Source organism: Anopheles cruzii, chromosome 2 (assembly GCF_943734635.1).
Source record: "Anopheles cruzii chromosome 2, idAnoCruzAS_RS32_06, whole genome shotgun sequence".
NCBI classification, from domain to species: Eukaryota; Metazoa; Arthropoda; class Insecta; order Diptera; family Culicidae; genus Anopheles; species Anopheles cruzii.
Window position 1 is genome coordinate 7,680,051 of NC_069144.1, and position 67,025 is coordinate 7,747,075.

General features: G+C 49.4%; 2 protein-coding genes across 2 annotated transcripts; one reads left to right on the forward strand and one right to left on the reverse strand.

Moving 5' to 3' along the window:
- Window positions 1-31,544: 31,544 nt before the first annotated feature.
- On the forward strand, window positions 31,545-33,004 carry LOC128277363 (uncharacterized). Its single transcript, XM_053015813.1, has 5 exons — window positions 31,545-31,826; window positions 31,883-32,500; window positions 32,563-32,652; window positions 32,724-32,876; window positions 32,951-33,004. Exons 1-5 carry the CDS (start codon window positions 31,545-31,547, stop codon window positions 33,002-33,004), a joined length of 1,197 nt encoding a protein of 398 aa, XP_052871773.1.
- Window positions 33,005-36,439: 3,435 nt separating this feature from the next.
- Window positions 36,440-40,767, reverse strand: LOC128277745 (organic cation transporter protein). The gene is made up of 2 exons (XM_053016253.1): window positions 40,680-40,767; window positions 36,440-38,214 (listed from the first exon to the last, which is right to left on the reverse strand). The coding sequence occupies exons 1-2, from the start codon at window positions 40,720-40,722 to the stop codon at window positions 36,575-36,577; spliced, it is 1,683 nt and encodes a 560-aa protein (XP_052872213.1). The 5' UTR covers window positions 40,723-40,767; the 3' UTR covers window positions 36,440-36,574.
- Window positions 40,768-67,025: the final 26,258 nt, after the last annotated feature.

The following is a 67,025-nucleotide window of genomic DNA, read 5'->3' on the forward strand; positions in this document are numbered from 1 at the left end:
GTGGCCCGATGGCCACCGGTTGCGAAAAGAAACGTGGCACGAATCGGAATCGGGTCGAAGCGAGAAAAACGGGAAACAAACTCGGCCATCTGCCCGGGCTGGCCAGCTTTACGGTGTCGAGGGATAGAACCACTCCGTTCGCAGTCCGGCGCCGGGAGATCGAGCTGATGAACTGTGAACTTTTCTCCCGTTCAACACCTGGCACCCGACGAAAGCGAACGGAAACGCGGCCAACAACGTTTAGCGGGTTGATCCGGTGCAACCTTTGGCATTTGGCTGCCGGTGCTGAGGCTAATCGACGCACTTGTCAGCCACACTATCTGGGGCCGGGCAACTCATTTTTACGACACTGCCGTCGAATGACGGGTCTTGTCCTGGCAGACGATACGACAGGCGTTGGCGTCGGCGGTCGGCTTCTGATTTATTTATGAGCCCGTAACACCCGGCGGCTAATGTGTGCACTCTGACCATATCTGAATGGCTGATTTGTAATGTCCCTCTGTTGTTTATTAGGCAGCGTCCCAGAATGTAAAGGAGATTGGCGAGCCAATTACAGTTAATCGAATCGCATAACGTTTGTCTAATTTTTTTTTTCGGCTGGCGAATAAGTTATGAAATTAATTCCCCTCTTCAAAACGTCAACAACGGATCGTTCCGAGGATCATCGCTGAAAGGCCTGTGAAAAATTCCGCCGCAAACGTTTTGACGGAAGCCGAAACTCGAAACACTTCGTCGGCCCGTCGGCCACGGCTGTCACCAAATTGGCATTAGCGATTCCGGCGAGGACCCTTCGCTTTAATGGGATAAAAGCTGAGACCACCGGGCCCGTGCCGGGTTCCATGGCCGATCAAAAATAGCTTCCACCGGCCCGCGGAGCCGGTGGCCGGTTGTGGACCCCCGGATGATTGCAGATTGAATGTCGCGCCGTATCGTTTTAATTGCCGAACGGATAAAAATAAAGTTCCACAATTTTAATATCAAACCAACCGGCTGAAGGGCACGAGAAAGTGATCGCTTTCCGTTCGCTGCTCGGTGTGCTGCTTGAGATTCTTTCTCGAGCCCTGATTGGCCGCTTAATTTATGTGCTCCCATCCATTACAATCCGCCCGCCGTGTTCCGTAATTCGTAAAGCCACCCCAGGCCAGGCCAATGGAAACATATTTCAACTCGGCCCGGCTTTCCTTCTCTCTGGTGCCACGAATATTTAAAATGTCCCCAACCACGCTCGTAATGAAGAATTCCGCAATTCAACTTCGTTCGACTGGAAAAGCATAAGCCCAACTTTTCCCCGAGCAGCAGCATCGGCAGCAAAGTTGTGTCTCTCGGTCTCGATGTCGAACGGAAAGTAAACGTAAGCAGCCCCGATTCGATTTCTAGCTGACTCGGCGCAGGAGTTTTGGTCGCCTGTCACAGCTGCTTTCGGGACAGGGGTTTCAGGGACTTGAAATGGTGTGCAAGATTGAGCATTTAAAGCTCTCTTTCGCTCCATTCTTTGCCGCTCCCTTCAGGCTTAAAAATCCGAGTTGATTGGATTTCATTTTTAAGAAGTCAACGTCCGGAACGGGCAGCCCTTCGGGAAGCAAACTGTTGTTTCGGTGTTTTCCACGAAGAAGGAACTTCGAAGAGAGCATTTATTTGCTTTCGACTTCGACATTGAATCACAAGAACCACCAAATCCACAGCACGGGTTTCTGCAGCTACAGTGACAATCGATGTTATTGTTAAGGATGTTGTTTTCCAACATTAACCTACTTCCAATACACACACACAGATCGTGAGAGCGGACTAACGTTTGCCTGCCGTTTTACATGCACCGTGCGTCCTCGATAGGACTCCCTTCGCGTTGCAGTTCTGATCTTTGCTCCGGTTGAGGTGTTTGCTTACGTCCGCCTGTCCTGCTAAGCTAACAGAGCACCCAACCGTTGTGCACGCGACGGACTGACAGCCGAATGGCGTTACAATAACCGAAGCGCAAGGCAACAGCGGGAAACTGCATCCCAGAAGGAGCAACATTTACCCCGGTTGAACAACCCCGCCCAGGGTGGGGGCCAGCTACACGGGAAGCTACATGATGCCATCAAGATCGTGTCGTGTCATTGCTCCGTTTGTTGTGCACTTTACTGTGTGTGTGTGTGCGGTGCAAGACGGAGCGAGCGAACGAAGCCCACACACTTTGACTGCGAGTTTTGTTTGTGTGGTGCCCGAGATAGCAAAGGGGTCCTTCGAAAGGGTAGGGTTCGGTTTTAAATTGGATTGGACGGGAACTCCCTCCGGCGGTGTTATTGAGCAAGTTACGACGTGCATTACTAATTGAGAAATGGATGCAGTTAAAATGCATCGAAAGCCAATTCCAAGATTAGGATACTTACTCCTTGCGAGCTCTAGGTTCAGAATTAATCATTAAAAGGACACCAATTTCGAGTTGAATCGTTACGAAAGTGGAGGAAAATATTTCAGTTCACTTGACACGTATTACTATTATTAGGTACCCAGTGGAGGTTCCAATCGGCGCAACGCTGGTGTCCTCTTCCAATTCACTCCGTAATCCATGATCAACACCAGCTACGCTTTCTGTTGCAACTTCAACAAAACTACCCTAGCCTTCCGATGCCCGGGTTTTAACCGATCACCGATAAGAGGTTCTTTTTCGTTTTGCCTGAGAAGCCTGAGCTAGGTTCGTGGTGAGCAACAAACTAGCGAACGAAAAACGGTGTACGCCATCACCGAGCCATTATCTGATAGAGGTCCCGTCAAACGGTCGAACGCCACCACATCAGCTACTGCTCCTTGGGCCGAAACGGTAAAACGGAAGGGACCGGTAATGACCGCCAACATGCGACATGTTGCCCGACGGTGAGCGAGCGAGAGAGACAGAGAGAGAGAGACCATAAAAAGGGGAGAAAATGAACTCAAATCAGTTGGCGCGCGTTGTGGTCCGAACCGAACCCTCTCCGAAGGCGGGCGACCTCATTTTGAACTGCGCTGCCAAAGGAAATGGAAAATCACCCGCCATTGGTTGGAAAAAGTTTCGTTGCCAAATCTCCTGCAACAGATCGGCCACCGTTTGCGGCCACCGAAACAGCATATTGTCACGAAAGTCACATAAAGTGTGGGTTTCCTGTGGTGGCCTTTGGCTAACATTTCGTTTTTCGCTTTGTTTATTACCAAGGGACCCTGGTCCTGGCTCGCTCGCTGTTGTTCTAGTTCTCGACGGCTTCGTATGGGGTTTCAATTTTACTTCCATTTCCGCTTTTGCAGTGGGGCAAAACTCCGAGTGCCTGTCCTGGCTGCTTCGCGTTGTACCGGAAGTGATAACCCCGACCCGGGGTCCGATGAGTTCGCCATTCGTCATGATCAGGAATAAATTGGCGGCACGGCACAAAGGCGTGTAAAGGAATGCGGTACCGTGGGGCAGCAAAGCAATTTGAGCGCAATCGACCCCGCCATCGGTTCGGGGTGTGCGTGAATTATGAAATGAGCGGAATTTCTTCGCCCTCCAGCGAAGATGTCCGGGGACGGCTCTGGCTTTCTTTTCGATCCGGAGCGTACGGAATTTAAGGAAAAGTGCATTGTCACAAGGAGTGAACCGAAGGTGGAGCCGAGCCGAGGACGAATCGGAATGGTGGTTGGGGGTTATCGATCTCCATATTTCAAGCCCTTTGTCGACCCCGCAGAGAGCGCTGCGATAAAGATGATGATTTCATGTAAATTATTCATCTTCTCTGTGTAAGTGTGACGGAAACGGGTGACGAGTCCTTCGTCTTCATTCGTTAGGCCCCGGGCGGCTGGATCGATAGCCCGGAACGGACGTCCCGGGAACCTTCCCGGAGACGCCTTCCCGGTCGAGTGGCCTTCACTTTTTTGGGCTTTCATAAGTTATGAACCGCGACCCGGACCAGCCGCGGCGGCCCCAAAGAAGGTGGATAGATAGACACCGCCATAATGGGGCAATGTTTTCCGGTTTTGCAAACTGTTTAATGAGACTTTTCCCACAGTTTTCGTCACCAAACCCCTTTATGCATCTCAGGTTTCGGGTCCGGCGGGTTCGTTTGGGTTTGTTACTGGCCTTCGTAGGCGAAGCAACGTTCCAAGGGTTTTCCTTTTCAAAAATATTACGAAGAAAAGCGACTCGGAAAGTATCACGTTACTGAGAGAGTATACTTTGCAAAGAATAATTAGCTTTATTTACTTGAAACGCATCCACAAAACGTTCGATAATTGTCTTGCGAAAGCAGATACTTTTTAATAACTTGACGATAATAATAACAATTTTTTTTAATAAAGATTTCAGAGAAAAAATATGAACCACAGGCTGATAAAAACGATGTTTTTGCTTACCAAAATTGGTCTGGTGCTTTAGGTTGGTAGAAAGACATTCAAAATCTGAAACGAAAAGAAAAGAATCGTTACGAAAACTTCGTCATTCCGCCTCCATTTACATCGTGGCGCTCATCAAGCCCCACCCTGCAAGGACATGCACCGACAACACTCGGTACAACTTTATCATCTGTTAACGACGAACGACGCAAGAACGAATCAGCAGTGACAGAACATTCGGGGCTCGGGAGATTCGAGGCCTCTTTCTATTTATTTTGCAATTGCCAACCCAACCAAACCCCGGGGAGAATAGGAATGCTCGCCCGTCGCAAAAAAGTCGTCCGGCTCCGCGCTAATGAAAATCAAACATGCAACCAACACGCTCCGTGTGCTTCAATCACGGACAAAAGCGAGCCGAACGAAGAAAGGACGAGTCTGGAGGGCTGTCAGGAGGGGCAGACGAAAGCGACAAACTGACACCAAAAAACCCGAAAGACCTTGTCGCGCTAAACACGTCAGGCGCCAGCCGCCAGGTGAAACCAGGCCGAAAGAACCGACAGAATGGCCGCCTTTAAATGTGTGTGAATAAGTTATGCGGAAGCATCGTCTGCGAGGGCCATACCATCATAATCCAGACAAAGGCCGACTCAGCCCCGCCGGCCCCGGAGAGTGGCAATGAGTCTACCGAACAGCTTTTTCCATCTGCTTTTCCGCTCATCAAACGCGGGGAATGGAAAAGAATTGCGCCAGTGCCAGTGGCAACAGTGTGTGTTCTGGCGCGAGCGAAACGGCCCCACCGGAACGCTGACCCAAGCCGACGATCCTTAACGACGTAAAGCATGATTACTGCGAGCTCCGACTCCGAGTAAATGAAACAGCGGGAAGCGAACAAGCGAACTCAAGTACACTGCTTTTCCTAATGATAGAATCACCCGTTTTTTCAGACTGAGGCTAAGATAAAACGCTGAACCGATTTTTCGGAGATGAAGAATCGATTTATTTAGCAAAAGAAATAATATCCATTGTTTGGTTTTGCGAAAAAAAATTATTTTGACTTGGGGAGCCAAAAAACGATAAAACGGCTGTTTCAAAACGATAGACTCATTATGTATTATTCAAGAAAATAGGGCCACCCAGTAAAAATGAATAACAATTATGATGTTTTAATAATCAGTGGCCTCTCCACTACGATTTATTACTTGAAATATCCTTTTTGGCATACTTTCGGATAGGTTCTTTAGCACGTTCATCGACAGGGAACGCCAAGCATTTCTAATCGCCACTTTCTTTTCGTACTGCTTGCCATCCGCATAGATCTCTCGGATTAGAATTCCCCAAACATTCTCAATAGGGTTGAGGTCTGGAGAAACAGCCGGCCAGGTCATTAAATTGACTCCCAAATGTTCCAAGTAAGCTTTTGTTGCTCTACTTGCATGGACAGTTGCATTATCCTGCTGGAAAATTAGCGGGTGGTGGTTGAAACGATGCAGGTATGGCTTCAAATTACTCTCCAGAATGGCTATATAACCTTCACTGTTCATTCGTGAAGGAACTATTGCTAAATTACATTTAGCTTGCCTGCTAAACGCACCCCATATCATGATGGAACCTGCGCCATAATTTCGTCTTCTAAAAAAACGAGGTTCCCGTCTCAAATCTCGCCAGTAGTGGCAAAAACCATCAGGCCCATCGAGATTGAATTTCTTTTCGTCACTCCAAACGACCTGAATTAAAAAAAAAACTCAAATATTGGAAAGCTCAATGTATCGATAGCTTACATAATTCCATTCGTCTTTCCATGACATATGCTCGTTCGCAAATTGCAATCTTGCTGCTTTGTGGTGGGTCTTCATTGCTGGAATTTTTCTCATTGATTCTCTGGCAATGCTTACAGAGGAACTAAGAGTTCTCCAGATTGTAGCATAGCTAACATTCATGTGGAATTCATTCTTAATACGCCGACAACTTTTCGTAGTGTTAGACGCAGCTTTAACTACTCTTTGTTCATCGCGAGGGTTAAGTAATTTTGGCCGGCCAGATTGGCCAGATGACTTCCGAGTCCCATATTTCGATGGATCTTTCAAGTAATTATTGATAACCTTTGGAGATCGTTTCAGTAATGAGGCTATTTCATGATTTGACTTCCCAACACTACGGTACGCTTCAATTTTCCCTTTTCGCCTTCTCCTAATTGAGTTCCACGACCCATTTTTGATCAAAATGGCCAATAAACTACAGGAAATATGCGAGACTACTGAGATTAATAAACTCAGTTACTTGACAATTCAACTAGTGTTAGTAGGACTGGACTAGGACCGACTTTTACAAGTGAGTCTATCGTTTTGAAACAGCCGTTTTATCGTTTTTTGGCTCCCCAAGTCAAAATAATTTTTTTTTCGCAAAACCAAACAATGGATATTATTTCTTTTGCTAAATAAATCGATTCTTCATCTTCGAAAAATCGGTTCAGCGTTTTATCTTAGCCTCAGTCTGAAAAAACGGGTGATTCTATCATTAGGAAAAGCAGTGTACATCTCCCTTCTTAACCCCCGGGAAAATGATTGCCGAGAATAATTTTCGCTCCTCGCGCACTCAACGGACCGGCTCTAACGATGGAGCGGGTTCTCATGATGGCCAACGGAAAAAAAAACCACAAGTCAAACGAGAAAAGGAAAACCCCAAAACGACCCGCGTTTGCTCGGGGAAAGTTAATTCTTCAAAAGCAACGCAGCATAAAAATTTACAACCCGCCCAAATGTCAACCGGGCGTCGCGCGGGACTGGCGAATGATTTTTACGGCCCCAGACGCTGACGCTTTCATTGTGCCCACACCCCACACGGTGACGGTTCTGATAACATTGGATTACAAATTTGGCGCAAAAAGTTCTGGAGCAACGGCACGCCAAGAACAATATGTTGTCGTTAGTGAGTAAGCCACGGCACGAAGGTCAATGGCATACAGAAGGTTTGCCCATTTTTTCCCTTTTCCTTTGTGCCTATAAAGCCATCATCCTGTTGGCACCGAAGCATAATGGCTTCGTAACGGCAAGGACGGAGAGCTTTTCTTTTTATGACGGAAATTATCTTTGAAGCATCATCTGGATGGGCGCATATCAAAGGAGCGCCACGTTTGAATCGCCGTGGATCGTCGGAACCACTGCAGCAGTGTGATAAGGGTGACAGGGATCAGAATCACAGCTCTCAAGCATGCCGACCGCATCGATCATACCGTTTGACGGATGCTTCCTTTAGGAGTTCGCACCTCGAGGGCGCTCGCCCCGTGAATAGAAAATTCCTATCGATGTTTTCGCTTTTCCGATGCTTTCGTAGAATCTGTTCACAACAAATCGTTTATTTTGTTCGGGACATTTATGCTACGACGCGATTGCTGTGTCATTATTTGTTTAACATCGTCTCGGGCACTCGGTCTTAAGGAGGTCCCACTGCTTCACTGTAACATCTGTCCTAAGTAGCTTTTACCGGCGTTTATTTTATGATGCAGCCATTCATTTTCCATTTTGTTCCGATCGTCTCGGGTTGCCCCGGAAAGAAGGATGCCCCATAAATCGAACGGTTAATCATTGGAACCATCATTATCGACCACTTTTACGAGCGGATGAAAAATCGATACTCCAAGAGTCGGCCGCGTAGAGTCAACGATCCGCACGACGACGACGCGCCAACCGGAGCGAGTGAAAGTTTAAGCAAACTAATCCGATTTTAACTCTCTGCCAACCGACCTCGACCGACGGGGGTGGACGGCGGTCGGGATTAGGAAATAAATCACCGCAGCTTAGCGCGGTAAGTATGGTTAACCGTCAGGAATTCAATTTTATCGGCACCGACATTGCACCCAACGGATACCACTATTTGCGTACTTAGCGTTTAATGAGCCACCGATAAGCGGCGGCTTTGGAGTGCGTGGTGTCTTTGGTTTTGGGATCGTGCCAAGGCCGACACCACGAAATGCCACCACACAACTTGGCGCGCTGTTAACAACTATGTTCACGTGCTTGTCGAACCCATTAATTAATGTGATCTGAATTCATTATTAATTTAGTTAAAAACTGGCGCGAATTGCTAAAATGTAGGCGCTCTTCTCACTAGCCAAAGTTTATTTGACACTTAACTTTGCAGGTTCACCTTACCTGAGCAGGTTGTAAGAAAGTCCACATTGTCTGAGTAGAATGTCTACTCTAGTCAATCGTCCTTGACCAACTCTAAGCAATATTGTAGCTGCAAGAATGATATCTATAGGGTAATCCATTAATTGTTTGGATTTTAAAGTACCGATTTTTTTACTTTTAAAACGTCGAACTACATTCTGGGTACTGTAAATATTTAGTACAAACTTTTTCATGTTTACGAAATGGGACGCAGAAAATTGGGAAATATTTAAAACTCATTTCCAAAGTGGTGAGTCTTCAGCTCAAACTGTACGAAAACCTGATATGCTAATTTAAGCTTATTTCCACCTCAGTGCTTATGTTAATAAGCAGAATTATTTTATTTGGGGCTCGGAAAACCCGCATTTTGTATTTCTTATCTTTCTGGCGTGCACTTTTACCGGTACACTTCATCTAAACTATGTTAATAAATTACTCAAAGATGAACTAAAGATGAAAGAATAATGCAATAATAAAAGATGAACTAATGATAACTGCATGAAACCCTTTTTATATAAATATACCTTAAAGCTAACCAAAGCACTAACGGACTACCAGCCTGTACCTAAAGCTAAAAACCCTAATTTGCCCAGCGTCAGAGAAGAAAATTGAATCTTCTGCCGAATATTGCCAAAACTTGGCCCGTTCCCAGCGCGCTTTCCCACCCGACAGACAGGCTAATGTCTCTCGTGTCAGCTTTCCATAATTTGGTTGACAGTTTTTACCCACATCATGATTCCTGTTGATCCCCACCTCACCCGGACCGGAAACTGGCTGGTTGGCTGGCTGGCTGGCAGGTGAGGGCGAAATTTAAATTAGACAATCGATCCTTATCACGCCATGTTTGACACTTATGGCGTGAAGTTGAACATTTTTGGCTCTCGCCACGCCACGCCACGCCACGTTTACTTTCACACCACGACCGGTTGATGTGTGCGCTTGACGTCAGCAACGAGCGGCCGCCGGCAGGGATTGCGTTTAGGAGGCTAAAAGAGCCGGCTTCCGTTTAATTTTTTATCTCTCTTTCGTTGGCGCTGACACACAATTGGCATGTTGTTGTGAATCCGGCCAGCAACAGGCAACGGGTTTTTGGCCGGAGGCCAGATTTGGTCCGAAGCCCAGTGTTTTTTCGGTTAAAACCCAAGGAAACAAAGAAACGCCGGGGCCGGGTGTAAAATGTCAACATCAATTATTGATTCTTTCCATTTTGGCTCCGTGCTATCGTGTGCACAGCTAATGAATATTAAACTATTTAACAAAAACAAATGGCAGTTTTTTGGTCCTGTTGGTCCGCTGACGGCGTCGTCGGGTGGCAGCTCGTATCGTAAAACATCGATACCGTTGAAAATTTAATCTGACACGGGTTGCCGTCTTTAAGAGTGGACCATAAACTTTCTCCGGGCCGGCTGGGCTTCACTTTCGCTTCGTAAACCGAATCATAATAATGACCGACTATTTTTGGGGGGGAACAAGTCGAGTGAAGTCGTCTATCTGCACCCATTTGGTGCCCTCGATTCCGCCGGACTTTTTTCACTCGTTCTCTTCTCGTTCAATAAACACCAAATGAGCTGCTAAAGCAAGCTCAATCGCTCTCAGACCAATCGACCAATTGGGGTGAAGAAAGTGTTTGTAACCCGATGCCGTGCGCCGCTGAACGCCACGATGGTCACCGCGTCTGTTTACTCGCACGTCCCTCGTCACCCGTGGGTCGTAAAGACGTAATTTTGGGTGCACTTCCCAGCCGGCCTGGCCTGGCGTATGGTGCCCCGCCCCGGCGAAAGGGCATTTCCACGCGGCCCAGACATCGATCGTGGCGAGCGCTCGGTCGATCATACGCACTAAAACGCGCGTCGTAAAGTTCAAGGTTGGTCGAACTCACCTCAACCCCGAGTCTATGTCTAGCCCGGCCCGCTGTGTGTGTGTGTTAGTGAGTGGGTGGCTGTTGGGGTCTATTTTTCAAACATCCAATTACGATTTTCCTTATGATAGTGATACTTCTTCATGTGGCTGGCGCACGCACACCTCGGTTTCTTCGGATTTCTTGGTTCTCTTGTTCATTTTTTAAATAGCCACTGGTCCACTTCCAGCTACGCCGAAGTCGGCCACGATCGTTACTATTCCGGTTCCGTGTCTGGGCGAAGCGGAGCGACCAGACCAAAAGCGAACAACAACCCGAGCGATCCGAGCGAAGAAACGGGGTCCGCATCCGAGTTCCCGCTCGCCAACCGAATCGTCGGTTGCTTATTAATAGAAATATCATCGAAGCTATTGGTGAGCTTCCTTCTTTCTTAGGCCTAGACACACAGCTGATGAGCCAGATCAAACGAAACCCGGGATGACCGGGAACAGACGCAGACGCACGACACGGCACACCGGCAACGATTATCCCTGGAGCCTGGTGAGTGCTGTCTGGCTCCGTTCGGCGTGGCGTGGAATCGTTTCGGGGAAAAATATTGGCCAATTGGCATTGGCACGATTGGCGGCTTCCGTGAAACATCAGACAGGAATGTTTCAATTATGCACCATATTTATGAGCTGCTTTTGGGTTGGTTTTACACACACACCCGAAATTCGCCAACGGCGTACGCTGTAAGCCGTAATTTATTTGTTGCTTCTCAAAAGGTTGCCATTTTATGAATAATAAAACCCACAATGTTCGGTCCCGTGCTTCGGTCGGGGGTCAATATCGCACACATTAATCATCGGATTGGGCAAGTGGGATGAGGCGTTATGGTTGAGGCGGCCGGTTCCTGGTCGCACCCTCATCAGGGGGGGCTTTCGGTGGGCCGGGTTTGGATATCTTTACGGCGCCCAACCGGGAGCAAACGGTCCACTCTCTGGACGTGGGAACGAAGCCACTTGAAGAGTGGTGGCCTGCACCGAATGGTGGCGCCGTCACCGAATCGATGAAAAAAGGTCAAAGGTACCTCCGACAAATTATGCTCCACATCCTGTCCACGTTTTTCTGTCGCCCTGTGCCATTTCAGGACATACGAACGATTGTGCCGCTCATCGATGGTGGGGCATTGGCGAGCCCTTAGCTTGACCGCGGCGATAATGCGAAGTTGGCTTCCGCTTTCTCGTCGGGGACTCGTCGATGCCGAATTGTGTGGTGGTGGAATAATTTTTCGATTTAATTACACGACCGACTCGGCCGCTCGCCCGCCATCCAATTAGGGCAAAACAAAACAGTTTCGGAACGGCCGACCGACCGACCGATGGATGGATGGACGGGGAAAACCCACGTCCTGAAGGTCTCTGGAGGGCCGAGAAACATGAGAGTTTAATTATGAAGCCAGCCAGCGAAGTAGCTCGGAGTGAGCGGTCTGCTCCTGAGGCCGGACTGCTCCCGAGTGTTCGATATTATGTCACACGACGGAAAAAGTGTGATTAGTGGAAACATATTAATTGGTTTGTGGTCGCTGCCAACAGCAGAGAGAAGCTCAAATGAGGAAGCTATTCTGGTTGATTCGTAGCTTTATCATAATATTGTAACCATATTATAGTATTATTAAATGATTATCATTTTAATATTGATCCTTAAACTCGAGACTTACCTTATACTAGTATCAAAAATCCTACGAACTACGCACTTTATGTGACACTTCCGTATGGTTCCCTAGTATCCTCCAGCCCCGTCCGATACAGGCGGTTCAGCACCGACGGCTTCAAACATTCAGCAGGCGATCGGTCGAGACGGAGGGCCAAACACAAACCCACCACTGACACTTCCCTACTTCTGGACCCGCGTGCAGTAATAAACCCGGTGAAAAACGGAAACAAACAAACCGTTTCCCCGCTGACGGAGTTGCCGTAAATCACCTTCGCCGTGTTCTCGGTCCCTCTCCTACTGCACACCCACGATCATCGGTTACCACCCACCGGGAGGCCGTCCGCACGCTGTGATCCTTGCTGTTTCGTTCCCGCGCTATGGCCGACACGCTCCTCGCCGGATTGGCGTGTGTGCGTGGGTTTTGTGGCGTACCGTAAAATTCGCTCAATCCGAGGCGTATAAATCCGGAAGAATGTGCGGAGCGGCACCGGAAGTTACGCGATTCACTGTGCGATTAATCCGTTGGACGGCCGGAGGAAAGGATGTGCAACAAATTGAGCCCGCCTCTCGCGAATGTATCACTCGAATTTTAATGTGTTAATCGCACTGTGAAGGATACGGGAACGGGCATTCCATTTGTTTAGTTATTGATGATATCGAGGATCTGCGGTCCATGCAGCATAATATTCAGCTTTGCTTGGTGTGTGTGTGTGTATGCGTGTGATTTGATCACTAAAGCACTTAGCAGCGACCCCTCTCTCTCTCTCTACACTAAATCAACAGATGGGCACCACCCCACGACACGGCACCCGGGCACACTTCCGCGGACCTTCCTTCCAGCAAGGTGCTACACATTAAAATACACACACACAGTGAAACCTGAAATGGGACCAGTTCTCGCACATTAAGAAGCACCCGGGAGGTGGTCCCGCCGTTCCACGGCCGGTCGAACACAACAATGTTACCGAACTACGGGTGCTACTTTGACTGTGAAATACGGTCTGGCCCACCGGGGAGAATCCAGCCGGTCGGCCTCGGGAGTCGGTTTTCAATTATTAACTTTGTAATGCCGTATTAAAAATGTAATTTTCCACCTCAGCTCCGCTGCGAGCTGGTTCACTGGCTTCGCGGGTATTTTCACCTCATTCTTCTTTATATCACGAGGCCCTACTACTGTTTCGGTGGGTCTCTGGATTCGCTACGGCCTACGTTTTCTTACTCCGAATCGGATTACGTTTGTTTGCACACAAAAACAGCGAACCGGCACTGCATGCCGAGTGCACTCGGTGCACTCCGAAAAGAAATTTCATTACACCCTCGGCATAGTGGTCGAGGTTTCAATCGGTGCTCCTGGTTACGGACCGTCGGTTGGTTCAAAGCAACCGGCATGACCGGGCTAGGTGCTAAAATATTCAGATTGACCAATATCCTGCTGCTGCTGCTGCCGTAGGCAACACCACAAGCCTTTCATTATCCGTCCGTTTGTCCCGTCCCGAGCGGATTGAAAGGTGGACCGTACCGAACGCGGTACTTCCGAGCCTACCCGAGGGCACGAAGGACGAAATTGTGAATAAGGACCCTTCGCTCGTAGTGAAGTGAGTAGGTCAACCGAGTCGGCACAGTCGGCACCCTAGCATCGAGTCACACACATTCGTGGTTTCGAACGCGGCTCGGTCGGAGTCGCAATTAGTCGCACGTTCCACACTCACTCGCCACTGCATTGAGCACTGCTCGAAACCATTGCCCACCGAGCAACTGCAATCCGAGTTGCTTGGCCCGATAATTACGCCCAAGCGAAGGGGGGAGTCCTGCCAACTAAACACTGACACCACGTCACGCCAGAAAGCGCAAACCTGTGAGGAGCAACTGCGGCACGCACACGCGGATCTATGTCAACGCTGGTCGGGCACTGAAAATAAACTGACCGAACGGACGGACACGTTCGCTCCCTCGAAGTGCCGGCCGCCTCAGCCGGCTGACGGCCGGGTCGCTCATTTTCCGCGCTCACTCTCTTCTCATCGCGAGGAGTAACTCAGCGCTCATTGGCGCTCACCAGCGTAGGAAAGCCACTTACCTTTAGGCGAACGCATTAATCAAACTCACCACTCACCGTTGGAGCTCACCTTTGCTCAAAGGACGCTCACGAACAAGACACGCTAATGGACTGTGGATTCTAATCATTCTTTGCATGCGCCCTCCACCGCTTGGGGAGTATAAATGAGGCGTACATTTCTCACCTTGCGGATGATGATGTTTCGGCGCGATCCGGCACACGCCAGACGAACGTCGGAAGCCATCGAACGGGAACTAAAACGCGGTGTCGGTGGTGCTTTCGTTCCGAAGCATCGCCCGCGGATCGCGGTGTTAAAATGTTAATAATGTTTTTAATTAAAACAATCTTGGGAAAATATTAGCGACCATTATCCGCGGGGCGGACGGGCGGGCGTAGATTGGCCCTTTGACTTGTAAATCCGTGAAAACGCTAATTCGTAGAATCAAAACATAGTCGGATTTACGCTGCTTCCAGTGCAATGTTTTAGCATAATTTTAAGCGAGTGTAGGCGCATTTATTAATTCGAATCAAATCGGCAAAGTTCGTGTTGCCCGTGGGGTTCAATGGGTGCTTTGGAAAACAGCAAACTATTAAATCGTCTGATGAGATAAATATCGAGCGCCCGGAATGGAGACGCCCGGTACCACCCAAGCTGCGTGTCAATGGAGGCGCCCAGCACTTTGTAGTTTATCTTCCCGCTTTTTGCTCCATTTCGGCGAGACTTTCCTTTTTATTCACAGCATATCAAAAGTAGTGCATCATGACCGGCACGCACGATGCTGAAAGCATCAAACCTTTTGCCACCCGTTGAAAAAGGATATCTCTGGAGGGACACCGAAAGATGGCTAATGGGGGTCTGAACTGTTTGCATCTCTCCGTGGCGCCATCCCCGGATTGCTTCAACCCTTCGGTGGGTTCAGGGTATCACCTTCCCAACGATCCGCTACCCCGGGCACGCTTTGTGTGGTGGATTTTATTTGCCTTCGCCACGGTATCTTTCACACTAAATTTTACGGTCGGCAAACGGCATCCTTGCGGCCCACGGCGACTTGGTGATTATTTGATGAAGTGACATTTCGACCATGTCAACAACGGGCACGCACCGCCTGTGACCTCCCCGGGCGCTGTTATTTCTAGTCATCTGCAAAAGCAATATTGAGAGGTCGAGCCCGAGCTCCGGACTCCGCACGGAATATTGTCCTCTGGGGAATTAGTGTTCCGAGTTCCGGCGGTCGAGCCTGCCGCCTCGTGCTCGGCCGGAACAAATCGGAGATATTCGTATACAATTGGTTTCCCGGTCCGGTTTGTACGAAAGCACGTCGTGCTAAATCCGTCCACAAGGGAAGGATATTTTGTGATAATAAAATTCGTCCCTAAGAATGCGCGCGGGCGATTAACAATTTTCGGTTCATCCGAAATCGTTTCCGGTGTTTGTAATGTCCACTCGCCGACCCGACCCGACAAGCAATTCAACTGCGAACTACGATTGCAATCCCGCTTTGAGTGACGCGCTGTTCCGGCCAGCCAAAGGATGGAGCTCGATTCCAGACGGCGGTTCTCACTGGAGCGTGTAATTGTGAAGCAATTGTGCTGACAAGGCAATAGGGCTCCGTGTAACGACGGGAGGCACGTATTGAATTGCCAGAAAACGGCACACCGAGGGCACAAAGGGCGCACACTTTGCATTTCTTTCGGGTGGACAGAGATCCACCCGAAAGGGCTCATACCGAGGCACGCTTCGCCGAGAAGGATAACAAACGAATGCGTACCGCAAACGAGAGAACGGCCGGTCGCAAGGTACACTTGCCAGCCTGGTTACCTGCGACCTCATGTGGTTTGTTGGTCACGCAACGGTGAGTCCGAAAATCGATATGCTCCACCGTCGTACGCCGAACTCGGGCCATGCTCGTTGTCGTGCTGTTGTTGGACGCAGCAGCACGAGACGTTAAAGTGATATGGTCCGGAATTGAATTAGTAGCCCTATTTTAGTATTCAAGTGCAATGAATTATAGAGCACCCGGTGCCCCGACGGCAGAACAGTTGTGATTGGGCAGCCGGGCCCACCGGCTGAGAACGCAAGCACGAATGGTGACCCCACAACATCATACTAATCATATTTACACCGTTGACATTTACTACGGACGACTGCGGTGCGGACTCCGTAACCACCGTGGGTCATTTATTATTATTCTGTAAATCTCGTCAGCGAAGAAAATGGAAACACCCAGCCGAACCGAACCATATACGCTCGCCATTCAAGGAGACCCGCTATTGACCTATTTATTGATTCAGAGCGGCTGAAAAACGTGCACTGCCCGGAAGCTCATGGTCAGTCGGGCGAGTAAATGAACATCATAAGTCATTCATATCTATTGATTTTCGATTTCCAGCTCCCCATCTGTGACCGGCGCCGTCGAATCAACAAGCGTTACAGCGTCACATTGAACATCTGTTTGCTTGCTTGCGAACGATGAGCCTTCGGTCGGCGATTAAGTTTCCCCCGCGACAGGCTCTCGAGCAATAAAAATGTGTAAGTGTGGCTTGAGCTTCTGTAAACATGGCACGAGAATGCGTTGAATAAAGGGGATTCGCAATTTAAGTTGTACGCTGCAGCTTCTGATATGAGTGCCAGAATGACTACTACTTAACGTTCGGTGGGAAATTGCTTCGCCGCAGAGCCAATTTCCACTATTCATGGGGTCTCCGGGTACCAATGACCCTTTCGGGTATGGGCATTTTAAATATTCATTCCACTGTCTAACTTTGCTACGGGGTAAATTGAAGCCACTCTGGATAACGGAACGGTTTTTCGTCGATAGCCATTCAAAAGAACCAAGAGAACCGCATAATAATGGGTCAATTAAAGGGGGAAAAATCATGTTTAAATAAGCTCACATCACACGAAATATTTTACTTTACTTTACGAAATACTTACCCGAATTCATCCCTCTTTCAGCCATCGCAACGGCATCTGCTTTGTGCCCTTGCCGAATTCGGCATCCATTTCCATTTACTTTGCGTAACGTGCAGATTTATGGGCATTCGTCACGATCACGTTGAAGCGTGTAAGTGAGCATGCAAAAGACTGAGTCCACGTCCTCGGGGCTCGTGTTGATTGTGGACCGGAAATGATGGGTTCGTTTTTCTCCCCTACAATTTGTGCACTTAAGCGAAATTGTTTCTAACCGAAGCTTTAATATTATGGCTACCGGGGTAGGATTTTAGCATGGAAATAGTAGAACTCCTAGCCTTCGGAGGTTCGGACAACAAGCAAACTTTTGCATTACCGAGCGCCAAACACATTAATGACCCAGAGACGCAAAAGTAGTACGAAGATCAAAATAATACTCTTTGGGAAAGTTTTGCCGCTGTTGGTCACGCGCAAGCACCGTTCTGCGAGGACGATCATCGCCCAAAGCCAGCCACAACAGTAGACACAGACTTTCGTGTTCCAAGCTCTGGAAAGTTTGCCCTGCCATCGTCGGCCATCACAAGAAGCAGAGCGAAAGCAACCTTCTGTGTTCCACGCTCCACTTACACCACAATCCGCTCCGCTCTCAGGAGGTATCATTTTTTGCGGAGGATCAAAGCGTCTGGCGAAAGTTTAACATATTGTTGGCATTAATATTCTTGTGCCGCAGCAGCACCCGGTGGTTGAAGTGGTGCGCTGCGAAGAAAACACCTTCGGGCGGATCTTCGTCGTAATCGGAGCGTGAACATAAAAGAATCAATATTGTGCTCGCGTAGAACCGCGAACGGCGACACTGTTAACATGGGTTAACATAAAGATTAACGCGCGAACGGTGAAAGTAGCGAGTCGAGTGAAGAAAACGAGCGTGGCGCTTCTTTGAAATAAATGTTTTATTTTTCTGGTAAAAACCCCTGAAAGTATGCAGTACGAGTTGCACCAAAGAAGCTAACTTTTAAAGCGACCCGACCGTTGGGTGTTGCTTCAAATTAACGCTAAGGCTCACCTTAAAACAGCGACACCAGCTAACCGTGTTTGCGTGTTTAATCAATAGGTTAATTCGTGTCACCTCCGCCCATCTGGCCCGAATCCCGGTGTGTTTTGACAAAGCAAAGGGACAGCCAAGATTACGCCCAAGAAGTTGCGGCCAACGGTTGAGTTTTCCTCTAAACACTTAATCACTGTGCTCTTTAACTTGGCTCGCGCCAAATTTTCCGGGGAATGAAATTATGAACACTAGCCGGGGGGGGGGCGTAACCGAGCAAGGACCGAGCGTACTCGGGACAGCGTCGCCTTCCGGGAAAACAGCAACAATTCCACCAAAAACCCCGAAAAGACGATCCGAACGAGCGCCGAAAGAACACGCGACGAGGACCCCAAGCGAGTGGGTAATTAATTGTGACCTTAATTTGGTTCGCTTGCTGACGGCCCGGCTCGGTAGGTGGTGACGGAGGTAGGAAAAGCGAGGAAAAAACACCCTACAAACTACCCGTGTCCCCGACCATCGGCCATTTATCTCCATACACCAGCGTCCAGCGGCCGTCCGAGCGGCTCCTTCTTTATGGCTATTGATTTTTGGTCCTCCACAAAACCCTCACCATGGAGTGGCAACGCAAACACGAACCGGGCAAAAAACAACCCAAAAAAAAGCGGAAACGAAATTAGTGAACGCATCCCTCCGGAGACTGCAATAAATGTTTCGGAGCCGCAGACGCAGCGAAGAAGAATGGCTTTCAGGCACGAACTCGTCGGCTCATCCGCCGGCTCTTCCAGTCTGGAGGACCGTAAATTGTACCGTGCCAAATGTGGGGCCTCGCAATGGCCACGCATGCCACAGGTAAGGATCTTCTCGATCTGTCTGTCGGAAAACTCGCCGCTTCCGGAGTGGCAAATAAATTCGTTTGAAGTAATGGATTTTCGAACAACAGCCGGCAGCTTGCCGGTGTGTCACGCCAAGGGATGTCTCGTTTCAGCACACCAGAACGGGGATCCACCTCACGTGGACCCCAGCCGTGGGCTTAAAGGAATGAAAAATACACTTTACACTTTCTGCTTTCTTGGGTCTTCACTCCATTTACTTCACTTCTACTCAAAAATCACACACATTTTAATACCGTAGATTCCGGAGTGTCAATCGGCGGGCAGCGGCCGGTCGATAGGACTATCGCAACGCGGAAATTAATTATGCACCCAGCTCGCAGCGGGAATCCATCAACGTGGCAGTCTCCTGTCCCGGATGGGGCGCAGGGCGCAGCGACAACAATCGATCGCGCAAGACGCAAGCCTGAGCGCGCGATGATGGCGTGCGACCTTATTATTAATTAATTTCCCGGGTTTATGGGGCCCGATGTGTAATAAAAGTGTCGGAGCTTTTACGATTTATACCGCAACGGCGCACGGTTCACGGCGAGTGCCCATAATGTCTTTGTTTGGCAAGCGACTGACCTGGCGCCACGCCACGGAACGCCATCTCCGGATCGGACATAAAATGTTTAAACATTATTTTTCAACATGGTGCCGAGGAACCGGAAGCTGCGTGCCACCCCGCCGGGTGCCGCCGATGGGTCGCTATCTCCATCGATAAGGTGCGCACGCCCCCGTGTGATCGTTTCGCCGGAAGTTTACAAAGGGCCATCAGGGAAAGTGAAAAGAAAAACTCGTGGTAGAATGTATCGCACGAATGTTTAACGCATGCTTTCTCGGAATCGTACCACCGGGACCCCGCGACCCCGAGCCCTAGCGCCGGAGCGACGTGTCGGAAGGGTTTTCGGCCGCTCGTGAGATATTGATCCGTGGGCCCTGAAAGTTCGGTTTGCGTCCGGGTGGCCAAACGCGTTATTGCTTTCGCTCGCTCGCACTCGCCGGAGCGCTGGTTGATTTATGCGCGGCAGCGGGTCATCGGTCAAGATGGAGCCGGCATCCAATAAGCTTTGCCACCGTTTCCAACCGATGTATTATAAATTCTGTGCCCTGCGTGGTCCGCCGAAAGCAGTACGCTTCACTTACCGGTCACCGGTCCATTACGATGTTCATGTGCACCTCTGGCTAAATAATCCGTTCCGAGAGAGCCCTTTGTTACGATGTGTATGCCGAGTGTGGATGGATTAAATTTTAAAGAAACTCTGAATGACGCAAAATTATATGATGAAAATGCACCGGAAAATAAGAGGAGGCCGAGATGAAGATTTGCATATTTTCCAACCCGGCTCTCTTTACATTTCTTAAATTCCATTCATTCTTGGCGCCTGAATGCAAGCAACCCGCATGCCACTGCCGCAATGGCAGGATTACAGAGTGCGCCTGAAGGTATGCAAACTCCGTTTGCCGGACCATACTCCGCTAGTTATTTTGCATAAAATTAAATTAGAGCCATTATACGATTTAGAGTCGCAGCGTACGGCTGTTAGATTTACATGATGCACTCTCCATGAGCAGCAGGATTTGCTGGATGTTTGCTGGTTGATCGTAACGTAGGTAGACGTACGTTAGTTTGAAGTTTTCAGCACTTTCCACAAGACATGAGATTAATTAAGTACCAACGAGGCGGTGCTGCGCGCTTACACCAACAGCTAATAGTCCCGGGGGCAGCTCGGCGCTAATGTTTGGCCACGAGTGCACGACGCTCACGCGTACTAATTGCCTGCCACACCGAGGTTCATTTGCAACAACGGCAACGGCATCACATTTCGAGCCCGGTTCGGAGGGTGTGTTACACGAAGTTCGCCACCGCGAAGCGCGCGCAGCACTTCATCAATTTATTGTAAGTATAAACCCCATTACCCGGTGCCGGCGAGAAGGTGTGTAACTAAATGGAGCCCACCCGTAGCACTGGGGGCCACATTAGCCGGTATTAGCGCAAACGGCCACCGGCGGACTGTTATCGGAATGAATAGGCTATCTGCGCAACTGCCGGCCCGTTAGATAGTGGTTATCTGGCGGGGCGAGTGGTTTGCTTAAATACATTCCATTCACCAAATGCCCTGTGCCTTGGTTGCAGTTTGGGTTCCCTTTTGACACAATGTTATGTTGTTAGAAATGGTAGAAATAATTTGAAACGGAATCGATTTAAATCAATGGCAGCGGGCATAGTTTTCCCTTGAGCGTTGAGCCATTTTGAAACAACTTCTTAGGACAATTCTTTCCTAAACTATCATCGCCAAGTTCGGCATCAAACTTCAGAATTAAATTCTCACAAACACATCGACAACGCGAAGGATCGCTACAAAGTTGGTTGACGGATTGAAAAAAGGGTCACCGCAAGCTTACGAACCAGCAGCATAAAACTCCGGCAACGTCGAAACAAAGCCGCTCGGTTTGGTTCAGTTCGGTTCGGTTGGGTTGGTGTGTTCGGTTCGTAAAATCCATCCTTTTGTTTTTTTGTGTTTTTGTTTGCATTTGTAACACCCTCGGAGCTGCGAACTGCGTTGTGAAGTAAGATATCGCCCAAAGAAACGAGTGCTGCAGAGGACGCGGCTCCGAGATTGGTTCGGAGCAGCACCGGATGAATGTGGTGCCGTTGATTGAAAGCATAAAAGCACACGTGCCTCCCCGCACACACACACACACACACACGGGCGCGAGTTGACCCGGGGCCCCGGAATCACCGCACCGGATATGAATAGTGGCCTTATCTGAAGTGTAGCATAAAACACCTGTAAAAAGGTGCGGGCCGTTTCGCTGAATAGCGAACCTACTTTCCATTCACGCAAGACGCCGGAGACTCCCCGACACACACAGACGACACATTGTAATGCAAACCACCGGGCCTGGGGTCCTGGCATCGCATTTATGGGCTCGGGCTTTGTCGGGCACGGGCAGGATGATAGGTTTTCCCGGGAGCGCTCGGGAAAAAATTGCATTCCGTTGCAAGAGTCAAAGTTAGTGTTGGCTTTTGAGCGGGGCGGCCACACTTATGTGACGGATGGAGCGCAGGCCCGGCAAACAATGGTACTGCAAAAACCATTCGCTACTGTTTTGTAGCATAACAAAAGCGCCGCCAGAAGGAGAGCAAAACGAACGAAGGAAACGCTCGGTTGGACGCGGTGGGGATCCGGGTTTTAAGTGGCCATAATTTTGTGTTTTCTTTTAAACCAAAGTATCTCAGCCCACTTAACAGACCGCGGGACCGAAGGACACACCCGGCACCCGGCGGGCGGGTCCTTTCTTTTTGGGCCCCGCTTTGGCATGCATCATTAATGGCGGTTTACTTGCAAACCGCTTTGCCCGTTTGGTTGGCCCATTTCCGTCAATCACTCAACGTCATGCATAGTCACGGCCGGGCTGATTACCGAGCTTACCCGGCCGGGTTAAGTGTGTGCAGTGCACCGTGGCCATTAGCGTCGTACTGCAAATTATGCACTGCAAAATGCTTCACACATCCGTCGGTTTTAAAAGTATTTATTATGTTCGCGTTTAATCTGGAGGGGCTGGAATGGAACGAAGTTTATTCAGAACCCGGTCGCAACCAAATCGTTTATGGGTCGTACACGAAGTACTCGCGAGTACCACTAACTTTTAAGCTCGATGCCCGTCGGTTTGATTAGGCGAAGTGCGTGCCCTTTTTAAAATTGAAATAAAGTTACCCCATTAGCCGGTACATCAATCTCGACCTTCCGCCTTGTTGCGCCGAGAGCACGGCGTATGATGAATGGCTTTATGGCGTCGGCATGATAAATGATGCCTATTTCTCCTGCACTCCTCTCGAACCCGACCCCGTCCGTCCGTCGAAAGGTTCGGCGTCCGTTTCTTTTGCCATTAACATTATATAATTGCCACACTTGTGCGACGAAGTGAAAATTGAGTTTTATTGCCAACACAGTAATAATCGACACGAAACCCGTGCTGGAGTCGGTTTACGGTTGGCGTTTCCTATTTCCCGAACAAATTCAACGGAATTAATGTTCCGCGGTGCCCGAGAGTCACTGAGCTGCTGCTCCTTGGCGTTGTTTTCCGTCCTGGATCCTGGTTTGATCTTGGCCTTCAAACTTGAAGCGCGCTTACCTTACGGTTTATTATTTTCTCTACATGACCTTGATTTGATGGGAATAGTTGTTGGTGATGGTTTTGATGCTTCTTCGGGAGACTTGGGAAACTTTCGAAACGGTTAGGTCCACTGTTGCTGAAAGAATGTTTGTTGAAGAGTGGATGATTGATGTAACTCGAGTTTAGGGCTCTTTCGGTGGGTTAGATTAAACTGTATTATCTTTTGAAATGTAACAACGCACTAGAAATATTGAAATCATGAGAAAATCAAAGTTTTGTGTTAAACATTGCCAACTAACAGTAGCAGCTAACAGCTTGGAAGTTGTGCGTCTGAGCGACCAAAGGTCAATCGAGACCCTTTTCATCCACTCTGCCACCACAGAAATAATAGTCCTCCAAACAACGATGGAGCTCTAACCGCAAAGAGAGCAGAAAGATTGTTTTCTGTTGTTGTTTACTGTTTGGGGGCTTTTCGGGTGCTAGACGAATTGTCGAAAGACCGTCGTCCGGCCACCAGCACCTTCCGGGAAGGAAGGCTTCATAATGAAGACAAATGATTAGCCGACCTTGGGGCGAAATTAATGGGATAACCGGTGCCGGGGCCGGTGCAAATGTAATGGAAAAACATTTAAATTCGAAAATGTGGCCACCATTCATCATGTGTTTTTCTTTCATCTTTCAGGTTTTTCCCGACCGGCGCCTAATCAGCCGCTATCCATCATTATCAATCACGTTTGACCTGGCCGGCCCGGCCAGATTGTTTGCCATTAACGTAAACGGAAAGTTAATTAAAATTTAAACAGCAACACCATCGCCGCTCAATTCATCTATCATCGGTTCAATTTTCGGGGCCCATCGGCGCGAGGTGTCAAAAACTTGTGTAAAGAAAGTTTGGGGGCTTTAATTGGGGCAATAATTAATGTAGCCCGGATTTCCGTAGCGTCCCGCCGAGGATTTCCGTCCGCTTTTCCCCAACCGTGTTGAGTGTAATGTAATTTTTAAAATTGATGTTTAAATAGCAGAAATCACACCTTAATTAATTTTACACATTGCTTATGGAAACAAATCAGATTAGTTTAGTTTCTCAATATGATGTCATTAAACTGTTTTCTTTTTAGTCAATTATCATCCGACCTTGTTATTGAATCATTTTTAATGTTTTATTTGTCTAAATTTTAAATGTTCCTATTTTAAGGGGGTAAGATTTCGGTACGAAGACGGTGTAATATATTATACCTCCCCCCCCAAAACTCGAGAGACCCCCAGGTCAGCCAAAGTAAACCATTCCGTTTTCTTTTCGGTTTCGACGCTGTTTGTGTTTAACTTTGGGACCCATCGGGAAAGTTATAACACCGAAGGCACTAGGGAGCAGGTGCTAAAATATTCAAATTGACCAATATCCTGCTGGTGCTGCTGCTGCTTCTGCTGAAGTGGCCGAAGACGCCAGGGGCTATGGCCAGTGGTTACGACAGTGGAAGGCTTTCATTATCCTTCCGGTTCTCCCTTTCGGCGGTCGGAGGGTGCTATATCACCGTTCCCTTGAAGGACGAAAGGGTGAATAAGAAATTCCAAGGAGTAGGTCAACCGCACACAGAGTCACACTATCGTCCTAACAGAGTAATCAGGGACCAATCGTCGTCGACACACATTCGGGGTTCGGGAGGGACACCGGCTCGGAGTCCAATTCATCGCACATTTCACTCACTACAATCTCAGACACGTCACTGAGGAGCAACTGCGGCACGGATCTATGTCAACGCTGGTTAGGCACTGAAAATAAACTGAACTGAACTAACGGAAACATTCACTCCCTCGAAGAGCCGGTCCTTAGCCGGCTGATGGCGGGACTCTCATTTTCCGCGTGAGAGAACGTGCTCCGGCTACGCGCTGCTTGTTGATCGTCGACTCTCTCTCTCTCTCTCTCTCTCGGTCACTCATCGCCGCTTTTTACGTTATTTTCCACAACAGAGCTCGATGGGTGAGTGATGTTCGTCGCTCCGGAATCGGGTGGCATCCTCGGCACAAAAAGAATTCTTAACAATTTTAATTTCTTTTCAAACAAAACGGCGCGCCATTGTTGCTCAATCAAAAAAGTCACCACGCGTCCGCAGATTGGTCGGGCGGGCATGTGTCGTGTACCGACGGAACGCACACAAAAGATTGTTCCGCAATTGTGCGCAATTTCTTTGCTGCCAAACGCCAAACGCTTTCCGAGCCGAGGCCTACGAAACTCTATCTTTCAACCACCTGAAGCACTTGTAGCATACAATGTGGACTAATTATGCTTCCTTGTGTGGCACTCCGGTGCTCGAGATCAAATTAGCGCTCTTTGCAACGCACAATTGAATTTAAGGACCGCTTAAGAGGCTACATTACGCTAACGCTCCGGTCTACGCACCGTTGCAACAATATCTACGTATATTAAATGCCTCACAATTAATATCAACCAAACGTCGGTATATTTGCCACCAAGCAGCAACAAGGACTTAAATATTTGAGTGATATAATATTTGATTTGTGTCTGCATCAGCGAATCTTTGTTTTCCCCAGCCGAAGGCATCATCAGTCCACAAGGTGATACTTAATCCCCCAGCCTCATTTTATTTCGATTTATTAATAGTTGATGAACGACTTCATAACGATCGGGTCAGTCATTTTTGGTGCGAAACGGGTTTCTCGGACAATAAATTCGGCATGAGCATGAATTCAATACCTTGAACCATGCTCTATGTCCACCATATTCCGCCAAACCATGTTGGGTGTAAAATTTATGACAATTTTTCTGTAGTTTGTTTTTGCCCATTTATGAAAGCATTTTTACTTTCTCCGTACAAAAGTGTTAAAGATTGCCCCATCAAGCCCATTCGTTGTGGGCAATTTACCACCGCTGAAGGACCCATTTCGGGACACCATTCGCTGGCGCCCAGCTTCAGGCGTAAAGAAAACGGCTGACTGGGAAGGATAGCAAACGAATAATAAATATGTTTCATGACCGTACCGCTGAGATGAGAATGACGACGAATGAACGAGAACCGAGCGTGTTGGGTTACACTGGCCGGGCACCAAAAATCGATTCGTCCCACCCAGCGGGAAGCTGGAACCCCAGCTGGTTGAACGTTGCCCCAGACTCCAATTAATTATTGTGTTGATCGAAAATTGGACGCTTTGATGGGCAATCATTGCGCCCCAACATAACGACCCCTGTCCAAGCGATAGCGCATCATTTGGGGCCTCTCTTGAATGCACCCTTAAAAATCTGCTCCAACCCATTTTAAATATGCAACCCAGAGCCAGAGTTTCTAATTCGACGCACAAAACCGCGCCAACGGACCCGGTCCCGTTTGCGGGCAAAATTTGCACCAACCAACCGGCCGGCCGGCTGGCTGGACTCCAATTCCGGTGGATGATTTTGTATGCATTATAATTTCATGGTTATATACATCCCGGAGCCCCTCTGCTTCACGGTTCCGGTGGCCGGCGAACCAGCGGACCACCAGCGCGACTCACTCGACCAATTTCGCACGGTTGCTAATTTGCAATACATATTCATAGCGAGCGATGATGTTGGGCAATGATAGGGGGCCATTCATCAAATAATAAGTGACGTAGCGGCGGATCCCCGAAACCGAAGTCCCGGTCTGTGCAGACACAGGCGAACGCATCGCGTTTAGCGCAAGTTATGATGAAGATTTTGTGGCTCCCCTCGTAACCTTGTCGCAAACTTACCCCATTTGGCGAAATGTTCGTAAAGTGTGCCCCAAAGGTCAAGGAAGCATGGGAATGGCGGCTCCCGCCCGGAGTGACGTGTTTTAGAGCACATTTTTTAAATTTGCATGCCACCCGACGGTTCTCCTCGGGGTGCATTTTGCGCATTTCCAACTCTGTAATGAACATACAAGAAAATGCACTTCAGATCCCCAGACACACACACACACACACGGCATTCGCTGAGGCCATGCTGGGGAGTTTGCGAGTGGCAGTCGAGAAAGGTCGAGAGAATGTTGTTGCTCGTCCAAAGTTTGTCCCTAACGAAGAGCTATTGACGCGTTTGGTTAATCATGAAAAAGTCGCAAACATGCTCCACTCGCTCATGGGGGATCATCGCTCTTCCGGCCAATGACGAGCGCATAAAAGTGGCCACGATGGATGACATCTGCGTCCATTCGAACTCCGCGTATTTGTATGTTTGCTGTTCGGCCGTTTGTTTCCCGCTGCTTTACTTTAAACCGTAGAATGTCAAATAACTCCTACACTGGACCGGTGTCTGGACCCGGCGCTGGCCCCGGTGCAGTAAATCCACACCGCCCGCGCTCCGCGTGACGGACATTCTCCCGTTGGCCCCGTTAACTAGTCCGTCGCTGATTTTTTGCCATTTGTCACGATCATGCAACGATGGAGGCGCACGGTGATTTAAGCGATGAATGTAAAAACAGCGAGCAACGAGCAGCATATTACAGTGACCCCCGAGTGGCACCGAGAGGGAAATGATAATTTTGTTTTCTTTCGTCACAAACACACACACAGAGGAAGGGAGCCTTGCTTTACCGAGCCACGGCGGCAGCGTGCATGATTTTCCACCTTGCAGCTAACGAATGGTCGGGAGTGTTTACTTGGTACGGTCGGCTGCGAACCGGCGTCGTCATCCGTGTTCTTCTTGCCGGGAAGAACCGAGCGCAGGTCGCGAATTGCACACTTTGCCGAGCATAAAATCGAACATTAGCATGAATTTCGCGCTGCGCCGGGCGCCGGGGCGTTGAACTTTATGACTTTGCGGACCGGCGTTCCCCGTGATGGGGTGGGGTTTAGAGCGAGGTCAGCAGCGTTGTGCATATGATGCAGGTATGGTGAAGATTCGGTGCACCTTCGGTGTGGATTTATACGGGGTCACCTTTCTGAAAATTTCAAATGTCAGGAACTCATTTAACAATGCATTTTTGTTAGATTTTACTCTGCGGCCACTCGAGTACTTCAACTTCAAACTCTTATTGGAGTTTCTGAGGTAACAGGTTGGCTGAAAAGCCCCGGGCCTAACCCATAAATAGGACTAGTCTTTTTGCCATCATCGCTTTTTCAATTAGTACTAACCTTGAAAAGAAAGCTGGTAAAATTTCGTAATATTCTTTTCATGATTTGCACTGCTTCTTGATGGGAAAAAATATCGTCCAAGCAAAGGAATGGCTTGAAAAGTGTCAGAAGGACTCGGCTAGGAAGTGTACGTCCAAATGAGGCGGCAACACCAGAAAACATAAAAAAAATGCACAAAATCGTTCTGAATGATCAAAAAGTGAAGTTGCGTCAATTAGCTGACATTGAAGAGATGAGAAAGCTTTATTCAAAGTGATCGCCACTGAAACTGACCGTGGCGCTGAAATGATTGTGTGGCTCTTGGAGGAGGTGAATAAACCCGACTTTGATCAAAAAACCGCATTTTCCCCCTTGGGGACGGGTCGTTGCAGCCCATGTGTCATGCGACGGGAAGAAGGCCACAGATAGAGAACGAGGAATGCATCTGTCGCACTTTAATGATGGTTCTCTAATGAGTAGGCTTCCAAAAGCCAACTTTGATTTGTTTGTCTCTGCAAATTCCAACGACTAATTACTGCTTTGGCCTTGACTCTTCTTGATTGGTCGACTCTGGAAAAAATTACCTCGGACCATCCGGTCCGATGCTGGAGGTCCCAGTAAATGAAAGCACCACTTGAACAGCCCTCAGGACTTTCAAACATCACAACTGCTCCACAGATTACCGCTATGTCGACCACCATTTGCACTAATCCTGGCAATGTGCCCGGACTCTGCCGGTGCCGAAAATGTCGGATTTACTGCCGAGCTGTCGTGACTCTTTACGATAGCATCACGACCATGCCCCACAAGTGGCTATTTTGTCTCTTCACGTTCTCTTCGAGATTTTGTGGCACCCATTGGAACGAACGGAACTGTTGGTGCCCGCCATAAAATTAGCTTGATTCGCCACACGAAACTGGCTTTTTGTTTGGCTAAATTGATACAATGTTGATATTTCGATCAGAGATGTAAGTTTGCTTTGAATTTTTGGTTAAGGGATTGAGGATTTATCACCTGCTGGCATGTCGCTCAGTTCTCAAGACCTTCTTCAAGGTCTTCGAAAAGCTTCGTCCACACTAAAATATTTAGCAACATGTGCAAGTCAATTGATTTTTTGTTCAATTGATTCTACTCCACCGATAATTGAGTTGTTCCCAGCGTACGCTCGCTGAGCATTTCACGCGGTGGCCAATTGAAAAGTCGGATCGATTTCGCGGAAGAAAGTTGAAAAATTAATAAAGATCACACCTCAACGCAGCTGAGAACGGTTGCATCTGGGTGCTGGGGGCAATTTGCCCTACAATTAAGATATCTGCCCGACTTGTCGATGGGCCGGCTGGCTGACTATAAAAGAGGGCACCTATCGCAACTCTATCCAGTTTCGACCCTTTTCAATCGGCCGGCCAGCAATGGAGTTCCTGCGGAAGTTAAGAAAGTACCGCATCTTTCGCTACACCCCAGCCAACCCACTGGAGGGCTGGGAGTTCATTGCCGAGATGGTCGAACGGTTCAGCGGCCATATAGGGGTTTCGTTGTTCAAGCGCGCCCACAAGCAGTTCAATTTCCTATTCGTCTTTCCCATCTGCAACTTTATCATCTACGGGTTCAGTGTTTTTATTACCACCTACCGGTTTCGCGATGACATCACGAAGGTTATCCACTGTCTGACGACGTGTGGATTCGCCTCGCAGGTAGTGCGCGCCGATCGGTGCCAAAGTTTACGGGGTAATTACGGACTCCGCTCCAATCTTCCCGCAGGCTATCATGAAGATCTACAGTTTCATCATAACGCGCAAGGAAGTGATCGACATAAATGAAACGAACCACAAGTTCTACCGCAGCATGATGAAGCAGTCGGACCGTGTGAAGGGTGTTTTATGTGAGAACATTGGTCTTATCTACATCGTATCGCGGCTGGCAGCAATCGCCTACATGGTGCTGGAACTCACCGTCCTGATAATCCCGGCCGTTTCGTCCAGTTTGCGTATCACCGAACCCCTGCTGCCGTTCGGGTACTTCTTCCCGTTCATCGATCCGGATACGTTGCCCGGGTACCTCTGGAACTACGTGTTTCAGCTGCTCATCTCGTTGTACTACTGGTACATCACGGTGTCAACCGACATCCAGACGATCTACAATCTGCTCACGGCCTGTGGTCAGCTCGACGTGTTGATGACGCTGATCGACGAGTTGAACGAGGATCTGGCCCACGGGAAACCAAAGGCCGTGATCGAGGGTAAAATCATCGAAATCATTCAACTGCACCAGCAGCATCGGGAATACCTGGACCGGGTGGTGCAGTTCCTCAACCTTTACCATCTGGTGGCCGTCGGGTGCTCGGTGTTGGCGATGGTCATCTCCGTGCTTGGTTTAGTGCTGGTAAGCAAAACTGCGGAACTCGGGAGGCTCGGAAACGGATATATTATTGCTGCGATCGATCCATTCACAGTTGGACTGGTACCCGGGCATAGCGATGGTGTTTCTCGGTTCGTCTCAGCTGTTCTACATCTGCTTTTTGGGCACCAGTCTGGACATCAAGGTCTGGATGGCACAGTTACGGGCCCGATTAACCTATGGATTTCCTAACTCAATCTCGTATTCTCTCGCGCAGCTCGACGAACTCACGGAAAAGGTCGGCGCCGTCAGCTGGAACAAGCTGTCGGTAGTGGAAATGAAGTACATGAAGCTGGTGCTGGCCATGTCGCAGAAACCGAAAGTGCTACTGGTGGCCACAGCGCCACTAAATATGAACGCATTCGTTCAGGTAAGCCGAGTTTGTCGCTCGTTTGCGGATTTGCTTGACGAAACGTTCCCTCTATTCCTGGCTCTCAGATCCACAAGATGATTTACTCTATGGTCATGATGCTACGAAACACCAAGGACTAGTCCCCAAGGTCCCACTCTAGAAGATGGAGGTCCATAAACCTGTTTATCAGCCATGCCATTAGCCAGCACTCGGAGGAAAAGCGAACAAAAGGGCACCCTTACAGGATGATGTTTTCGACGGTGCGAAGATGTGCTCCGTTATCGTAAAATTTGATGACAACATCCGCCGTACCCAAATCGATGAATGTATGATCACTTCTTGGGACGGAAATTTGAGATGGAACGGCCCTGGTTCAATAAATTTCCACTCAAGACGAACAGTATTGCTGGACAAATACACGTTCATATCAGCGGAAAGTGTTCAACATTGACCTCTTCAGGGCACACTAACAGCACAAGGATAATGAATAAATTATGGTAGAAAACAATTACAGTCAAGCGGGTGAGACTCAATGCTCGATTTCGCTGCAACAGGCTGATGAAAAATTTACCCAAATCAAACGCTTCTAATGAGCGGCACTCTATTGATCCGGAACTGGGCCAGATGTTTGCGTACTGAGCGAGCTTTGGTATAAAAATGCATTCACCGGGTCCGTTTGCTGCCACAATTCAGCCATGGACTATATCCGCAAGCTGCACAAATACCGGTTCTTCCGGTTCATCCCGAAGGACACGTACACGGGCAGCATCGTGATTACGGACCTGATCGATTCCTTCAACCGCGGCATGGGAGTGTCGATGTTCAAACGGGACTGGAACCTGTGCCATTTGGTGTTCGTATTCGGCAACATGATTTTGACGATTTACCTCATCAGCGTTTTCTACACCGGCATCCTGTATCGGCGCGAAATCACGAAGCTCATTTTCTGCGTCTCAACGTTCGGATTCGGAATTCAGGTGAGTAGCAGAGGACCCTTAAACAAGCTGAGGCCTTCACCTTACTCTCCCGGCAGGCTTTGGTGAAGATCATCTTCTTCGTTTTCAAGCGGAGCCGAGTTCTCGACCTAAATGAAGTCAACTTGCGGTACTACAAAACGATGCTGCACGAGAGCGAGAGGGTGCGGCGTGTGATTTGCGAGAACATCACGCTCAGCTACATCGTCGTGAAGGGCACGTTCTACATTTACCTAGCGTTCGTCGTTGCCTCACTGGTCATACCAGGGCTGGCGTCGTTCTTTCTGCCCGAAAGGATTCTCCCGTTCGGTTTTATCCTGCCGTTCGTGGACCCGGACTCGTTTGTCGGATACGTGCTGAACTACTGCTCCCAGTCGATCGCGGCGTACTACTACTGGCGGATCTCGGCCGGTTCGGATTGTACGATCGTCTTCAATCTGCTCACGGCCTCGGGGCAACTGGACGGGCTGATGACGCTGATCGACGAACTGAACGACCAACTCGAGAGCGGCGAAGCGCCGGCGGCCATACGGAAGAAGATTGTGAAGATCATTCAACAACACCAGTACCACCGGGATTACCTCTCGCAGTTGATGGATTTCCTGTACCTCTATCACATCGGATCGGTCGGCTTTGGGGTGCTCACGATGATCATCTCCGTGATGGGAATAGTGCTGGTGAGCCTCAGGTCTCAGCGTTGGGTTTCTCGAATGATGGCGCACCGTACGTTCTTTTTCAGCTCGACTGGTACTTGGGGGCTATCTGTACCGTGATGGGTTCGGTGCAGTTGTTTTACCTGTGCTTTCTGAGCACAAGCTTCGAGATCAAGGTAGTGCGAAGGTCGTGGTGAGCTCTTGGTCTTGAATCTCACTCTCTCTCTCTCTACCACGTCTCTTACAGACCGACACGTTGATCGAGCACGTTGGGGCCATCAAGTGGGACAAGCTGTCGTCCGCCGACATGAAGTACATGAATTTGTTGCTTTTGACGTCGCAAAGCCCGAAGCTGCTGGAAGTGTTCACTACGCCACTCAACATCAGCTCGTACGTGCAGGTAACGCAGTCTGGCCTCCCCATTCCGACGCCATTCAGTTGTATCGTAACTTCTCTTCGGTTCTGGTTTTGCAGATTCACAAAATGATCTACACCATGATTATGATGCTACAAAACACTAAATCGTAATTCAACGGTTGACGGGAACAGAATAACACAAATGGTTGGAGAATTACACTGGATTCACTAACTCTTCAATATTTCACCTAAATCGATAACATTTGCGCACTTTAGGCTTGCCTTTTGAAACAATAAAGTTCTAAGCGTTCCCCTGAACGATTTCGGATCGTGGTTCCTGCTTGATTACCGTGAATGGATAACCGGGATGGAACAATCCACAAATGCTGAAGATTAGCCATCATTTGCCACAGCCATAGTCATGGGTCTATTTAAGGTATTTTAAAATTGATTTTCTTTCTGAGAGATTCGTTAAAACATTGGTCATGTAATTAGAACCGAGTATTATCACAAAGTATCGGTGGATTGTCATTTTTCAAAAATATAAGTTCCAACCAATAAAGGTTGATCAAGCGAGTTTCCAAATTCTGTCGGTCGTTTGAAAGCCCCATAATTTTATTCGGAGTTTCTGCATTTCTGTAAATTACAGCATTAGACTTGTGTATTATCAGATCGATTTACCGATGCGGGGTTTGCTGAGAATATGTTGTTGCTTTTCTGAGCTGTGTCGTCCGTCTAATTGTAACGGTACCTCCATGCCCATTCTTTCTGCCACGCCGGCATCATGTCGCGACTGCGCCTCCACCTACCATCGTGTTTTTTCGTCCCTGCATCGGTGATAAGATCACCATATGTTATGATTGCGCATGTCGGAAGTAATTTGCGTAACCTATCGACAGTAGATTCACGAAGACACGAGCCCTGGAGCATCAATCGTTCGAGTTGAGGGAAATTTTCCGGAAGCAGCAGAATCTGATTTCCATCATACTATAAAAGTCAGGGAAAAATAATTTGTTAAGAAGATCATAATTTGTTGGCTAATTCACAATGATCGCATCATGCGACCGATTCACTTACTTGATAACTTAGCAGAAGTGAAAGATAGCGAAGTTTTATTTGAGGAATGGTGCTCAAAAGTAATCTTCTTGTATTACTCAAGTATAATTTTAAATACGAAAGATGCTGTAACCGGTCGATTCTGGAGAGACCATCGCTCGTTACCTGAGAAAGAAAATCAAACAGACATTACATGACACTGGCATTGCAATCGGTTAGTCTTCTTACCTCTTCTGAATATGTCAGCTGCAAACGAGTAAGTTTTGTGAACTTGTTGCAAATGAAATGAACGGCACTTGCTGGCATCACGGCATACCCTAATTCCAAACACCTTAATTGTGGCGCAATCTTGAAAAAATCCTCGAGGAAACCGAGCGGTTCTTCATGACCAAACGTTGTTCCATCAATAGACAAAGATTGGAGCGAAGTAAGCTCTTCACATCCGCGAAAAATGTATGGGTTCCAAGCTTCCAGTCTTAGATGCTGCAAGAAAAACCAAATTGAATATTATTACGTTCGAAGAGAGGGTCATACATTACATGCTTACCTTTAGTTCGGTCAGTTGCGCCAGAGATTCCAACGATCCTTGTTCACCGTTAGCATGAAAATCAAAACGGTTAATACCTGTGATGTCTAAAGACGTCAACTTTTTGTTGTGATTGGTGATGTCCTGAACTAACGTTTTAGATAGGTAAATGCTGGTGAGACAAAGACGCCGTAATGAGGCGTTTCTTCGAAAAAACTTGTGGCGCGTAAACAAAGAGTGTTGTTGAAGGAATGCTTCATCTGGATATCTACCATCATATCTATCATTGAACGATCTTATTGACAACTCCTCTACAAGAGGAAATGTCATTTCGCAAAAGCGGTTCAATAAATTTGCTCCAATGAAAGTAGCATAAACTTTCTTTAACTGGCCACTGAAAAATCTCCACTGCTCCAACTGCTCCTCATATTCACAATTCATTTTCAGACCTTGCAAATAAGGGGCGATCGTATGCCAGGGAAGTGGTCTAGAGTGGTCCATAATGAGGGAAGTGATCTCCAAGCTTTCCAATTTTCTCATAACCGGGAGCGGTTTATGACTTTTGTTCATTTGTTTGGGTTCACCCAAAATCAATAAATGCTGAAGATCAGGTACCTTCCGCAAAATCAACCGTAACGAAGAGTGTGATAAATCCCTGTCTTCTATGCGCAATGAGCAAACATTGAACGCTTGGAATAATTTTTTCACATGCGCAGAGCACTCCCGAGCTCCGAGTTCAAGGTGGCGATATTGTCGGTTACTCAGCAGCAAATCTTTGTCCCACGGAAATGTTGGCACTAGCATCACACGATCCATTCGCCGTCCTACAAATACCAAATCCAACCATCGACGGCAAACCAGGGTCGCGTTCTTCAGGTCCTCCACGTCAAGGTGATCAAATATCATCTCCAGCAGCTACAAAAATAGTTTTGGAGCAACTTTACTTAAACAAATCACAAACCAAAATCACTCACTTCGTTTGGTAGGTCGTTAATCGTCGGATGCTCCATGATTATCGCACAAAATTTTACCACAGCTAACCGTGCAAACCGTGGCAGTGGCAGATAATTTGATTAAATTACTGTTTAACTTTTCTTTCTTACTGTTTTATCACTCTCTATTACTGTGTGTATTTTTAGTTTAGTTACTGCGTGTATGTTCAGAAATTATCACCTCAGAGCGTCCTGTTCCACTTGTAGCTTCTAAATGACAGGATACGGTAACGTGAAGTGCTTTTTATTGTGTTTTTTCACTATAAAACCCAACCTGCCGAAATTATGAAAGTAATTATCGCTGTCCAAAAACAATTCCCTCTGGCCTTTTAACAAGGTAATAGTTATTATTTCAGAACACAGCTGGTAACTGTGTGCACATTACGGCCTTTCGGGTAAGTTTTATTCAAAAATGCAAGGAATGAAGTTGTCCGAAAATGCGGGGTAGGTTTTTGTCAAGTATCTTGTTGTGTCGTGTAGTTGGGCTGAGTGTAAAGCGTAAGGCAGGGACAAGAACAGGTAGTTGGAAAGCTCGAGTCCCGCGAGCCCTGCTTACCTTGCCGTTATGTTGATTTTATTAAAATGCTAGATGTACCTGGTGCAAGCGTTGCTTCGATTATTAAAGAGTTCTTTGTCACCAGATGTTATATCTTTATTTGTAACAGGTAATTAGCGGCCTGGTACTTTATTAGCGTACTCCTTATGCACATTACGGCCTTTACGGGTAAGTTTTATTCAAAAATCAAACCTCGTAACTGAATTGTTCAGTGTCAAAAGCGCCATCTACCGAGAAGACAATGAAATAATCAACCATAAATCGCTTACTCTGCTATAATTTTCACGCCGTATGCCAGCGCCGTCTGTTGGCCAGCTCTGGCTTGTCCTCTGTCGCTTTAAACACAAGGATTTCGAACGTTATCGATCGATTTCTGCGTTGGCAGGCCTTTCTTTCGATTGTTTCGATTGTTCAGTGGCATTTTGGGGTGCCGACACATTGCGACATCCCTCCGAGAAAGGATCGATTCGTTTGTACGAAATGTGACGATGGTGCATATATATTTAAGGTGCCTTTCGCTCACCACAATCACGCTCATCACGACCACTCAGTGGCTACCAGCTGCGGCTTAGCTAACCTAAAAGCGAACACTCAGTATCGGTCCGTCCGGACTACCGACCGGACTCGGGCTTCCGAAGCGGCACCATCTGCTGCGGCGGGGGGAAGTCTTCCGTGTGCGTCTTGTTGCGCCCGAGGCACCCGGCGAAGGCCGTATCACCCCGGCCAAAGTTTTCCCCGTCCTCCAGGCTCTGCGGCATCGGTTTGCCCATCGTTTCGGGCAGGAACAGGACCCAGGTGCCGGACACGAGCGAAATCACGCCGAATATGACGGCCGGGATCTTCGGGTCGAACGAATCGAGCAGCGTAATCATCGGCGTCATGGCGCCGGCCAAACGGGCGCACATCGAGCCCAGGCCCATGGCCGAGTTGCGGACAACGGTGGGGAAGAGCTCGGCCGAGTAGTTGTAGATGACGGCGAACGAACCGGCAATGAACAGCTTGCCAAACATGACGACCGACGTCGACTCGGTACTGCCACGCGTCAGGTACGCGGCCACAATGCAGCAGATGCCCCCGACGATCATCAGCGAGCTGGTGATGGAGCGGCGGCCGAGCCTGTCGAGGAGGTAGCTGATGGAGATGTAACTCGGGAACTCCACCAGGCCCATCAGGAACAGGATCAGGAACGGGTTGCCGCTCAGCTTGCCGGCGCTCAGCGACAGGCCGTAGTACGTGATGGAGTTGGCGAACCAACACAGGCACACGTTCAGGGTCATCTTGCGCAGGTTCGGCGTCTTGAAGAGATCCCCGAGCCCAGCCGAACTGGACGGCTCCTCGATGGCTGCGTACGTCGGCGACGATTTGTCCTCCGCCAGGTAGTACTCCTTGTCCACGTGCATTCCCCGCCGGTTCATCCGCACACCGCGGGCCACAATGTTGACCGCCTCCCGTTTGCGGCCCTGCATCCACAACCACCGCGGCGACTCGTCCATGATCCACCAGTGTGCCACAAGCAGCAACCCGTGCAATCCGTACACAACCTGCAGCAGCATCCGGTCGGGAATGAGAGCTCCCCAGGCCGCCACCAGCATGATACCACCGGCAAACGCACCCTGGAACGAGATTCCGCACGGTGTCCGCTTGCTCGGACCGACCAGCTCCATCGTCAGGACGAAGCCGGTGATGTAGCTGCCGGCGCTTCCGAAGATCCCGTACAGATAGCGCAGCACCAGGAAGGAGTAGAATTCGGGCGTGAAGGCCACGGCCACACCGAGAACTAGTTGCATCAGTGCCGACCAGCAGAACACCTTCTTGCGTCCGATCTTGTCGGCCAAACCTCCCAACCAGACGGCACCAGTGAACACGCCCAGCATGTAGATCGTTTGGCCGAGTGCTCCCATCCAGCGCTTGTCGCACACCAGATTCCACTCGATCGTCCGGGAAGACGCATAGTATGTGTTGTTGTAGACGTATGAACCGCACGCCACCGTCGAACCGTTACCGGATCCCGGCAGATCGTACATGGCGCACGAATCCAGCTCCCCGTCACTGTTGAGCGGGATGTAAGCCATCAGTTGGGCCAGCGAGGGCAGCGCTGCCGTGCCGTTCGTGGCGACGTCCAGATCTTCGATGAAGCAGCGATGTTCTGGAACAGCGGCCACCGTGACGAGGGAGAGCATGTGGAGCCCCGCCGTTACCGCCGCCAGCAGATGTAGCACGAACTGGAATGCTTGGTACCGCCCAAAGTCACCTGGCGGAGAGGGAGAGAGAGATTAGCTGTAATCTTCAGCGGGGAGAGCTTCAGTAACATCCGGAATCCGGAATCTGATAAGCGCTGAGGCTGTGAAAGTCTCGTTTTGTGAATGAACACGCATGCATTCTGATGTGGCCGAAGGCTGATCGAGTTTCACGCTTTGGCCACAGGAAATTGATTGAATAATTGGCCATTTTTTAATCGGACGAATCGCGCTGGCGAGAAACCACTGGTCATCGAGAAGGCAGATCATCTTCGAGGGCATCGAGGGCAATCGAAAACATCGGATGACGTCTCCCCGCCTGGTGGGGTCTAATTGCTTCTTTGAAACGAACCCCCAAATCGGGGTCGGCAAAGTGAGACGCAAACAACTTCGCGAATGGCGCTAAACGGCTCACAATCGTTGGCGTTGTTGACCAAAAAACGTCATCCAGGGCCGACATGTTAATTTGCCTATCAAGAGCGCCCGTCGTTCCGGGTTTTAAGAGGCTGGTCCACCCGGCCGATGCGTGCCCCGCCAATCGGTCACTACGTCACGCCTGATAACGGGAGGGATCGCTCGGGAATTCGCCGAAAATGTTCAATCTCGGAGTCTCGTAACACTCGATTAGTCTCAATTGACGAAGATGCGCCCGCTCGGTGATCGCTTTGCGCGAGATGACACTTGGCAACAGTGGTCTGGACGCGGTGGCGCCAAATTTACGCTAATTGAAACGCGCACGCCATTTCATCTCGCGGCTCGTGATCTGTGCGAGGGAACCTGTTCGCAGCTTCCGATTGCAAGCTGCGGCCTAGCTAGGTTGAGAAATCCAGTTCCTTAACCACACAGGCGCACACGGGGTGGGTTTGTTTGGGGACTTGTTCACGGCGGTAATTGTAACGCGATCGATCGATCTCCGCTTGGACGTTTCGAGGGACAATTTTATGCAAATGTTAAATCAACAGCTCATTAGCATCAGCGACACTCGCTGCCGCCGTTGGTGGCCTTGTCCATTTTCTACAGACGACGGGCCACCCACCCCAGGGGGGGTAAAGCTGTCGACTGGTCGTTGGGTGACTGAGTTATTACCCATGTTTATCGGTGTAATTGGGCATCTCTCACTTATAGGGACTCAATTATTACACAATCTCGCTCACTGTCGGCGCGCGGCATGAAGTTGTCGAACAGATAGGCTTATCGCTTATTGACTGGACTTTTGACCACTATCGACGCGCCAAGGACGGTGCCGGTGCCGGCGTGTGTGTCTGAAACAGAGTCTTTCTCGTCAGTCTCGATTGATGAATTCCAAATCTGAAGTTTAAGGGCTGTAAAATACGCATCCTGCTGCAGCTGTTAGGACCTCGTCAATTGAAACGCTTTTAAAGCATGCATTTTTTTGGTCTGATGGAAACAGATGGAAGTCGCAAAAAACAACTGATACTAACGCCTTCTGGGCCGATTTCTGAATCGTTTAGGAACGAAAGGACCAGGTTCACATCACTCTTTAGCCTCACTCTTTTATGCCTCAGGATCATGGTGATAGACCCAAGTCTCATCCAAAGTGACGAGTCGACGCACAAAATCCACTTCATCCTTTCCAAAACGCTCTAAATGTTGCCCTCAGTCACTCGACGAACAGTCCAATCCGATATTCGGTATTTTTCCTACGATTTCAGGTATTGTTGCAGTTTTGGACGCACTCGACGGATCGTCTCCAAGGCTTATCGTCTAAATTCAGCAACCCATCCTTCTTCAGTAGTAACTGAAGACGAAGAGTCACTTATACACTTTCAATATTTGTTCATTAATTTCCTTTGCTTTTAAACCTTCTAAAAATAACAGTTCAATCTCTGCACGATATTTGATTTTTCCATTGTAAAAAAATACCATGACAGGTAGATACTAAAAGGCTTGTAAACAAAAAATGAATTGACAGATTGAAATGAAACTTCACATATGAAGAGTTTGTTCATATGAAAAGGGTACCAACATTGAAAGAAAAATTAGCAGTTAGTAGCATCACCCTCTAATATTGAAGCTCAAAACTTATTAAACAGCCTGGTACTTTTAATCGGTCTGTTAATTCACCGATTGCTAACATCCAACATCCAACTTCTGTGGCTGGGGCCGGCTCGGGATTACCCACCGGCTGGAAACCCCCGCCATCGACCGGATGCTCACTCCCGGACTGTTTGGTTAAGGGCGAACGTGATGTTCGCACAAGGCCACGTTCGCTGGGATTCTCGGGGCACTCCCGGTTCGATGCGCCTCACGGGTTCGTTCTTGTGTGACTCCCATTGAAATCACACTTCTCGATGGGCTACTTCCGCCGCCCAAGCGGTTCACGGTCCGATGCCACCGAATCGAAGGCTAAACTCACTAGCCATTCAAACGTCAAGTAAACGCCGCGCCCAGCCGGACCGTTTCGAAAGTCCGATTCCACTTCACGCTTGCGCCACACCAGCAGGCAGCAGTTACTTACCAAGCAATCCCATCAACTCCTCCAGCTTCTGATCGATCGCCATTGCGCGTCCGCGATTAACTGGCGTGCGCTCCGCCACGCTCGATGTCCGGCTGTGAACTGTTGTCGGCCACACTGCAGACTGCTCCGGTGCTTTCTGCGAACGACACACACATAGACACGGCTATCAGCAAATGGTACACAACGGGGTCTCACCACCACCACACAACGCAGCAGAGCGCGCAAAAAACAATCCGCGGTCCTCGTGAGCCATTCTGACGCTCTGGTGCAGCACGCGTCGGGTTGGGATTTTTTTTCGCGAGCCCCCTCTTCGGAAGGTTGCCGCTAAACGGTTGAGGCCTCAGCCTGTTGGCACGCGAGCCCTGTTAGCGCCGAGCCCGCCGGCGCCTGGCTGGAGGTGCTGATGCGTGCCGCGGCCATTAACGCGTATGAAAAAGATTGAGTCTTAACCGGAGACGTGTGCCACGAAGGGCCCCTGGTAAGGTGTCAGCAGCTGAGGGGGTCGTCTTCTTTATCTGAACCGGGCTGCCGTTCTATGTTGCCCGAAGCACCAATAAATCACTGACGATCCCGAGGGCCACCGTGCCGAGAGCCGTGTTTCCAACTGACCAGCTGAACCGGGTTGGCTCGATGCGCGAAAAACTAACGCCCGGCGTTGAACCGCACGAGAGGCGTAAACTCATAAAGCATGTCACGCAGGGACGCGCTCGGGACACGCCGCGCTAAACGCCGACCGCCGTCGGGGCGTTTGATAAACAAAACCCCGATCGGTTCGAATGGTCCCTTTGCATTTGCATTTCGCTGCAGTAGTTTGAAAGTGAAATGAGCTACACGCGGCGGCCACAAGGGGGGCGTTAATGATCCCGACGGCCACGCGGTGGATGAGTAGTCGATTCGCTTGACGGCCAAAAGCGCTCCAAAGGGGGGCCCCCCCCCCCCCCCCATGAAACCTGTTCCGGGCGAAAGGAATGTCTGCGCACGTGACCTGCGCGACCGCGACTGGTGACCCTGGTAAAACACGATTTTCGGCGCGAAAGAGAATGGCGAAAGGCTCGCCAAGTCTCAAGTCAAGTGGCGGTGTGTGGCGGTTAAAGTCCAGAGACTGCTCCAGAATGCGGCCATCACTCAGCGCGTCAGCTCTCGAAATAGAGAAATAAACCCGGCCCTATCCTTATCTGCGTCGCTACAGCCACTCGTCAGCTGTTCCGGATTACATCTCTGTGTGTGTGTGTGTTTTGCGGGGGTCCATTTTCGCGTCGAATTTCCCTCAAAAGTGTACGCAATAAATTACGGACGAGTCGGCACCGGACGTGCGCTTGATGCGCTTCCTCATTACCTTCAAACCGTGCCGAATTAACGATCAACCGAAGCAATGAAGATCGCACGGTTTAATTGCGGAGACGCCACGCAACGCGTCTTGGTGGCGAAAGTGGCCCCGAGCCCGATAACTCGGCCAACGGAATTGGTAATTATCGGTCTTCGGAGCGCCATTTGCGTGCCTCGAATGCATGCGAAATGATACTGACTGGCTTCCTGTCCGTCTCACTCTGGGATCTAAAAGATGCATCTCGGATTCGAAGTAGGTCACCCGGTCGGCACGTTTACGTGATGCTGCTCAGAACCGTGCACGCTATAAAACATATGGCCCCCCCGTCTGAATTTTCGGCTACCGGCAAAAGTGGCGCGCACCACAACAAACGCGGAACGATCGGCCGCCGATCAGCCATGAGAATATCCCAAACACACACACACACACAATCACGCACCCACGCACGGAACGGTACGCAGAAATAAGATATTTAAAAAAGGCCGCCTCTCAGTTTTGGTGACACTCGGCGAGTCGAAAGTCCGACATTCTTTCCACGCGGAGACATTGATATGCGCCGGCCGGCACGGAGCGTGTGGACACTTCACGAACAACTTCACGTCCCGTTGAATAATCCGATTACATTACAACCCGGCACCGAAACCCCCCCCCCAGAAAGGGCTATTAGTTTGGTGCCCGAATTTCGATTCCACTGGGACCGTACTCACCGTTCAGCGCGCGTCCTGCGCGAACCGACGCGATCCGGTGTGAACCAAACAGCTGAACAGCTGACGCAAACTAACTGAATTTCGAACGGCGCCCGCGATTGTGGAGTCTTCAAATATCGTCTTCTTGGGCCACTCTTTCTCCCCCAGTCTCTCTCTCTCTTTTTCTCTCCTTCTATTTTTGTTCTTGCTCTCTCCGACGTTGGTACTCTTGTTCCGGTGGGCGCCAAACCCACCCAAAAACCCGAAATCGTCGTCGCATAAGCGTTGCGTGCGTATTGCGCGTAAATTTCACAACAAGTGTTGGTGACTGTGATAGTGACATTGATAACGGGGGGTGCCGCATGGAGACTGCTTATCGAACACGTAAAGAGTTGCAAATGTCCTCCCTCGGTGGTGGCCGCATGGGCCATCGGGAGCTAATCTGGCGGTCGGGAACCGAGAGTGGGCAGTAATTAGCCGTTTTGTCGTTCATCGGGTCGCATTTTTACGTTCAAGGCCACCATATGTTTTCGCGGGCCGCCGTCCGTCACGCGACACACTCATTAGATGATGATGATTTATCGTTGTTCGAAATCATTATTTCAACTCACACAAACTTGATACACACTGTAACTGAATTTTTTAGTGTAAAAAAAGCGATTTACCGAGAAAGTAATGAAAATGACATTTACCATAAATAAAACGATCGGTGATATTTGTATTTATAGTAACCGGGCAAGGGAGCTTAAACGCCTAAACGGTATGCAATCCGCACGGCTTTCAAAAGCTTCGCCTCGAAAGCTTTATGTCACATTCGTGCCGTGTACGTTTGAATTGACGGTTGCAAAACTTACTGGAAAAAGTTTAAAATTACCTAAAATTTAATTGTAAAGCTGGGACTACACGTAAAACCGAGTGTAAAAAAAAAAATTGGTGTCAAATCGTTTGCGCTTATGGCAAACAGCTTATGCGTCCGCGGAGACGAAAAAGCAAGCGTAAAACCAAGCGTAAACACTGTTTACAAGATACTTTGTTTACAATTCTTTTTTGCTTGTACCGCAACAAAAATAAAAAAAACCGAAAAAAATATTCAAAAATCAATTTACTTCTTCGATTTCTATTTTCTCTGGCCAAAAACACGAATGTAAACACGTTTGACATTTCGGTATAAACTTTTTCATATTTTAAGCCTGCTACACGAAGAGCGACCGATTTAACATTACAAATTTAATTTACACTTGGTTTTACGCTTCGTGTGGCCCCTAGTTCGTGTGGCCTTAATGCCTAGTTTGAGCGAAACTTTTTTTCGTTATTTTCTATACTAATTCCCGATAAAAATGTATAAGCAATGCCAAACGTGAATATTTGATTTTTTCATATTAAAGAAGGATCCATTACCTTTCTAATGGTCTAAAATATAGGTACATTACCGTATCTATGCTATCTGCAGAATTGAACAAACGATCGCGATCGTAGCTGATAAAAGTTGGTTTTAAAGAGTTATTTTTATCACTCTTTCGTCTTTGATAGATGAATTCTCGGCTAAGAACTGGGATTGGTCATAGATAACTTATCTATTTTAGGAAAATATAATTAAAATCCTCACTTTTTAAAGTTGGTTTATGACCGCCTTTTCACCATCAAAACGTACCGGAAAAACCGGATGTCCGGCCCTCTGCCAGCGCGAGATTTTGAGGTGCAAGAGCAACCATCTTGGCGCCGCTCGGAAAGACTTTGAGGCGTCTTTGCAATGCTTCGTGAGAAGGTCAAAATGTGAGCTCCAAACTGTTCTGTTGTTAGTAAAATTCGTTACTTTTCGTAAACGCCAAAGTGCGAAAGCACGGTGAACACAGCAGCACTCGAGTACGAAAAAGAAACGTAAAATGTACAGCGCCGCATGGGACATAAAAATTATGATGTGCTAACTGGCATTCCGACCAACCAACAAAAAAAGCCACCCAAACGATGCATCAAATCAAATGACGATGCCTCAAATCATCCGCATTCCACACGCGGCCGGCCACCGGAGCATTGCCCGATGCAACATTTTTCGCCAACATAATTTAACGAGCCAACAAATCTTCACCTCCATCAAAGGCCCTGATCAAACAAAGCATTTGCTGTGCGCAAAAAAACGTACGCACATTAGCAACACCGGGGTCAACAATCAGCAGCCTTTGGGGCGGCAAACCGGACAGGTGACTAATTATGTTCGTTCCGAGCGACCGGCAGCCGGACTTCGAGCCGAAGTGGCGCAAAAGGTGATCCACGCGCAAAAAACCCCAGAACGTGGCAATTGGCCGCTGCAGCAGTGACGACCTGTCGTCTAAGTAAATCATACACCGAAGAGATTGCCGAAAGGATGCGGCAGGAGCTTTTTTCTGAGCTGGAGTCGTTAAACTTTATGACTTAAAATTGGTTCGAGCGGAGCGAGCGAAGTTCGTTGGGAAGGTTTTATTTGCGAAACGGAACGGCAGTGAATAAAAAAAAAACATTCAAACAGCGGTGGGCACCCGTGGGCGCAGGGAGTGTAAAATTAGGGGGGCCGATTAAGGATTACGGCGGCGGTGATGATCTTGCACTGATCGGCCATAAATCAATCTTTCTCCTTTCTACGTTGGGCACACGGAACGGAACGCAGAACAGACAAAAAACGGTGCGGAGGTCTCTTGAATGTCCTGTGGGCAAGGTGCACGACCTGTGCGCGATTGCGCGGAGAGCACTCCGGAAGGGTGACCACATGCCGGCAACTACCGTTAATCCACGCAGGGCCGCGTGCCACTCGAAAGGCCGCACGCAGAAGGCCCGTTGCCCGTTTCGTTATTATTTGATCATATCAATCTGTACATTTAAATTTAATTTCATTGCATTAACAACTCGCAGGACTCGCGTGGCGTGGCAAGAACGGAGCGGAACGAAGACGACGGCCGTTCCGTGTCGCCGGCCGGCACTATCACCGCCGTCGGTGGCAATAAAAATTTAAATCCGCCATCGAATTGTCAGCCCCACGGAGCGACACTGCGGAGAAGGGAGGCAGAGGGAGAGATAAAAGTGAGTCTTACATTTTACAAGATAATTTCAGCTTGCAAAAACGGCTCGCGCAACATTGTGCTCCGAAGAAGAGGTCTCTAATCTTACTCCGCTTCGTCGGTGACCCGTTTTTTCGGAGGCTCTTTCATCGGGCTTAACGTTTCAATTATTTTACGCTCACATCGCTTGTCCGGAAGCGTTGTGGGCTCAGTAATAGCAGCAAGGGCAGATGATTAATTTGATTCCGCTTTTCTTGCGCCAATCGCGCATTTCTGCCGCTGGAAAGAACGGTGCCTTTTGGGGGTCCTTTTCCTGGTGGTCAGCTACATTGTTAGAAGCACGCAAGGGCCTAATCTGTATGATAATATGCATGCCTTTTATTGGCATAACCCGCGGATGGAGTTTTCATATCTGACAGTGAAATTATGCTACATCAGAAGACGTGAAGATCCGAATATACAGGATTATCCATTTCGTAGTTTCGAAATTACAGGGCTTTGCTACAGTTTTTGAATTTATCTGTTAACCCAAGTAGCAAGCTTTTAGTTGAATGTCTGCCATTTTAGAAAATGAATCACTATCAACAGAACATTAAAAAACTTATTAAAACTTACTACAAAAAAAATTATTAAAACTTACTACAAAGTGTGGATTCAAACGTAAAAACGTTTCGAGCATTAGAAGTCACTGGTCGAACCACTACCGTCCATTCCGAGCGAGATGATAACACATTTTCATTTGGCCTGCAATTGAAGATATGAAGGTACGAATTGGTGGATCCCAGGATCATGTGCGATTATTGTGTTTCACACATAATGGCAAAGAACAAACTTTGTGATAAAAGAAATCTTTTATTAAAAACATAGTTTTTCATGCGCTTTTTTAAAGTTCGGTTTAAACTTTAAAATAGCCCTCTACATATAAAATCTATAAAAACCCTTCAATGAAATATGAATGCATTTTTTTTCGATCATTATTATGTAATACTCACCCCAGTGAGTGATTCACGGAAGCACGGACGTCTTAAATCGATCAAGCGCAAGGTGTTTACGGCAGGATGAGCAGGCAGACAAAAAATGGGAACTCAAATGGCGGCGCGATCGTTTCACGTTCGGAAACACCTCGCCGCAATTATGCTCCCGGAGCCTCGGAGCCGGAAGATAATTCGTTGGCCAGTCGTGCTGTTGGTAGCAATTAAAAGCAACATACGGCCGTGTACTCTGGTCGTCACCTGTGAGCCAAGATCTGTATGTGCGATTGTCCTTTCGCCGGCTGAGTTCCGTACGCGGTAATGTTGGGCACTTTTACCATTATTTCTTGAGAGTTCAAAAAATATGATTCAATCAGCGAAAGAGCGAGAAAATTACCCAAAAATTATTGGGGTTGATAATATTCTCTGTTTCGTCCGGCCGCTAGCTGAATCTCTGATAGGGCCATGGGCAGGTGAAACAACCGCCAGCCTAATGGATGATCGATCAAACGCATCTGCTTCCATCCTAGACCCGGCCCTTGACTAATGATGATCCTTAATAGGCTCGGTGATTCGGTTCGTAAGCGCTTTGGCCCGAAAGCCCGGCAGCCGTAACATGCTCGAAGAATACAAAGTTAAATGACCCAAACTTTGTTTACATTCCACAACTCGCAAACTCACAACTATCAATGGAACATGAGTTTCGCTCGTCGGCCGCAGCGCATTTGCAAGTTGTTGGCATTATGTTGGCCCCTCTCCCCTTGCGCCATGCTCTCCCCGGATGCTCTATTTATGCTTCTTTGTCCCCGTGCGGAACACAGCGGCATTGCGGCCGAGCAGATTGTTCGATTTGATAGCCAGATTTGTACAAATTTCATTTCTGTATTATTGCTCCGCGGAATCCGGGGGCAGGCGAGCGAGCGAACGGTACAAGATTTAACATCATTAGCAACACAGGAGGCAGGAGTCAGGGCTCCAATGACAGAAATGGCCACAGAGCAGGAGGGAGCGAAAAAACACCGTACGGCCACCAATCGAAGGGCAGCATACGTAGCCGGCCCGGGAACGGGAACAAAGAGCTGTTGCCGCTAAACATATGCACCGACTCGACCGACCGTCGACGACGACCGGGGACCGTGCGGAAGGCATTAGAAGATTGGTTGGCACCGAAGGATGTACACGGAGACCGCGCAGAAGGCCAATCGAAAGCGGAGCGCCGTTTACTGTACAGCGGACCCCGCTTATTGTTTCGCTCGAATATCAATATTTTCCGCCCGAACCCACCGCACCCCACGGCATCGTGCAAGCGCCACCGATCCTGGCCACGATCATGTGTTGCGCATGTCTTGTGAATGGAGCGGTTTGCGAAATGATTTTATTGAACATAATTATAATTGAAATCGAAGCATTTATTAATGCGACCCCGAACGGCGGGTGAATGGGACCGGGAGGCCACACGAGGAAAGATTTACTCCGCTCGGCTCGGTTGATAACGCACGAGGGCTTAAAAAGTACGCTGAGGACTCATCATTGTCCTCCGGTGCCTAGGCACCAGGCGACCGATAAACTTGAAACCCGGCATCGCAAGTGGGCTTATCGGGATGCATTGATCTGTCGCTGGTGGTCACCGCAGGAGCACGGACGCCAAACTCTGTTTCATTACGGCAGGCGGACTAATTGCCCTTTTCTAACAGAGACCGAGCCGAGAGACCCGAGATGTCTATCGATAGCCGAGTTATGAGACATCGAGCTGTCCAAAGTGCCAGGAAACAGTTTTGTCACCGGTGCTGGGGGGGGGGCCCTGGGAACACCATTTTGGGCCACACTCGTGCCCAGAAAGAGTCGCGCCTGAAAATGAACCGTAAGCGCCGGGGGAAGGTTTAGCTTGAGCTCGGGCGCAACACACTGGCAGTAGGCGATGGAAAATTCGAAAGCTAACCTCAAAATGGTCTGGAAAGATTGGCCCAATGATTGGCAATGAGAGTGGTTTGAGTCTTAAATTTCCGCGTTTAGTAAACGTTTTTGAGTAAATATTCAAATGCAATGGAAGTAGCGTTTCGATTTTATTAGGCGTTGGCTGGGAAACAGTATTACGAGACTAGTTTTGGGAAATTGGGTAATAATTTTTTAAATTAATTTTTTGTGTACAAAGGGCGAAAGGTATTGTGCCAATGTACTAAGGAGAACGGATACTCGCAGAGCGGATGATGAAGATTCTGTCTGTTCATGTCTTGTGCTTGTTAGTGGGACCACATTATCAATCAATGTACCAAAATACGTCCTAATTTCCAAAGAGTAGCACCTCGTTACTTTGTGAAGGGATAGCGAACGTTTTATGAAAGGAGAAAAGCTAGATGCCAGGGCTTTGGAGAGGATGTCCCAATGCCACCTCTCGCTGATCTTATTATCATTGTTATGATTATCGAAAGCTAAATCCATCCTTCTCAAGGATAAACGGTGGGACTTATCTTATCCTATCGTATGTGCTCGTATGTATCGTAGAGGAAATCAGTGCTCGATAAAAAGATTGGTTTTTGCGCTCCCTGTCTGTAGCGCCTTAAAGTATGCAATTCAAGTAAGAGAATGTTTTCAGTTCCTATGTTCTCCTTATTCTATTCTGCCTTTTATTTGCCATTTTTTTGCTAAGATTGGTCGTTAAATGCATAGCAATTTTATTTACCAATAGTTCTTCAAGAATAAGAACACATTTCAAATCGCTTTGTTGGGCGTCCTGAGTGTGTCTACCAGGAATGCAATGAACAGGGATCAGATAGAAAGCTCTCAACTGTTGCTGCTCCCTTGCGGTCATGTGTTCACACAAAACAGTCCCCAAGAAGAAAGCACAGTCAAAAAGTGCAATAATTTCACTCCAATTTCAGTCTCCTTCTCTCTCTCTCTCGCTTTCGCTGTGCCGCAACTTCACGCACGAGCCACATTCACGGGTAATAAAAATGAAGCCCAACCCCGTGGGAAAGAGAGAGAGAGCAAGAGCGATAAAAGCGGCCCCAGATGCTAGTGGTGGCCGCCCAGGACTTCAGCTGGTTCCCCCTCCACGTTGTGTCACTTCCACCGCCACCGCCTCCAACGGGTCCGTCAGGGTCCAAGGCAGTGCTTTAATCTCTGTGAATGGCTAAGCATGGCAGGGAAAAACGCGCCCATCAGTTCATAAATTATCCACTCGCGAGGACGAAAGTAACGCGTGCGCCACCACCACCACCACCGCCGCCGCCAGCGCCCCGCCACCGTGGCCCCGCGCGGCAACATCTGCACCATTCGGGGGTCTCGCTTTTCCGAGGCAGGTAATTTTCTTTTTATTTTATATTTTTTGTGACTTGTTTCTCGATTTTTTCCCCTCATGCCGGACGCGGGGGGACGTCGCTCCCGTATGTCCACCCAGTCCCGCATCGCTCAATCTCTTTTCGGCCGTCGTGTCGGCTCGTCTCGAACGCCTGGCCCTGTTTCCTTCCGCTTCACGCATTTCTGTTTTCTTTCCGTGTTTCCCTGGGCCTGGCTTCCACTTCCTCCGCTTGTTCCGCTCCGGCTCGGGGTCCCAAAGTTACGAATATCACTTACGGCGGCGGACAACCGGGTGAAACTATAAACCGATGACTGATGTGCAGCTCGTGCCATCCGCCAGGCTGCCGGCCGTGCGCCATGCGCCATGTGTCAGCAGTTGTCTTCCCCAGCTTCGTCCGTTTCTTGTTCCGTAGGCGCGCGCGCGCCCCTCGTTGTGTGTGTGTGTGTGCGCTTTTTATGTTTATCTTCTTATTCGCGCGTTCGCCGTGGCCCCCTCGGTCCTCTCGGTTTCTCGGTTAATTCTCTCCTTCCGGGCCCGGGCCCCGAATCGTGAATATTATTAAAATCATTAATTTAAGATACTCCTTCCGTGGGCTTCTCCCGAGGGAGAGAAAGACCTCTCCCCTGTCTCGCTCTCTCTCTCTCTCGCGCGAATCGTCTGTGGACGCTGTGATCACCTCCTTTTTTGGGGATCGGGGGATGAATTCCTTCGATTCCTACGCTCCAGCTGGGGACCAGTTCTCCCAACGTACGCATGTACGTACGGGTGTCCTTTCTTACACACACACGCACACACGCACGCACCCTACCTGTCATATGGTCCGTTGCGTACACCACGCACACCTGTCGGTCGCAGGCTGCAAAACGATTTGACCGAAGCACCCCGAGCCGAGGGTAGTGGAAACAAGGCGCATCTCTTAACGGACAATCTCGCCCCCCCCCCCCCCCCCCACCGGGGGTTCGGAAGGACCTTCCACAACCGAGAGAACCGGATCTGGGGAATGCGGGCACCCGCGCGAGCGCGCGCGCCACCGGGCGCTGATAACGAGCGAGTGTTTCACTTTCTTCGCACGATCGCTTTGCGGTCTTCGCCAGGACCACCGCCACCGCCAGGATGTGGCTTCCTTCCGGATGCGACGCCTCGATGGTACCAGCATCTTGGGTGAACCATTCTGAACTTGAACTTCAGCGCGGGGAGAAACGTAAATCTTGGGGTGCTTATCGATAGGGGTCAGCAGCAGCAGCAGCAGATGGGGTACAGCCCGTTCTGGGCCAGCGCCAACGGCGTCCGCCGAATGACAAATGTGGGACGCTCCTCAGGGTTGGTCAGGGACCATCGGAGCGAGCAAGACAAAGAACCATGATTTCAACCGACACAGCGAAGGACGACACACGTTATCGGCAGCGGCAGCTGCTGGAGGGATTTTTTCAAATAGTTTCACCCTGTGCATATTAAACACCGTTAAAGAAAGGGTCATTTGCGTTCTATTCTTACCTTATTTGGATTGTTTTACTGTTCAAGGGTCAGTTTTTCAGAGTAAAAGGCCGAAGCATTCGTTGTTTGGTATTTGTTTAATGAATGAAGCAAATCTTACATTACTTGAATGCTATAAAATTGAAATGATATGCCAATATTGAGGAAAAATAGTGAATATATTGTCAAACTCAAGATTTGTTTTAATTTTTATTGATTCATTATTTATTGCCATAAATTGTGCGACAAAACGATTCTTTTCGTAAAACTTCCTTAGATAAGGAACTTTTGTTAGTCTTATTCAAAAACTAAAAGTATCGAATAACAAGAGTTATGTCTTCCAAGAGAGCGTTTTATATTTTTTATATGAATGATGCCACAAATCCAACATTTTTCACTCACTAACTGAATAAAGTCGTCACAAAATGCATGCCGCAGAGCGAATTGTTACTTATTTAAACGACAATTATTGGAGTTTAATTTTCATGGATCATTTATTAAAGTCCCAAAAATGTGAACCCCTTTAGAACCGCAGGGTTCGTGGGAGTTCCAACCGTATCGCTTCGAAAGGTTCAGGATTGTTACACTAATTAGATCATCCTGTGGCCGCCGCCAAAGCCACAGATTTATCAAAACCTTCGAATCCTTTCATACCACTTTCATCCGAATGAGACACCCGAAAGTGAATGTAGCGAATCGAGGTCCTTTAGCCCGATTGAGTGCCTGCCGTTAAAGTCACACGGTCACACAAAGCGTCCCAAAGGACTCTCGGCGGCTCGGCATCTCGGGGCGAACAAAGGGCTTCTACTCTTTCACCGGAAACCGCACCCGGCGGGTTGTTTTCCTTCAGCTTCTTTTTCCCTTCCCTTAAAACATTCAAAACGATTCACCTGATTCCTATCGGCATCAAATCCTTAATTTATATTCTCGAACCACGAACCACAAGAGAGAGAGAGAGAAAGGGAGCGACAGACTAAACCGAGACTATTGCACCCCAAATCAGAGGCCCGAGTGCCCGAGGGTCGCCCGAAGGATCACAACTCTCCGCCGAGGTCCTTGTCCGTCAAAGGACGATCATCAGGTGGTTTGGCCACAGTTTGGCGCGCTCGGCGGAGACCGACGCTTCCGAAGCAGGTAGCTTGAAAGGACATTCCTGCTCACTCACACCGACACACGGGGACGCAGTAAATAACGATAAGGATTCGTTAACCCTGGCCACGGCAGGGACCCAGGCCGATCTCGTCGGCAAGAGTAAGACAGAGCATAACTCCGACTCCGTCTCACTGGCTCTAACCTGTGTGTCCGTAAAGCCGGGAAAATTCACCTGCCTGCCGCTCGAGTGAGATCATTTGGCTCCGATCCTCGCCCTAGAACCGACTTTCGTGCATTATTTTCAGTGTTTTTATTACGCCGGTGCCATTGTCCTGATGGTGCACCGAAGGGGCTGTTGCCACCGAAAGGAAGCCTGCCAAATATTGTCAGGAGGAAGCCAGACGTGACGAAAAACAAGCTGGGAAAATGGTCGGACCCTAACCATATGTTTAGTACCGTTCCATTTTGTTTATGTTACTACATTTTTGCACTGCAACGGTAGGATTAAACGCGGTCCTGTCTGATAGATTTGATAGCATAAGCATAAAAGTTGAAGTCGATTGATTGAAACGAGCTCCTCGGAAGCACATCCCATCATCGCACCCCAAATCATCCTTTTCCGGTGGATTCCAATTTCGCGCGATCGTGATTGTTGCCCAACGATGATGGCCCTCTTAAGCCTTGCCACAAGCCACCGTACAGTTTCGCACTTCGATTCCCATGCGGCGTTAGGTGCTGCTCCAACACTAATAAGCTGCTGCTCCACATCGGTCCCGGCACCGTTCAAAGGTCCTAATAAATCTGAATCTGTCCTGCTTTACTCCCCGGCCAACCGTACCGAGCTTCGCTTCGCTGTTTTATGCTTTCGCCGGACCTGCAGCATAAATAACGTACCGAAACGAGAGCGCTAAACGGAACGATTACAATGCGGCCGGCCGGCCGAAGTGATTTCGGCTTTCATTCCACTTTTTCCACCACACGGTCGTTTATTTTCGGTGCATTCTGCACTATCTTGATGCGATTTTATGTTTTGTCTTTCGTTTCGGCGCCGCGATCGCTAAGCCGGTCGCTTTCGGGACGCTTCTCTCGCGCGAGAGTGACCGGTACGATCCTTGAACTAACGTCGCGCGTGCTGTGAATGTGTGTAAGGCGCACGAAAGAGAGAGACAGAGAGCGACACAGTGGCACCCTGTGGGCCGGCTGTGTTCGATTTATGGGTACACCTGCCCGGTCCCAGACGTAACGTCTTCGGATCGCGGTTCGGCCTGCTCCACTCGCGCCGCCGCCGTCGCCGTTGCCGTGCCCTATCATCATCATCATCATCACCAGCACCACCACCACGAGCACGATCATCGCGGGTCGGGGCAGGGCAGGGCAGGCTCTCACCGGCCGCTCCTCATAATCGCTTCTCTGCGCTCCAAATTGAGCGCGGCGTGTGCGCAGTTGCCGGCTGCAGAAGGCGATCGGTCGAGGTCGAGAAGCAGCAGCTGATTTGGCTCCGCTCCGTGATTTCTATGCCACGGTCCGCGGCTGGTGGTGAGGCGAGGTCGTATAAAAATCCCTGTTTTGTTTTTATTTCATGTTGAGTCACCCACGGGTTGTTGTTTTCGATGCAAAGGACCACAACAGAACACGATTGGTGTTCGATTAGAACCGATTGCAATTTGTGATGATGAAGCCTGGTACAAATTTTAGATACTGATACTAACTTTAAATTATATTCGAATCCTTTCTTTTACACATCTCGCCGTTGACAAATAATTGGGCCCTCAATCGGGAGTCAACAAGCAAACGATCAGCAGCTTATTAATCTGTCTGCAAAAAAGCTGCGACTTGCTGGGTCAATGACTCCGGTCCTTCGGTGAGTCAGATTGCCGTCCGGACTTGGAAGCACCAACCCCGGACGTTACGTAACGACGGCTGGTTAGCGACCGCTAAAGAGCCCGGACCGACCGGCCCGGACGACGACAGGATGATCGTTTTGCTCGGGCGAGCCCCCACACACACGGCCACACAGCACGAATCCTGTCCACCGGTTTTGCGGGCACACACAATGGGCCGCAATCTTGCGCGGCTCCCGAGCCATGGCCATGATAAATCAAACCTTCTATGTTTCAAACACACAAATTAATATCAATTTCATCTCATTATTATCGCTTCGCCAGGGCTAAAAAGGCCGGCGCGGTTGAGCACGGTGAGCCTGGCCCAGCGCGGCCCGACCCAGCCGTATGAGCGCCGTATGTCATAATGCAACATTAATATTCATTAAACGATATTAACAAAGGCCCCGGTCCGACCGACCCCAACATGGTCGGCTATGTTGGCGGTCGGCGGAGGTCCATTTTGGCGACTGGCAACAGGCCCGTTCGCCCGCCCGTTGACCCCTGTGCGCAAGAGCGCAAGCCGCCCAATACAAAGCCCCACACGGGTAAGGAGATGTCCTCGGAAGGGCCTGGCTGGCTTCGCTGGCTGGCTGTTTCGCGTTTCTTTCCGCGAAAGCTGCCAAATTGATAATGTTCGCCATAATCGCCGCACAGTGACCGAAGGTAGCGGTATTTAAATCACATACGCGACCCGGACCCCGGCCCAGCCCGGCCCGGCCCGGCCCGGTCTCCATTAGAGGGCGCGCTCCGGCGCAGCGCATTGTCATAACAGTAACTAATTGCAGGGTACTTTTGAGGGACTCCCGAACCGGCCCCACACCAGTTTGAGTGTTAGTAGGGCATACTGTAAATTTCCGAAACCGGTCCGAAGCGAAGGACCTTCGCAATGACGCGCGCGCGCGCGCCCTTCAACCGGGAAAGTTGGGAAAAGTAAACGCTTAATTTGCATCGAAAACCAATCAAAGTATGCAAAGGCTACCCTGGACCGGGCCGCCAGCATAATTTATGCCAGCCACCGGACCCGACCCGACCCAACCCGGAGCGAGATCCCCGAAAAAGGGGGCTCAACGGTAGCGTTTTATCTCCCGCAGAAGCACCCGCGGAAGCCGCCCTTTAGTGACCCGCTGGCCCCATCCAATTACTATGCTTATATTGTCATTAACTCGGAACTGCACTCAATCTCGGGTCCGCTCGGGTCCGCGGTTGATCGATTTCGCCCAGTGGGGCGCACCGTGATTGCCCGGAACGTCGGACGGAACCCTTCCCGGTGATTAAGCTCTTGAGAGGCCGAAAGAAAAGTAGTTTCGGGGGGCGAGTTTCATTCTGCCAAAAATGTTAATCAGTTCAGGAAGCGAAAAATTCTCAACGAGCCAAAAATAACTTTATCGATTATTAAGAAAAAGCGTTCCGCTGAACGCTGAAACCAAATCTCATCCCCGAGTTTGGGAGGAGTTTGATCATTACTTCGCTCACCTTATCACCGTCGAGGTCGGTCGTATCGTGGAACGTACCGTTAATTTTCTCCCGCTTATGCACAATCTCTGTGTGTCCCGGGGTGCGGACTTTCTTTTCCAGGATCGAAAAGGACCGCAAAGGACCGCAAAGTAGAGCCACTGCACGCACCGCGCGTTGCACGTTCGTGCGTGGACATCGATCATCAACATAATCAACATGATCGCACGCGGTGGATCGCATCTCAATCAAGGAGCGCGCCCCGGCCTGGCCCGGCCCAGCCCACCACGCGGCCGAAACATTCTCCCGCGCGTGTGGAAAACCTCGGCGTTCCTCGGCGGTGGCCACGGCGCGAAAGGCTTTCTCTCCTGCTCTGGGGTGCTCCTGCGGGCGAACGCAGGGCAATCAGAGTCGAGGACCCTGCGCGTGACCTCAATCCGCGGTGCGTGGTGCACCCAGGCCAACGCCTAACCGGTCCCCGACCGGACCGAACACGGCCGGCCGGACCGAAAAATATTTATTTATGCTCGTAAGTGCTTGTCCGACGCTGACGAAACATTGATAAATAATAACCCCGGTGATAAGCGAGTGTGTGCGCGCGCGAGCGGTGAGTTGTTGTATTAATTTCGTCTTCTCCGCTTGGCTCCGCTTGGCTCCGTCGGGGCCCGGACAAGGCCAGGGCCAGGGTGGTGTAATTGAAAACTTATCGATCGATGAACCGGGAAACTCGCGGAGTTGCGCGCGGAGAACGAAATTGTCGTCCGCGTTCTTTGGTTGCCGGGTTGGCCGGGGCATAAACGGTAGCCACAAAAAGCCGACCGGGCGCGAAAAAAGTGGTCCCCAATTCGGGGGCCGTTTCGGGGAACGCCGAGTGAAAGCTTTCGTGATTCGATTTCGTGCCCGGTGCCCGGTCGGTGGGTCGGTGATATTAATGATGATGAAGATGGGACGATCTACATAAACGATCCTAGGCGAAAGGTTGATTTCACCGTCGTCCTCGTCGTCGTCGTCGTGAGGTCCAGCGGGCGCCCAGCATGGCAACGGCCAGCAGGGTCAGTGATTTGAATTTGTTCACACCATGCGGGCACGAAATTTTATTTTCCATACTGATTAGCGCCAAATTAGTTGAGAGATTTCGTGGCCGGGACGTTAAAGGTAATTTTATGGGACGGAAGCATTTTTCACGTGTTTTCGCTTAATAAGCACTATCGGTGACTGATCAACAAAATAAACAGCGGAAAGCAACAAGAAGTTTAGGTCAAGAACACAAAATATTTTACGAAATACGAGAATGAAAGATTTACTTTAGTGAATCAAAAATCAATCAAAAACATTATATAAGGTTTGTATATTTAGAGATTATTGATACAAAGGAAAGGACGTGGTCCTTTCTACAGTCCTTAGTTCTTCACCAATAAGACTTATTCTTTCACTCCAGAGCAGCTTTTCTCATAATTAGGGAGGTTTCAAAGCATGCCGATAGTAAGAAACTTTTTTTTTAAATTGCCCTTGGTTAAGTACGGGACAAGTGTTTTGCTTTTAAAACAAGGCCAGATTTGTCTGCATTCTATAGACTACGTTGAATAATATCGACGGAGGGGACTTCTTTACCTTCTGATTTTTAATTTAATTTTGTCATTTCATCGTCATAAGTTTGCTCTTAGAGCCACAATCTAACATTCAACGTATGAAAAGAATGATTTAAAAAGGAGATATACTCATTTTTTCATATATCAAACTTCTTTTAGCTCTCTACTGTACCTACAAGAGGATCTCCTTTCAACGGAGAACGGGTATTTTGACTCGCATGTCCATGTCCGTTCTTCTTATTTGGCTCTACAACCGCTGCGCGGTCTTGGCCTGCACCAGAGACAATGTTAATCTCTGGTGCTCTCTCTAACATTTCATTTTTACGGGCGGGATTGTTAGCCCCGCGCCAACCCCCCTATCACGCCGGTATCGGAAATCGAAACCATGGCCGGTTGAGTGACAACCGATCCCGGGATTCGAAACCCAGGCCAGCTGCGTGACAGCGAAAAGCACTACCGACTGCTCTATCAGCGGGGGTCCATGTCCGTTACCGATTTATTTTTGATGGTTTAGTTATTGAAATGTTATCAACGCGCCCGCAAGATTTAGTTAACTAGACCTTAGCTTGGCTTAGGATTCGATCTGATCCGACCAATCGATCTTCCTTACTGCAAAATGTGCGAACCTCTCTTGAATGTCTTCCCAGCAATCGATCCAGCAAACAGACAACGGGCATCACACAACGACGGCAGACTACAATAAAGTGCCTTAATCCATGCAAGGTTGCGGAAGTCCTTAGCCTTTCCTAGAAGCCTGGACAAAGTCAGTGAGTATGGTTTCTCTACTAGTCAGCTTATAATCGAGCATAAGAGAGGATTGCAAACGTCGGAGCCAGCACAGCAGCAGATCGCTGATAGATCGTCTGATAAAAAACTATAAACAGCAATGGGCTAATGAGTGGCAATAACTCACCATTTACAGCTCTTCTGTTAGCGGACGCCGTTAAAAGCCGACGCCGCGGGTTCCTCGCTTGATGTCACGTCGCAGTCTTTTGATCACACGTCGCGCCCGAAATCGCGGTTCGGTAACAGATTCCCGAAAAGCGGAACCTTATCTTGTTTTGTGGCGTATCAAATGACATCAGCGCTTCGAAACCATCAGCTGTCCCTCCGCCGGTCTGTGTCATTTTTTTCTTCTTCATTCTAACGCCCCAACCCAAAATGCCCCCAAGAGGCTTCGCATAATTTCATGCTAAACACGGATCCGCTGGCCGTCGCCGTCGTCGCCGCCGCCCGGGCCCAATTGAGATGTTACACGCCACAGGACGTGTGCCAACCATAAATTATAAAATTTTAAATCAATTTGCGACGCATTCGCCGCAGATTCGCCTAATGAATTCAAAGACAACCGTGAACATCATATTAACCCTGGACGGTCCCGGCCGGCCCGCTGCGCGGCGTTTGCATGCGCCACTCGCCACAGTCTGTCACCTGCCGGTTGACTGCTTCTTGATTTCGTGTTTTGGTTTTCAAGGCGGTTCGATTTCGGAGAGGCCGCTCCACTCTTTCGGATCGTCCCGTTCGTTCGCTGGTGCGCGCCCCGACGCGCCCGGGAATGACTGTAATTTAATCGCCCGCAGCATCGTCCGCAGCGGGCATTGATTTGGGGGCGATATTTTTATGTCAAAACAATTATGAAGTGCTGCTCGATCGCAACAATGTTGCCGTCCGGGAAACCGCGAGGATGGTGGTGGAATGCGGGTGCGAAAGGTGGAAGTGATTTTCAAAGCCCACGAAGCCGATGCCGGCGAATTCCTTCGCTACATACCGGGACGTGTCCTTCCGACACGCCTGCCCGGCTCGGCTCGGGTTCAAATCATTGCGCCGCCACCGTCGGGATGCGCCTGGGAAGATCAAAGTGCGCGGTGCGCGATCGTCGCCTCGATCGTGCTGGAAGCCGAAGCCGGCAGTATCAATTAGTGGCTGCGACGCCCAAACCGGAGCCCGAGCCGAACCGGTGCCAATAATTAGCCTCCGGCCGTGTGTGTAGGGTGATGAAACCATTAAGCCGAAGATCGAACTTTCGCCACGCGAAAACCCATACGCAACGCATCGTAATTGAATCGTCAAATTATCACACGTCCCGCGCGGCCGGTAAATCGTCGTCGGCGGAGTTCACAGCCACAGTCGAGACCGGGGGCGCACGTTCTGGGTGCGAAGTGCCGTGTCGGAATGCTAATTTTTGACGGCCCCCGTCTCTCGTGATCGACGGAATCACGTACGATCGACGAAGCCGCCGGGGCCGATTACCGGCGTTTCGGTGGTCGGTCGATAATTATGTAGAGTGTTCCGCGCGGGCTCCGGAAAGCCTGCTTGTCAGTGGGTCAGAACCTAACGAACGTCACTGTTTGGTGACATTAATTTTCGGAATCACCCTTTGCGATCACCGGATCGTTATGTTCCGGCCGGCCGGTAGTTGTTTACAGTTGTGCCTCGTTGTGGGCCACAAATTGTCGCCACTTTCCTTAGGTTCATTTTACGCAAGACCACGTTTCAATCTTCGCGTTTTATTGCCTCTTCTTTGTTACTCTTATTAATTGGTTTTTCAGACTCTCCGCGAAACTATTGCTTATTGATCACTTCATAACTGATATATCGATATTGTTCTCATTATCCTATATTGCTATTTATTACACGCATTTATTAAGTCTGCTTCACATTTCCACGCAGCCATCGCCAAAAAAGAATCGGCTCGAATTTATGCGATCGTTTCACGGAACGCTTTTGCTCCCATTTGCACTTCATCTCCGCATGATGAAGAAATATGATGGAAGATGATGCCCGGCCGGTGATAAGAACGAAGAAATATAAATATCAATTATGCGATGAGACCCGCCGGACGTTGTAATCACTCGACCCGGCGTTTCGCACAGTTGCAACAATGTTGCTTGGCTTGGAGTCAGCAATGGGTAGCCACGCGCGCGATGACGGGTTCGGTAGTTAATTTCGTCAGTTTTGCCGATCGACCCGGTCCTCCGGTCAGAAGCGGGTTGTCAGAAATGTGGCAGGAACTCGCTATGAAATTAACCATCCCATGGGGGGGCAGATGGTTGCGCGGGCCGTGCTTTGGCCCCTTCTCTTCCCGTTGCCGATGCTAGGCAAAAACTTTCTTCGCTTTGCATTTTAATCGCCGACCGACACCGAAACCCAACGGACCAGGTGCATTCCGGCGTGCGGAACGTGCCAGAGGTCCGTTGTCCGTTTTGTCCGCCGAGAGGGATTGGAAATCAATCCTTTTTGCAGCCGGACGGACGGGAGCCGTCTGGCGGTGAGATTTAGTTTTGCAAGGTTTCTTTTAATCCGTTCCACGGCATGGCCCCGGAGCGGGCGGGCATTGACATTTTGCCTCTCGAGGTTGTCGTGTAATTGAATTAGCAAAGATTTTCGCCTTCGGACGGACCCTGAACAGGGTGGGGGTCGGAAGGCCTGGGGACGCCGAGCTTTACAGGTGATAATTGACTTTCCTTCTGTAATCCGGCCACATTCGGAGTCGTTGGGTTGGGTTGGAGTCCTAGAGAATTTGGAGGACGGAATCGTGGAATAAATTTTAAATGATTCTCAACCTTTGAGGTCCTTAAATAAGGCCACTCAAACCAATCAACCCCCTCCCCCGCTCGTACCGGTGAGGTAAGTGAGCAAATATGATTAAACTAATGATGCCAGTGCCGACCACGGATCGATCCTCGCGATAGCCCCTCTGAGGGTGAGTGCTTTAACCGGGGTCAAATATCATGCCCTCCCAAAGCGGTCAGCATTTAAGGTTAATAATATACTGCACCAGCCGGCGAAGTGTTTGTCTGATGGCAGTTTAAGATTTTCGGGGCCGCAAGAGACCGCACGGCCAAGGATCAGCGCTGCCGCAAGCGCAATTAATCCTCTTCGCTTACGCAATGCGCAATTTCGACGCGGTTAATGGCGACCCGATCGGACCGCGGCGAAGGAACAAATTGCCGGGACGCGATTTTCGCGATCCGACGCGATCGCGGCTCCGTAATTTTCCACCTTCCAGGCCGATGCGCCGGTGCGTTAGGATCGTCGAAAAGAAGAGCGGCTATCGTTGGGCTTCGGGTTGATTGCCCGTTCGGGCTGCTCACTATGGGGTGATGTCGGCCCGGGGGTCATAAAGCTCGACGATGCTTCGGAGGGAAATAAATCAATCGAAGAACATTTCGTTGAAGAAATCAATCGATCGGTCAACCTCCAACGTGTGCCATACGATCATCGAGTGCGTCACTTTAAAAAGGAATAACTTTTTGGTCAACTTTTTGCAGCTACCACAGCAAGCTGCGCGGCCGCGTAATGTGCCCGCCGCAAGCCACGAGCGCACCGATGCAGAGGCAACGGCAGTAGCATTCGCATTTCTCCGTAATGATAGCCATTAAATTTGGCGATTTAATAACAATAACACAATCCGGACTGCGGCCGAGAGCAGCCCTAGCCCTCATCACCGGCCGGCCACTCAATCGCCACAAATCGATTATTATCCTTCGGTGCGCCTTCGGTGCGGTGCGGCCGGCGTCGGAACGATGGTAGGAACGAGAGAATCCGATAGTTTGGAGAGTGGATTTTTGGCACACTTTGGCCGCCAGCCGAAGGAGAAGAACGGGATCAAGGGGGGCGGCTCAAGAATCAGTCATTTTTCTTGGCCACCTTGGCTTTCCTTCTTCTGCTTCTGCGAAGAATTCGACGAATGGAGTCCCAGTCCCGCGGACAAACAGGAGAGCCGACGTTCGAAGAGCCTCGCCTCGGGTTGTATACTAATTTCGAACATCTCTTTGCCGAGCCACACGGAACGGAAGCCCCCCCGAAACGAGCCGGGGCCGGTAAGAAGCCGGAATAGCATTTGGCAGCAAATCGGAACCCGGACGGCGGCACGCATGCCGTATGTGTTTCAACACGGACCTGCGGAGGGCCAACATGTTTTCGGGCTCCCCGTTTTTGCCGTTCGCTTGTGTGCCCGTAACCGTATCGATGTAATGGATTTTCGGCGGGGCCACCGCCGCCGCCGGTTCTCCGGTTACGAGGATTCCTTCGAGGATGAGCATAATTATTGTTTATTATCTTAAATCACTGCCTGCGATGCTGGGGCAGTCGTTTTCGGGTGAAGCAAACAGCAGGGCGATGCACTTTCTGCGCAGCAGCACCCGGGCATTAGAAGGAACCGAAAATCCGGGAACAGGATTCGGGTCGACGGTGCACTGCGAGTCATTGAACTTGCGCAACCGCAGTTTGATGATCCCTCCGTCGGTCGGCGGGCTCTTATGCAACGCACGCATCGGTCCGCGGACCATAAAATATTAACAACACACCAAGGAGCCCAGGGTTTTAGGATGCCAATTAAAAGGCGAGCGAAAACGGTGCAAAGATTGAGTTGTTGCTCGCGTCAACCTGCTGCTGCTGCTGCTGCTGATCCCGGCGGCTGCCCAGCAGACGAATGACTCTATTTCAGCGCCATCGGGAACCCAAAACCGATCCCGGCACGGGGTCATTTCCGTTCGCAGGAACGCAAACCAAAACGGTCTTTTAATTGCGTCCACTGACGGATGCCGCTGGCCATTCTCCGAATTCCGGAAGACCACTCCCGGGGCGATAAGCTCTGGAGGCGGGCTGGATTCAATTCAATCGTCCTCGGCTTTTTATCTGTGTCTCCCGATCGGCGAGGCTTCCCGATCTGTTGCACTTCCTTCGCTTCGGCTCCGCGGACCGCGGGACTTGATTAGTTTCGACGAAACAGTTTATAATCGATTTCCGTCACTTCCTTCTGCGGGGGCCTTCTGTCCGCTGCTCAAAACCCGATGCCCCGCCGCACATCCTGCCCGACGCCGGGGTGCGGGCGTCGATCGGCGATCAGCTGTTGCGCGCCGGCTGACGGGTGAGGCAATTAAAAAAGCATATTTATCTTTCCGATTCCGACGAGACGATTGGGACCCGTCCCGACGGAGCGGAGGAGGACGGAGGCCTAGAATGCGGTTTGGGAGAACTGGTTCGAGAACCGAAATTCGAGACCTGGGAGAGATTTTTTACTTTCCTTCACGCGCTGTGGCCAAATGTTTCTGGACGGAATAGAAGATTGACTGTAGCCGAATGCCAACACAAATGCTCGAGACATTAGTTTGGGAAATAAGACATCCATTAGTTTTGCGTGAACTTCAGAACTTTCTTTAAAATGTTTCCTAGGGTTCGATTTGGTTAAAAGGCCAATTGTGTTGTGTAATTTGTTGCCTTCATTTAAAGGTTCAAAGGTTTAGAGGTAATTTCATATCTTCATGTCAAAGTCTTGAATCTACTGATGAATTTCACAATCTTCTCTTGATCCCAATTTCTTATCACTCAGGAAGTTTTACAATGCGTGAAACTATATGGTGTGGACTATACGGTTGATGCATTAAAATATCCCAACCAAGCTTTCGGAGCTACATCGCTGGTCCATCGTTAGCTTCACACGGCCCAGATGTTGGCAGACAGGAGATCAGAGTTTAGGTATTGGCCATACGGTAGCAACTCATAATAAATTATTCCTTTCAAGTCCCACCATAAACAAAGTAGAACCTTCCGCTTTGGCCACGATCATTTTTACACGATATTGTCGTACGTAAGCTCTTTCTCATCCCCAGTCGATATCCGTTTCAGAAATAGGTCGATTTCATTCCGCTAGGCCAAAGCTTCGCAGATGGCGAAATTCGATGGCGCTGATGGTTTAAAACTGTTCTGTGGTCAATCTTTAGGTCCAGGGCGATGCTACGATTACTAACATGCCGATCTACTAACATGTTCAACATCATAAATACCTGAATGGAATCGACGAAACCAAAATTGCACGTAATTGGCTGTTAATTCATTAATTAAGCCCCGTCACTATTTTATCGACCTCTCTAGCATTTTCGCCTTTTTACAGAATTTTCTGTTTTGTTTAATTTTCCTTGTTCCAACCCGCGAAATAACCCATAACTAAATGGACCAAACGAGAAACAGTAAAGGAATTGTTATTAGTCGGAAAAGTTTCCTTTACAGCGAGCATAAACTTGAAATGGTTCCTTTGAAAAGCAGTCTCTTCATTTCAATACATCGAGCGGATTCATCATGATCGGCCACCGCACTTTCTTCCATTATTGTTACCGTACTCTCGACTACCTATGAAATTAAGACATAATTAATGATTGGCCCATAAAAGCTCAACTTCTGTTGGTTTCGTTTATTTAAAGCTGCCCCTTGGGGCTGCCGCCGTTACATTGTATCGCTACCGGCCACAAACGAGCCGGAATATATAGTTTAATTGCCGCGATCCGAAATGTGTGTCACCGTTGTTCTGCCCAAACCACAAGAACCGCCCAACCAGCCGTGGTGTACCAGGCACCGGCCACACACCGTGACAGAATTCGTGTTTCAGGAAAACGGCACGCGCGCTACCCTATTCAGAGCATCTGGCGCGGTGTGTGGTTCACTTTCTTCGATTATGGGCGCTCGGGCGCGACCTTGCACATTCCATGTTGTGCGCAATTATGAGCGATCACTGGTCGCTGTCACCTGCGCCACTTGCTGGCACTTGCCAACATCCGTCTCCGTCGGGAGTTGCTTCCGAGTTGTGAGCCGCTGCAACTGCCGTGCCGGGCCCGGGAAAGTTGACTTACATAAGTGGCTGCCCTATGCGCGTAGATCCTTTTCGCTCCCGGTGCAGGCGACACAGCCTGATAACAGGTTGCCTGTGTGTGGTTGTTCGCAGATGATGACGGATTCGGTGCGCCAGTGCACCGCGATCCATTTACATGGACGCAATATGGCCTCGTTATCTTGTTCGATGAATTTATTTCGCGATGCGGCCTGAGGCCACATTAATATGGTACGGTGCGCACCAAGCACCTTTCGGTAATCCTTCGCACGGCGCTCGAAGCGGAACGACAGGACTTTCGCGCACATGTTCCGGACGCGCCGAGCATGATCGCGCAATGATAATGCGATCGGTCGGCCGATCGGCGGCTGACAAGCGAAAGTGTGCGATCCAGCGTGATGACAAAACTGTGCCGACCGGCGAACGATAATTTATATGAAACCGAGGACATCAGCCGCGGAGGATCCATCAGCGGCGCCGGAGCGTCGTTTTTGCTCCTGAAGAAGTCCTGCTCCTGCTCTTTTATGCTGATTTCGGTGCAGATGCGGTTGCAAAAATGTACATTTTTTCTTGTGAATAAACGCGAAATAGTTTACCCCCGGCAGGTGGCCAATATTGATTAAGAATCCTACGAAAAATAGTTAAACAAAATTACAAACCCTCAACGAAGGGAAATTCTTATTAAGCCTGCGACATGCCACATATCATTTGGCCAAGGAATGGCCACATATCAATCGACCGACTGACGTCCTGCGACACAATGACGGTGCTTTGCGTTCGCCTTTGGATCAATTTATATCCCTTAATTAATGCGGTCCGAGCCGAGGCGAGCCGATCGCGTGACAGCGTGATAAACATATGCGCCGTGACACTATTTGTCCGCAATTGTGACGTTATGCAGTTATCGCCTTCAGCCCATCTGTCCTGCCGGGGGCCGAGGCCTCGCTGAAGGTGTGAGCCGTTTTTCGCCATCGTCATCGCCGGCCCTGCGTTCCGCGTGAAAGTTCCACAGCACAGATGGCGGACGATTTTTTTTTTGCTGTGCGCTGTCCGTCGTTCGCCGCCACCGGATAGTGGTGAGAGTCGGCTGCTGCTTCGAGCTGGTGCTCCTGGTGCTGATGGGATGAGCCCAACATAAATCAACAGTCTGGACAGTGGACGCGTTCGCGATTCGCGTGCACTATCGATTGCGGGCTCATTTCGCGGACCCTAGCGATCGCATCCTGCGCCCCAGGTTCAATAAACCGGACATCCGAGCCGAAAAGTCTGCCGCCGTCTGCCGGCGTGCCGACATCCGACAGCCGCGGCCAGCCATCGGCCAGCTGATAGGCGATTTTCAATCGAACGGAAGACGGCGATCAATAGTGTGCTCAGCCCCAGCGTCGGGCCGGGCGAGACGATAATTGCGAGCCGAAATCCTTGCGCTTCGAGCAGAGCAGGATCGAGAGGATCTGTCGCCGCTCAGCTCAGGATCAGCCTGACAGGCCAACCTGTTCGATTGTGCGTAGCAAATGGCAACGGAGCAACGGAGAGAAGTCATTAAGTCAGCCCTGGCGGATGTGCTCCACAGTTCCACAATGCACAATGCGCGCGCCCCCCTCCCCGGTTAGGCACATCAAGTTCTCGGGGAAGACGATCGCACCTCGAGGAAAAGCTGTTTCCTCTGTCCTTCTTTTTCTGCGCGGAACGCGATGGGGAAGGAATCGCCAGCAAAGGATAACATTTGGACACATCCTCAGCGAACGCGCCCCCGAGCGTTGTAAGAGCGGCCAGGCCAGGGCTGGGGCCTGAGTTCATTCACTCTCTGGCGAACGGCGTAAGGAACAGAAGGGGCCTCGAGCTCGTCTGTGGCGCTGATTTCGATCCACTTTCGAGGACGCCATGAGGCCAATTTTTATTTGAATCTTCTTTTATTTTGAAAAACTTTCTGGAAAAATGTC

Coding starts and splice junctions, on each gene's coding strand:
- LOC128277363 (XM_053015813.1), top strand. CDS start 31,545: ATGGACTATATCCGCAAGCTGCACAAATACCGGTTCTTCCGGTTCATC. Junction 31,827..31,882: donor CGTTCGGATTCGGAATTCAG/GTGAGTAGCAGA, acceptor CTCTCCCGGCAG/GCTTTGGTGAAGATCATCTT. Junction 32,877..32,950: donor ACATCAGCTCGTACGTGCAG/GTAACGCAGTCT, acceptor CTGGTTTTGCAG/ATTCACAAAATGATCTACAC.
- LOC128277745 (XM_053016253.1), bottom strand. CDS start 40,722: ATGGCGATCGATCAGAAGCTGGAGGAGTTGATGGGATTGCTTG. Junction 38,215..40,679: donor GGAGTTGATGGGATTGCTTG/GTAAGTAACTGC, acceptor CCTCTCCGCCAG/GTGACTTTGGGCGGTACCAA.